Source organism: Meles meles, unplaced genomic scaffold, assembly GCF_922984935.1.
Source record: "Meles meles unplaced genomic scaffold, mMelMel3.1 paternal haplotype, whole genome shotgun sequence".
Lineage (NCBI taxonomy): Eukaryota > Metazoa > Chordata > Mammalia > Carnivora > Mustelidae > Meles > Meles meles.
Window position 1 is genome coordinate 68 of NW_025721234.1, and position 72,089 is coordinate 72,156.

Here is a 72,089-nt window from a genome sequence, read left to right on the forward strand (position 1 = left end):
GTAGTTCTAGCTAACAGTGATATATTGGTTTTTGATGTAATAGTTGCTTCACAAATATTAATTTATTTAACCTTTGCATGAAGGTTATAAGAATAAATACCATATTATTCTCATTTTACAGATATTGGGACTGCATCAGGGAGGTAAATGTACTGGTGAGATGTCTTGTATCTAGCATTTGGTAGACCTGGGGTTTGAATCCAGGCAGACTGGCTCCAGAATTCAAACTTTAAACCGCTTCACATTCTTTTTTTTTTTTTTTAAGTTGACAAAGTCTACAAACTGGACTGTCTGTTGTCTCAACACCTGTGCATTCCTTCCCCACTGATTGAAAGTACCACGTGCTTCATGGGGCATCTGGGGGGTCAGTTGGTTAAGCCTCAGGCTCTTGATTTCGGCTCAGGTCATGATCTTAAGGTTGTAAGACTGGGCTCCAGTGGGGCTGTGGGCCAGCATGGAGTCAACTTGAGGATTCTCTCTCTCCTCCTCCCTCTGCTCCTCTCTCCTCTCCCCTGTGCATGCTCGCAAGTGTGCTTTTTCTCTATAATGAGTAAATTAATTTAAAAAAAAAAGCACCACTGGTTTCAGATACAGAATTCCCTCCTACTCAGAGTGTTTTCTGGGCTCTTTTCTGTTCCACTGGAGTGTACTAGCCCCAAACTAACTGTTAACATTACTATACTTTAGTTCCTTTTAGAAGTAGAGTTCAAATAGAATGAAAATGGAAAGGAAACAGAACTACAGACTGATAATTGGATGGTATGTTGAATATCTAGACATGAAGAAAGGAGAGAAGGGCGTATGGTAAGTCAGAAGGGGCAAAAGGATGTTGGTAGAAAAGTCATATGTATCTTAAGGATAGGAATGAACAATTTTAGGAGTTCTGAAGAAAAGGTAAAATAGATACAGAAATTTCTAAATAACAAATTTAAATTTAAATTTAAAATTAGTTCAAGCATATATGTATCATGAAGCAAATTTAAAAAACCTTTCTTCTCTACCTTGTGGGATTTTTATAGTGAGCTAGAACAGAGTGTGAAAAAAAAAAAAAAGAGGTCTGGATACCAGGCAGAGATGAATCCTTGTGTTGGGATCCTCAAGTCATTTCTCTGGGTTGTTTTCCAGCATTAAATACTTTTCCTTCCATCGCTGCTACATTTCCTTTTCTTTTCTTTCTTTTTTTTTAAATATTTTATTTATTTGATAGATATCACAAGTAGGCAGAGAGGCAGGCAGAGAGAGAGGGAAGAAGCAGGCTCCCTGCTGAGCAGAGAGCCCAACGTGGGGCTCAATCCTAGGACCCTGAGATCATGACCTGAGCTGAAGGCAGAGGCTTTAACCTACTGAGCCACCCAGGCGCCCCAGCTACATTTCCTTTTCATGGGAACTGAATTCTCAAATAACGACTTAAACAGGAATAGTGTTCTGCACTTTAAATTTGGGAAATGACCAGTTTCCTGTGCCAGAGAAAAATTTGTGCTTGAGAATATAATCTATATAGTGTGCTTTGTACTTCCTGCTTAGCCTTTTCTTTCATTGTGCTATGTTTTTTAAGTTATCTGATATCACTGTGAATTCCTGAGCAGCACAATGTGAAGTATTATATTAGAACCACAATAGTCTCCTGGCATCTCTGACTAAATATTTGTGCAATATTAAAAATAAGTTAATTGAGCCGACATTTTATTGAGGAAACATTTTCACAAGTATGTTCGTATAAGCTTATGAATGGCCCTTGGAAATTCATTTTATCCCATATCGATCACCAACACCGGAAACATACTTTTATCTTATTAAATGGCACCCAAAATTCTGAGATATTGGAAATACCCTTTTTTGTTATTAATTCAGAATGTAATGAAAGGTTCATTATTTTCATCTGACTTTGAGCTCTTTTACAAATATTATGACTTGTAATACATAAAGGAATAGATTTTAATTTTTGTTCTATAATCTCGCCTAATGCACCACATTTGTTTAATGGTTCTCTTGGTGCTATAAAGAGTTGATAGCATTCAGAAGAGCTAAGGCAGCTCCAAGGATATTAGTCTTCTTTTCTGTACCTGACTTTTCTGTAGAACTTTTTTCAGATTGGCCTGTCATTTTACTTTATTTTAAACTATTAAATATTTTTTTAATAAAGTGACTTTTGGCAATAAATTTCTCTTGGCTTATATATTCCAAGTATCATTTGATTCATGATGATCTTGTGTTCCTTATATTGTTTTGGGTGATGTCTTTTTCCGGAATGGTCAGTGATACACCAAACTTCAGGAAAAAACCAACTAAATAAATAAGATTAAGAAGTGCCCAATGTTTATAGTCTGCTTTTTTGAAACCCCTCAGAGCTAATCCTCCTCAACACACCTATAAACACCTACCACACACCTATGCAGATACAGGATGTCTCATAGGCAGGGAATGCAGCCAAGGCTCTGAGCCTTGGTTTCCTCACACATTAAATTAGGTTAATAATAATAGTACTTTGGGATGTTTGGGTGGCTTAGTTGGCCGAGTCTCTTCAGTCATATTTTCTACACATTTCAGAAATTTAAAAACTAACAAATGCAAAGAAGGTAGAAAAAATTAATTCAAGACCAAACTGTAAGGTGTTTATAGAGACTGCAGCCCATCTATCATCCTTGAGAGGACTTAGAGCACAAAGTACTAAGAAAAGTTGAACAATGTATGTGGAGTAAGGCCACACTATGGCTTTGATTTCAGTGATGTGCTTCATGATCTTGGTATGGACAGAACTCACACAGGCTGATAAAGTAAAATGACAGGCCCATCTGAAAAAAAAATGTAAACTTTATGTTAGAATTAACATCTAATATAATTGTTAATGCTTTGGAAAAACAGACGTTAAGTCAATAGGCTCCAGTTTACTTCGTGCTTTTTCTTCAAGCTTTTTCTCTTCTCATTGGGGGAATTTTTCACTCTTAATACTTTAAGACCAAGTACCATTTTAAAACTTAGAACTCTAGGGCTCAGTCAGGGGACCATGCGACTTGATCTCAGGATGCTGAGTTCAAGCCCCATGTTGGGTGTAGTGATTACTAAAAATAAGCAAACTTTGAAAATAAAATCAAATAGAAGTGCGGAATTGTAAGGGCCTGGTTGGCCAGAGAGCGCCATTTCCTTGTGGGCTTGGGTTGACCCTGCCCCTCCCAGAGGAACTTGCTTGCAGGCCCCGGATATGGGGGCGGGCCAGGTTGGATGGAGACATCCAATCAGTGTGGTGCACATATATTTGCTGTGGTGAATTGGGATTCAATTGGCCACCCCTATTGCTGACCCAGGGTGACTGTGCAGTTTTCCTTGTGTGTTGCATTCTCATTGGCCACCTGTGTGTAGGCCGGGCTCAAGCACCTCTATAAAGGTTAGTCTGTGAGGCGGGGGAGTAGTAATAGTCTTTGGGGTAGTAGTGGTAGTGCGCTAGTCCTCGGGAGCATGGGGTCCTTGGGACCAGCATCATCGGGAGCATTGTAATCCTCAGGAGCGGAGCGTCATGAACCTCGCCTGGGAGAGGCCTCGCCGCCTCCTTTGCTGGGGAGAGGCCTAGCTGCCTCGCTTCCCCGCCTCCCTCGCTGCCTCGCCGCCTCACCGGGGAGCGGCCTGGCCTGGCCTAGCCTTGCCTCATAAGAGGAGCAGCCTGGCCTCGGCTCGCCTAGCCTTGCCAGGTAAGGGGAGCGGCCTGGCCTCACCTCGCCTTGCCTCGCCTGGTAAGGGGAGCGGTTGGGCCTCGCCTCGCCTCGCCGCCTCGCTGGGTAAGGGGAGAGGCCTGGCCTGGCCTCGCTTCACCTCGCCTGGTAATGGGAACCGCCTCGCCCTGTAAGGGGAACCTCCGGAGTCGGTGTCCTTGTTGTGGTCGCCTCTTTGTAAGTAGGGCCCCCACTGGTTGGTTTGATTTTCGATGCTTGGTGGAAGTAAAGCTTTGCTTGACTTTCACTTTGTGTTGGTTTTTGTCCTTTGATCCCGGACCCTAACAGAATGATTACTATTAAAGAAAGCTTTATAAAAGGTAACAGGGCCTTGACAAAACCTCAAGATTATGTGCTGAAAATTTAAAGGGCTACAGAGATTTCTAAGTCACAAAAATCAGTAAAATGAATTTTATATAAATTAGATGACAATATTAGTGTTGAGAATAAAAAATAATTGCCGTTCAGTTTTGGTCTGGGGCTAACAGGGAATAGTGATGACTGCAGTGGGTGAAGGGAACTAACTTGTGGTTGCTTTTGCTCCAGGCTATTGCTACCATTCAGGAATGTGGAACCTGGGTTGATTTTTTTTTTCCCTAGCATTTGAAGAGGGACTGTAATGATTGATTTTTATGTAAATGTTTTTATTTCCTTAAAGGGTAGCAGTTGAAACAATATTTTAACCAATTGTGTTACGTTCAAAATACCTCTACTGCTTTCTATCTCCGCTTTAGACTTAACTCACTGCCTTAAGTCAATGGAAGTTAAATATCCAAGAAAGATGGCTATTATTAATCTACTTTCATGGGCTGAGCGGTGAGGATGAGATGTAGGAATTGAAATCACAAAAACACACAAGAGAAAACCAAAAACTTAACAAAATAACAAAAATTGGCAAAAAACACACTTCAGAAAAGCTTGGTATGCTTTGAAATCACTTAATAAGTATTCTGATTCTTACTCTCCTTTCCATTTTATGCATCTCCGAGATTCCATTGATCATGGTTTTGGTTTTTCCTTCATCCTCTGTCCATTTTCACTAGTGGCTCTCTAACCACCTATTAACCATCCTTGAAATCTTGTGCCTTGTATGTGGTTAGATTACTGATTACATGCTGATCCTTCATGAATTCTTGCCCCTGAGAAGTCCTGAAGAGCACAATTCTGTCATGCTGCCTTTTAACACATTGAGGTCAAACAGAAGACACTAAATAATGTTTTAATTATCCTCAAATCCTGAAGAAATTTCAGCCAAGGAAGTTTAAAAAGTATCATTGTATGGTGAAAAATGATCTTCGTCTAGATGTTGGTGATGTTAATTTTGAAATAATAGTTGTTTTGAGAAAGAATAAAACATCTTTTCGTGGGAAATTGAGTACATATTGACAGGCTCTCAACAAATAGGACGTAATAAATCCTTTTGGTTCTGAATCATGAAAAAACACCAACATTCCAAGATTTTTTCCTCTGGATATTGTCTGGATATTGACATACTGTTTGGTATCCCTGTGATCTTTTTAGGCATCTATCTGAGTAACCCAGAGTGACATGTATTTTCCTTTAATGGTTTGTAGAGAGATAGATGCCCAAGAGAGAGAGAAGCAGACTCGCCGCTGAGCATTGAGCCCGATGCGGGACTCGATCCCAGGACCCTGAGATCATGACCTGAGCCGAAGGCAGCGGCTTAACCCACTGAGCCACCCAGGCGCCCCTTGTCCCCAAATTCTGAAGGATATATTCCCAGGGAGAAACTACTGTGAACCAGGGTTTCACCTTTTACAACTAAGCTATTATTCTCAGGAGTTACTGGGTTTTAAAATTCTGGTTTCCTATAAAAAATTTAGTTCTAATCAACACCTTGTTATTTTATTAACCTAATGTTGCCTTCACAATATCTTTTTTTTTGTTTTTTTTTTTCATGCAGGTATTCTTACACTGAATGAACCAGTGTGCTGCATCAAAAATTGATCAAAATGTAACAGAAGAAACAGTGAAGGTGAGAAGAGGCACAGTCTGCCCTCAACCCAAGCACACATTCCCTTTTAGTTAAAATTTCTTCTGTGGGATGTTACTCTAGGCTCTTGAGCTTCTCCTCAGTTCCACTATAAGTTCTGTGCCAGTCACTTGTGTGGACGACCCTGAGATAAAGGGAAAGAGGGTTTGGGAAAAGAAACAGAGTGATGAGGACGTAGAGGCGTAGAAGACATGGAACAATTTTTTGCTGAGGCCTTTGGGCAGTTGGAAAAGAGGAAGAAAAACAAACACATGACCAAGAACCTCAGTGTCTGTGAGCAGGGGGGAACAGAGCCCTAAGTGGGAGCATTGCCTGAGGTGGCTTAGGAAGCAAGATGTGGACAAATGTGACTTCAATCTTTGATCACCAAAGAGTAAATGATTTGGGTGGTTCCGTGGTGCAGAAAATGTCTGCATAATGTCTTCAACTCAGAAACACATGTATAAGCCTTTCCTTTTAGGCTGCAGGAAAGGAAAATAATGAAGAGTTTTGTAAAGGGGGAGGAGGTAAATGAAAATTAATTGCACTACTGTTATTATTCATTTAAGCTGCCTAAATTATTATTGATGTTTATTTTTGGTGCTGATTTGCTGTTTTATTTACAAAAAAAAAAAATTCCCAAGGATTTTTATAGGCTCTTCTATTTTTTTATAAATTAAAAATGAACTTTTAAATTCTCTTACCATGGGAGCATTTTAGTTTGTGTGCTTTTGGTCCCGAGCAATAGACACTTATTATTCAAACAAGTTGAAGACACATCAGCTCTCATTTGGGGACTCCAGACAGAAGAGAAGGTTCAGGACTTGTGACTCAGGGAGGTCGATAAGATTGCCAGGTTCTGTCTAGCTCTTCACTTTCATCCAGGTTATCTGCTTTGCCCCAGGGCTGGCTCTTCTCATCCCTGCAAAATGACCTTGTAGCTGTCCAAGCTATCACTTCCAGACACAGAACCTTTCCAGAGGGGAAGCTGTCCATTCCAGGATACTGTTCCAGAGACCAAAGAAGCCTTTGCCCCCAAAAGCCTGCCAGCAAATCTGCCTGCACTATGTTACCTGCTGCCCATTCTCACTAATGGGTTGGGGACTGTCACGCTTGGATTTAGTTATTCAGGCTTTTCCTGAGAGCCAGGAATGGGTTCCTGGTTCCCAGAGCTGTGTAGGAGTAGAAAGGATGTCCAGACAAAATTGGTCCTCTGCCCTCTGCGTGGGTAGAAAGGATAAGCATGCCCTGAAATTTTCAGCTTGCAAAGAGAATACTATCCTCTCATGGACTTTTTTTGTTGACCTGCTTCACTATTGCACTTATTATATTTATTTGTAGATGCTGTTCTCAAATATTGAAGGTATCCTTGCTGTACCTAAGGAATTTTTAAAAGGCGTGGAAGAATGCCTGCATCCAGAACCTAACACTCAACAAGAAGTGGGAACCCGCTTTCTTCACTTTGTAAGATCAATTTCTGTTTATTTTAGAAGCTCTGCCCCATCCCCCAGATTTTAAGGTTCAGCTTTTGGCACAGTAGCGTGTGAGAACTCAGTGTAGAAGTAAAATGTGACACCGAAAGTTTGGGGTCTTTTAAGGCCAATGAAATCTTCCACTGAGAGCCAGGAAAGGGGTGAGGTCCTCACATCATCCATTTTATTCAGTGAAGAACAAACAGCCTTTTCTTTTTTCCAGCAAGTTAGTTCTTGGCATCCTCTGTAGCTTTGAATCCTAATGAATATTCAGGCTGTTCATAATGAATGGATTTTTATGTTTCCCCCAAACATAGAGCATTTCCCTTTTGAGGCAGAAAATCCTTACTCTTACAATGGCTTGATGAGCCTTTTGTGAGTCAGAATGTTGCCTTGTTCATGGGCTGGTAACAAGCCTGCAGGTGAAGGAGCCCTGTCACTCTAGGTACACAGATGCAGGAGTCTCTTGTTTTTCAAGGGTAATTTCTCAGAAGGTCTTACTGAGTGGTGCAGAAGAATAACCAGTCAGTCCTCTGTTGCTTCAAATTACACATCATGCTCGTGTAATCATTTTCGTCTCTTTGGACAGGATAGTTGAAATTATTTGTGCAATTGATTTATAAAGAAGTCACCTATAAAATGAAAATTATTTTCAGAACTGAAGGGCATTCATAGCAAAAAAAAAAAAATAGTGCTGCTATTTATAGCATTCCACTGATGCTAATTTTCACCCACCTGAATTCCTCTCTGTACCAAAATGCCATAAAATTGATGTTTTATTTAAAAATGCAAAAGAGTATTTTGTCACAGAAGTCAATTTTTGTTTATGTTTATTTCTATTTAGCCTTTAGAAAGTTAACGGTATGTAATTTTTAGGTCTGTAATTCTGTCTGGAGTGGGCAAAGCTGCATATGTTCTTTTTATAATCAGGAAATATTTCATAAAGGTACTTAATATTAAATGGAGAGAGGCTCCTTGGCGCAGAAGATCAAGCCGTACTTTCCTTGGGTATGACTGGAAACCACGCATGTTTGTGTGCACTTACTGCAGACTGTTCCTCTTCATGAAGGAATTCACATCTTCAGCCAGCTGGAGCATCAGCTGCCTTAGTCCAGGGCCTCATAGGGGAATCTTGCACTCTGACATCCATTTCCTCAGTAACACACTATGAATCTGTCATCCATGTATTTAGCTAAACTATTTCTGAAGCGTATTTCCTTCTGGGTCATACCATCTCTTGAAATAAGTAACTCAATGTATTTTTTGCTGGCTATATAAAATAGCACTCAGTGTTGCTTTCCAAATGTATGTCATGGAAATTCCAGAGGGTGTACTTTGGTTCTAATATTTGATCAATACATTTTCTGTGTCTTCCTCTTATTGGAGTTGCTTTGGTAGATACTCATCCTAGCCGCTGAGAGAAAAATCTAATGACAGAAGGAAGCTTAGAGGTCATGATGGTGAAATTACTCCCTTTTTGAATGTACCCCTTCTGTGGCAAATACGAAGGTTATTTATCTTGTTCCTACTTGATCTCTTTTAATGAAAGCTATAAACACTAGAAGATCTTTATGTTAATCCTGAATCTGCCTACCACTGCCCATTATGGATTGCCCTTGCAATGTCCACCAAGTGGTCTTAGTTTTGTGTTTTGGAGCTACACAGTGTTGTAAGTCCCATTACACTATGACAGCTGTCTGAAAGTAGCTACCATTTCTTTACTTTATTATACTAACAAATGATTCTACTTGAAATGACCTCTCATACTTTGTCACAGAGAGTCTCATATTTGGAGACTCTAAGTCCATCATTATCTTAGTCACTTGTTGCTGACTATTCTCTTGTTTGTCCATGTCCCTCCTAAACACAGCTGTCCAGATTGGTGCATGTGAACTGCAGGGTATTAGGTCCCTCTATTCCTGCATGATCAGGCACATGCTTTTCCCTGTTCCTAAAATGCTTTCTTCCCTCACCCTGCCTGGGAATGATGCATTCATCTCTCTGAACCTTGCTCAGATACTACTTTTTTTTTTTAAAGCTGTATCTGAACCGTCTCAGGAAAGCTAAGTACTCTCTTCTCTGTAATTTGCTACCATTTGACTCATTTACTTAGTATTGCATACCTCATATTGGACTCTAGTTCATATAACCTTTTTTCCTAGATGATTCTTCTTGAATCAGAGAAAATTGGTAAATGAAGTGTGCTTAGATACATACACGGAGTAGAGCTCCCAAAATATAGTAAACGCTTTGGACACATAAAATATGTTCACAAACATCACACAGGTTGATCTTTCCAAATAGGTATTACCATGACTCTAACTTATCCTTATTCAAATTCACAGAAAGACAAGTTTGGTATCTATGATGAATATTGTAGTAACCATGAGAAGGCACAGAAATTGCTTCTCGAACTTAACAAAATAAGAACAATCCGCACATTTCTTTTGGTAAGTATATATATGAGTGTTACTATACGCTGTGATTTGTTGCTAGGCTCTCTAAGGAACCAAGAACTAGTGTCAATGTGGTGCAAAAATTACTCATGGGACAATGCTTTAAATGTGTCTGGGCTAGGAGACTAGAGTCCCAAAGGACTCTAATCGTAAGAAGGGAGAGTTGGCAGAAGCTCATGGATGGGAAATCACTGATAATGGCCTCTCCTGGCTGACTATGAATTGTTTGTGAGAACCTCAGATTCTTAGTGAGAGAAGATATTTATGCCAGAGTTCATCATTGCTTGTATATCCCTCAGCTCCCTAGGTTTCATTTGCTTTTGCTAAGAGAGCTGTAAGTGGGGCCATCACAGGAAGGAAGCGATTTGTGGGTATAGTAGAAAAGAAATTTAAAGATTGAACTTTCTCCTGCATAAGTTCCTTACTCACTTTCCACAGAAAGAATAAGAATATATGTTTTTTTTAAAGATTTTATTTATTTATTTGACAGACAGAGATCACAAGTAGGGAGAGAGGTAGGCAGAGAGAGAGGGAGAAGCAGGCTCCCTGCTAAGCAGAGAGCCGGATACGGGGCTTGATCCCAGAACCCTGGGATCATGACCTGAGCCGAAGGCAGAGGCTTTAACCCACTGAGCCACCCAGGTCCCAAGAATATATGTTTTATTTCTTTAGGATAGCACAGAGAAATGCATATTTTGGTAGTAATTTGGACAATTTAATTGCCCGTGAGGACCACATTGTAAGTGTACAATTCAATACTATTTAGCCAATTGTGGAGTGGAGGAACCATCCCCACTATCCAGTTATAGAGATTTCTAGCACCCTGAAAAGTCCCTCATGCCTGCTCATGGCCCATCTCTACAACCCCTGTAAACTCTAGGCTATCAATTGATTTACTTTCAATCTCTGTAGTTTGCCTTTTCTGGATAGTTCTTAAAAATGGAATGGTTCGGGGCACCTGGGTGGCTCAGTGGATTAAGCCACTGCCTTCAGCTCAGGTCATGATCTCAGGGTCCTGGGATCGAGCCCCGCATCAGGCTCTCCGCTCTGCAGGGAGCCTGCTTCCTCCTCTCTCTCTGCCTGCCTCTCTGCCTACTTGTGATCTCTTTCTCTGTCAAATAAATAAATAAAATCTTTAAAAAAAAAATGGAATGGTTCAATGTAATATTTTACACCTGGTTTCTTCTACTGAGTAAATGTTTTGAGGTTCATCTCCATTGTAACATGTATCCATATGCCATTCATTTTTATTGCCGGATAGTATTCGTTGTATGGCTATACCATATTTTATTTATCCATTTGCCGGTGTATGGACTTTGGGTCAGCAAGCAAGTATGATTAATGATGGGCCTTGAAGATCTTTTCAGAGAGAGGTATTAGTATAGAAAAAGTCAGGAAATGTCCAGTTTGAACTGTTTTATCAACGATGGTGAGATGAACATTCATGTACAAGTCTTTGGATATTTTCATTCTCTTGGATGGATGCTAAGAGTGGAATTGCTAGGTCATAGTAATTGTATATTTAAGAAACTGCCAAAATGACTGTGCCATATACACCAGCAATGTACGTTTGCAGTTTCTTTATATTTTTGCAAACACATGGTATTACCAGTTGCAATTGTAGCTGGGTTAGTGGATGTGTAGTTTATCTCAAGATGATATTTATTTGCATTTCTCTCATGACCACTGATACCAGGCATGCTTTCAATGTTCTTATTAGACATTCATATATCCTGTTGGTGAAATGCTTATTCAAATCTTTTGTTCCATTTTTAAATTGAGATGTTTATCTTATATTGAGCTATAAGTGTTCTTTATTTTGGAACACATCTTCTGTATCTGACATATAATTTGTGAATATTTCCACTCAGTGTGGTTTGTTTAAAAATGTTATCTTTTGGACATCAAAATTCTTACATTTTGTTGAAGTAGGATTTATTAAATTTTTTCCATATGAACATATTTTCATTTTATTTAAGAAGTCTGTATTCAGGTTTTATACTTACTTTGTTAATTTTTTTCCCAAGTATTTTGCTCTTTTTGATGCTGCTGTGATTGGAATGATTTTTTCTTTTCTTTTTTTAAATTTTTTATTTATTTCTTATTTTTTTTAATAAACATATAATGTATTTTTATCCCCAGGGGTACAGGTCTGTAAATCGCCAGGTTCATACACTTCACAGCACTCACCATAGCAGATACCCTCCCCAATGTCCCATAAGCCCACTCCCCCTCCCCCAAGCCCCCTCCCCCAGCAAACCTCAGGTTTTTTTTGTGAGATTAAGAGTCACTTATGGTTTGTCTCCCTCCCAATCCCATCTCATTTCATTTATTCTTCTCCTATCCCCTAACCCCCCATGTTGCATCTCCACGTCCTCATATCAGGGAGATCATATGATAGTTGTCTTTCTCTGATTGACTTATTTCACTAAGCGGAATGATCTTAATATCATTTTTTGGACTGTTCATTGCTACCATATAAGCATTTGACTTTTATTTATTTTTGTTTATTGTATATTCTTGTATCGTGTGCTTTAAATTCATGTATTAGTTCTAGTAGTTTTTTTGGTAGACTCTTTAGGACACTTTACATATAGAATGAAGTCATCTGAGAGTAAAGACAGTTATATTACTTCCTTTTCAATATAGATGTCTTTTTTCCCCCCTGGGTTTTGCGCTGGTTAAAACCAGTTTACTATTGAATAGAAGTGATAAGAACAGACATGCCTGCCTTGTTTCTGATCTTGGGGGAAATCAATCAGTTTTTCATCATGAAGTGTGAAGTTTACTGTTGTCACAGATGTCCTCTTCCAGTTGAAGAAGTTCCACTATATTCATAGTTTGTCAAGAGTTTTTATTGGGACCTTTTTGCTTTTTCCAACATAGGTGTTTAAAGCTATGATTTTGTCCTACACACTGCATTAGTTTTATTCATAAAATTTTACATGTGTTTTCAGTTTCATTCAGTTATTGAAAAGGTCTCGTTTCTTTTGTAATATCTGTCGTCTATTCTTTATTTAGAGTTTGTCTTGGAAGGCAGTTCTGCATGGGACTGTGTCCCTGCACATTTTCTGAGCGGAGGAACTGACTGCTTTTGTTCTGGCTGATCTTTAAAGGATGTTTATATCACGATATAAAGGATGTTTATATCAGAAGGTAGAGATATTCTTTTCCTCCTAAGTGGCGGGCAGTCACGCCTGCTGCCCTCATGAAAGATGCATGGTTCTTAGCTTCAGGTCTCCTTTCCTGGTATCCATGTGCATGGGCCACCTGGTCTTTCTTATGTTGCTATTTGGGAACTGAGCCTTGGCAAACTGGCCCCAAAATAATGATACTCTGGCTACTGCTATTGCTTTCAGGGAAAAAAAAAAGTCCTGTAGCTCTGGCCTAGGAGTTTCATGTGTTCTTCCAGCATCCAGAAATCTCTGGCCGGTTGACTTTTGAGCTTGTCAGTAGGGTAAAATCTTAGAATGATGAGTTTTAACATTCCGTTACTTTATTTCCCAAGGTTGGAATTTTCCAGATTTCTTCCTGTAGTTGACTTTTTAAATTTAATTCTATTTTGGTCAGAGAACATAATTAAATCATTTAAATCTTTTTAAATTCATTAAGACATTTTTATGGTTTAGCATAGGGTCTGTCCTGGAGTTTTTTGTTTTTTGTTTGTTTTTTTCCCCCTCTCTGTATGCTCCATGTGTGCTTAAAAACTATGCATATTCTGTAACTGTTGGGTGGAATGTTCTATAAATGTTAGGTCAGTTTTGTTCATAGTGTTGTTCTTCTCTTCTTTCTCTTTTCCTCTAGGTGTTCTGTCAGTTATTGAGGGTAGGATATTGAAATCTATAGGTATAATTGTTAAATTGTCTGTCTTGCCTTTCAATTATGTCAGTTTTGTTTTATATGTTTTGGGGCTCTGTTGTTAAATATATATTCATTGAAAGTGCTTGTATTTGTATTTCTATTGATCATAAAATGTTTTTCTTTGTCCCTAGGGATATTTCTTTTCTTAAAGTCTGTTTTGGCTGATATTATTATAGCCATGACACTTCTTGTACTGTTTGTGTATCTTTTTCCAGTATTTTCCTTACAAACTATTTAGGTCTTTGAATCTAAAACATGTCTCTAGGAGACAGTATATAGTTGGATCTTGCCTTTTTTTTAAAATTTTACTTTATTTAAATTCAATTAGCCAACTACAGTACATCATTATGGATCTTGATTTTTTTATCCAGCCTGATCATCTCTGACTTTTGATTGGAGTGTTCCATTCATTGATCTTTAACTGAATTATTGGTATTGTTGTATTGACAGGTACCATTTTATTGTTTTTTCTGTATGTGTTTTTGTTGTTGCCCCTCTGTTCCTCCTTTACCTTCCTTAGTGTACTGTTTTATTTCCTCTTTTGATTTTTTTGAACTATTTTTTGGGGGGGTGATTGCTCTAAGAACAATATTCATCTTAATTTATCAAGTCTTATTTCCTGAAGTTGGTTGTTGTTTTTTGTTTGTGTTGTTCTGTTTTGTCTTTTTGTAACTTTCCTGGACTTGATTTAAGAACCTTGACTCTTGTATGTACAACTGCTCTCTCTACTCAATTTTTTGTTCTTTAATTTAGCCTCTCTTTTTAGGGGTCACTCCAGTAACTGCTTAACTTAGTTCTGCCGGTGGTTTGTCAGAGGTGACCAAACATCGTTAATCATCTTGTCTATGGATCTATGTGTTACTTTAGGGGGGGTGGGGGAGACATTCAGAGAGTAGGCAGTTTTCAAGTCAGATCTAGGTTTTTCTTTCCATGGGGACACCGCTTCCCCCTTGGGTCTTTTCTACAGATGCACAGCCTGATATCTGCTCCAAAGAGGGCTATAATCTCAGGCCAACGGAATTGTAGGTATTCTCCATTTTTCTTATATAGTGTGCTAACTTTATTGACAACGCCCTCAGGAGTGAGATATTTACTTTCTGCAGCCCCACCTGAAAGCAGGTTTTCAGGGTCTATCACTATGTCAGGGCCCCTGTGATGCGGCCACTGCAGGAGAGCCACTGTGGAAGCACCATTTTGATAGGGCCACTGTGCAGGGCGAGCTGAGGAGGGCGGAAGCATGAGGAGGCAGGGGGAAGGTGGGAGAAGCTCTTGTGAGAATGCTATAGACTCCCACCTTTCTTACCAGAAATTTCCGCAGTTTTTCATGGAAAAAACACTTCTCTGTTTTTTTGTTTGACTTTAGTTGATTTCCAGAGCCCTGAAGTTGATATTTTCGACAATTTTGCTGAGGTTACAGTTGTTTTTTTAGGAAGAGGATTTACTGATCTCTTTTCTCTGCCACAGCCAGAAGAGGCTTCTATGCCACTAAAATTTTAGAGCTTTTTAGGAGGTGTTAAAGCTTCATTGTCTTAGTGAATCCAGTCTGTTCTCAGCACAGTTGACTCTTTGATCCCCTTGATCTAGTTTATTGACTGAATTGTGTCAAGCCATGCCAGTCAAGTCCGAAGAGTGTTGGTTTTTAGATGATCCTGCAGCATAGTCTGGTAGGAAACCTGGCTTTTATAATACCTGCTCTGGTACTAAGTGATCTCTAATTACCTGAATGACTTTAAGAAATTGATTTTATCGCTGGTGTCATTTTCCATCTCCATAAAATGGGGGATAATAACAGTCACCCTTGGGAAGACAGGTAAGAGTTTACAGATTTGGTGGTGGTATTATTTGGGTACTTGGGTATGCTGGCACAGTTTTCATCATCAGGGAGATCTGTGGGAGCTCATTTAGAAGATATTCTTTGTAGACGCATGGAGAGAGAGTTGGCTTTCATAAGCCAGTCTAAAGTGACAACCCACCTCTGCTATTATGAAGACAGTTCATGATCTGTACAGTCCTCTTAGACAAGGAAATAACAGTGTGTTAAGCAGTCATGAATTTCTTAGGGTACCTCAACACGGGGCTAGGGAAAGGGGTGGCTGTGTTTATAAGGGGCGCTAACATATGTAAGGATGCTGAAACATCACTGGAAATACAGTGAGATGTACATAGTTGTGTTTCATACGGTTCCTCTGGGGACAACACCATGTGGGGTTGGAAAAAAATATTTTGATAAACTGATTGCAATGGGGGGATGAAGCCCTCAAAGAGCATGCTTGAGTCAGAACACTTCTTTGCTCCCCTGTCTTCTAAAGTGTCTGGGTGAAGTTAAAGTCATGATGTTAGTTTTCCTGACTCAAATACACTTGGCTAAAGCCAAGTTGCTCACAACAGTCTTTTCTTTTTCATCCTTTCCTGCTCAGCTCTTGGTCTCTCTTCTCAATGAATGTAGGACAGTAGTCTCATCCCTTGTAAAATGCTGGTATAAAGGTTGCTAAATTATCAGTATGATATCTGAGGAGCCCTTTTCTCCGTTTATTACATATTTATCGACTACTTTCTTTTTGCCAGTCCCTCTGATAGGCATTGTAGGAAAAGGATTTGGCACAAGTTTCTAATCTTTTTCTTTTTTAAATTGATACTTAAATTATAAAATAAAGACCAGATGCTTCAGAGGATATAGGCTTTTTTTTTTAATCAGAGTTGATTTTCCTTCTATTTCATGATATTCTGATTGCTGCTTTTGAGATTTCTCCATTCATCTTGCCTCTCTGGTGATCATACCTGACCTCCTTCTCAGAGACTGACTGGCCATTGTCACTGGTGGGGTATTATAGCTAAAAGTGACTGAGTAATCACTTGGTTAAAACATGACAGTTTTACAGGCAGGAAAACTAGCATTCTGAAATCAACCCAAAGTTACATCACTAGTCAGTGGTGAGGATGTATAGAACCTGGTTGTCTTCAGGCCCTGCTCTTTACAACACAGCACAACACCACAATTCAGCTACAACACAACTCCTTTTATAAGCAGGATTGATCTGTGTATCTTTGTGTCTGTTATTTATTTATCCATCAGTCCATTCATCCACCCATCTGTCCATCCATCCATCCATCCACCTACCCATCATTTATTCCTCCATCTCTATCCTATTTCTTTTTCCTCAGACTTTAGAGGATAGTACATAAAAATTAATTTTAAAGGTATGTATTTAAAACTTATTTTGGTTTCTATAACTAACGTGATACGAAAATACTTCTCTTTGTCTTCTGTCAATGTTCTTTGTGATTTCACAGGCTCATCTCAGAGAAAGAAGGTATAAAGACAGGCTTTCAAAAGATTTTAGCAGAAAGTTTTATGATAGAAGAAAATTTCATGGCTCCAGCTTTAAAAAATTGCGATTAATTATTTTTATTTCCACTGCAGAACTGCATGCTACTTGGAGGACGGAAGAATACAGATGTTCCCCTGGAAGGATATTTAGTAACACCAATACAAAGAATTTGCAAATACCCTCTCCTTTTGAAGGTATTTTATGTGTTTATTTCACGGTAGTATTTTCTTGTATCTGCATATTTTGCTGCATATTTTGCTTTAAAATGTTTTTCTTTTAAATAATCTGATTTTCTAAAGAAATGGCAGATTATACTTACTAGGGAAAATAGCTATTTCATCACATATATATGGATTAGGAAACAAATCTTTTAGGAAAAGAGACTTTTTAGTGCTCTTTGTAGAAAACTTATCCGTTTGAGTTTCATTTAGAGTAAATGCATTAGTTTCAAGATAGATCCCATTAAATACCTTATGACAAGTTTATATTGCATATTGTCTACAGGGTTCGTTATCTTAAGTAAATCTACTATTGTTTATTTTTTGACTTCCCCTTACACTGGTCTCCTCTTGATGCTAATGAACTTAAAGTGAAAGTTACCTAATTTCACAGTTTGGTTTTTGAATCAGTATTACAGGGAATGTTGTGGGTCACATGGGACAATAAATGGTAGGATGTAGAACGACGGTGCTAAGCAAATACTGCCTGTGGACGCATTAATGGTCGTAGGCCATTGTCTCATTACAATGACTAAAAGTGTTACTGTGAAATACACATTTTAATGTGCTAATTATGCTTGTACTGTAAGAATATGTGAATAGATTAGAATAGCAATTCTGGAAATGGTGCTTCTTGGAACTAGAACAGCAGTTTGGGTTGGCGGTTGAGCACAGGAACTCTGAGTTCAGATCCTAAGTATTCTGCTTACTATGACTGAACACATAACCTAACTTCTTTTTTTTTTAAAGATTTTATTTTTATTTATTTGACAGACAGAGATCACAAGTAGGCAGAGAGGCTGGCAGAGAGAGAGAGAGAGGGAAGCAGGCTCCCCGCTGAGCAGAGAGCAGGATGTGGGGCTGGATCCCAGGCCTCTGGGATCATGATCCGAGCCAAAGGCAGAGGCTTTAACCCACTGAGCCACACAGGTGCCCCCACATAATCTAACTTCTTAAAGCCTTGGGTTTTTATTAATGAAGCAGAAAAAATGATGATGAAATTGTAGCGTATGTCTGCAAGGATGTGTATAATGGATGTGTATGTCTGTGTATGTGTGTATATACATATATACATACACACATATGGAAAATGTATTACATAAAAATAGTAATTCAACTTTTATGCAAATCATTTAGCACAGTATGTACTCCGTATATGTTAGTTATTATGTACTCCGTATATGTTAGCTGCTATTATTCATATATATTTGATTCTGATTTATCTTAATAGATGAACTACTGCTTGCTCTCTAAATTTTTAAAATATTTCAATATGTTTTGCACATATTAACTGGTGTTCTTATTGATTTACTTTTTGAGAAACAAATGTAAGGAATTTGAACTTAAAATACATTTTTTTAACTACAACTTCCATGAGTTGCATAATTGGGTTTTTGTGTAAAATTTCTTTGAAAACAATTTCTCCTTATTAAAAAAACAAGTCAAAATTGCTTGCTTAAGCCACAGAGGGAAGCTAACATGGGGATCTTCAGTTCTGCAGAACTTTAATATGGTCTTCAGTTCAGGAAGATTGGGGCAAACGTGACTCCTATCTTTCTTTTTTTTTTTTTTTAATTTATCAGAGAGAGAGCGAGAGTGAGCACAGGCAGACAGAGTGGCAGGCAGAGACAGAGAGAGAAGCAGGCTCCCTGCTAAGCATGGAGCCCAATGTGGGACTCGATCCCAGGACGCTGGGATCATGACCTGAGCGAAGGCAGCCGCTTAACCAACTGAGCCACACAGGCGTCCCGACTCCTATCTTTCTGAGAGTCCTTTCAGACTCTTGACTTGGTGACTCAGATCACGTCAGCTGTTCCTGGACCTGATTTTGGAATCCCAGGCATTTTTTTGTTGTAAGAGTCAGAAGGGATAGTGCTATTAAGAGAAGGATATCATGCTAAGTAATTGTTCTAAATCACTTCTGGATGGGGATGACCACCAGATAGGGTTGGCTGATCTGACCTCTACAAAGATAGAATAATGGACCCATCCTTGCTTAGGAAGAAAAAGATCAACTCAGAGCTCCTTCGAGAAGTGGAAAGATGACATCTTTCCCCTTCTTTGGATGATTATCTTCACAAAGAAACATGAAGAAACTATTTATTTGTGTAGTAGATATGTTGGTGTTGATAATTTTTTTGTTGTTGTACCATTGTGCCTATAGTCTCTTTGATTTTGGTTGGTTTTATTTATTCAGAGAAAAGCATTAGGAGTTAGGCTGTGTGTTATACAATCTATCAGTCATCGTTGTGGAACTTGAAATTATTGGCGTGGCCAACCAGTTAATGTTGATAGAAAGTAACTGACAAAATATTAGTACTACTCATTTTTCTTGCTGTTTCACATTGTCTACATTCATATCTCAACTTCACAGATATGCACTGGCACAATTCCATAGGACCTCAAATCACAGTCTGCAGACTGACTTGACCACTTCACATAATTTACAAATACTTCTGCACTTTAGAATTTTTAGAGAAGCCAGCATATCTCTTTTATGGATTTGTGATCCAACATAAGTTTTTAAATCTTGTCTTGGGAGTGATGTAATGTGCACTCTTCTGGTGCTAGCCCTGCAGAACGGAATGTGAACATACTGAATGCAGGGTCAAAGTTTATGGCAGAAGTTTCAACAGTAACAGACCTCAAGAGAGTATAACAACTGCATAGTTTCCCACTGGATGTTAAGAATGAAGAAACTTATTTTAAAGACTTGCCCCAGGATTTCTGTAATTGTGTTAGTTAATGTGATGATGGCAACTGTAGTAAAGAGAAAATGACTAATTAAAAAGCAATGTGGTCACAACTGTCTAGACAGTGGGTGAAGATGTTTATTTCGTGCTTCTAAACACCAAACAAAACCTTTTAATATATTTAAAAGATTAAAGATCACGCTTGCTCTGATATCCTGAATGGACAAAACCATAAAATGCCAAAAAAAAAAAAAAAACCCAAATCAAAACAACAACAAAAAAAGCTTTGGACGGGCCTATGGCAATTCATTCACTGTAGAAAGTGAAACCGAGTTATTGGTGTAAATAGCATAAATTGCTCCGTTATTGATGGAGTATCATGGAACTTGTAAGTTACTTATTTTGCTAGCGTATAAGACATCATTTAAAAATTTTGCTTTACTCATGGCATGTTTTTGTAGTTTCTCAAAAGTGTTTTAGGAAATAAGGCATTGAAATTATTTTTGAAATTATGGGACATATTTATTTAAAGACTTACTGTTCCGCTAAGACTCTAGGAAGACATACAGAGTTCTATTTCTGTTGGAGCAGAGGTCAATCTTATAAACAAATTACATGCTGGAGGTGAGATACTTGAGAATTCAAAAGGAGAAATCTAATTTAGTTTTTAAAACAAAATAATTTTAAGGCCAAAAAATTAAAGGAGCTGCAAAATGTGTGTCAGGGTAACGTACATTCATTGATCTGAATTTCAGTGGAGTTTGTGATGTCCCTTCTGAAGGTGGCTCTCACGATCTCTGCAGTTCTCATTTCCTGGTCATTCTGAACCTGCTATACCAGAAAGCTGATCAAAGGGCGATTTGTTTTTTTTTTTTTGTGTATAAACAGGAGTTGCTGAAGCGGACTCCAAGGAAACACAGTGTCTACGCAGCAGTAATGGAAGCCCTCCAAGCCATGAAAGCTGTCTACCCCAACATAAACGAGGCCAAGAGGCAGATGGAGAAGTTAGAAGTTTTAGAGGAATGGCAGTCTCACATTGAAGGCTGGGAGGTACATTTACTCTACTCAACAGTGGAGCTTAAAATAGTTGTGTTATGTCTTATGCTGCATGTAGAATTGTTGACATTGGATGGAGCCATAAATGGTCATTTTCCCAGATAATGGCAGAGGGCTATAACCATTTCTGCAAAGTGCTGTCATTATTATTTTTAAATCTCTTTAGAGTGGCAAGTTAATTGACTTAACGTCAACCTGAAAGCTTTGTCATAGAGCCTTCTAATGTTGTGTGGGTTATAAGCTTTGGTGTTTCAGTATTTGTGCATCTTGATTATCCTTTTCCCTGCCTTCCTTTGGTCAATAAGTACATAGCCTGAAACCTGGAGAGAGTAAGGAAGGGGAGTAACGCCCGGTATGTGTTCTATGATACTGTTATTTTCAGATTCTAAATTAGGTGTTTGATGATGAATTTCATGTTAAGGTCACTTAATCTCTTAAACTGCATTTCTTTGCAATTATTTCATCATTTCTAAATGAAGAAACTGTCTTATGATGTGATTTTCAAGGTCCATTCAAGATGAAAAGTCTTACGGATTTATGACTCATTAAAGAAAGATTTTTTTTAAATGATAAAAGAAGCAAACAAAAAGTGATATTCAGACTCTGTTATATGTTTTCATCCATGGTAACTTTGAATCCTTGTTATTTCATGGGGTTGGAGCCCTATGTTATTTTAGTGCTATATAAAGCATAAACTGAAATTTTGTCTTTAAATTGACTTAATTGAGATGAGATGAGCTTTCAGCTGGTATCATTTAGTTTTATAAAGTAAAGCAATTAAGACATTTTTTAAAGGGATAGAGAAGATTTAAAATGTTTCCAACCAAATAATGTTTTCACACAAATTCGAGTGAATTGCTTTGTATCTTTAGGACCTTATAATTGATTTGTTTCATATCTTCAATATGTTGGTTTCCATTTAGATCTAAAATTAAATCCATTCAAAAATTATATCCATTCAGATTTGCAAAGAAACCTCAAACGTTGACCTCCGGGAATTCCCCAGTTTATCCACCCTTCACCATGAAATTTTCAAATCCAGCTGGGATGGAAGTTTTCTCTTCATCTATATTCTTTCATTTCAAGTGTCCAGGGGGACCTCCCATTTCAGCATGAATGCTAATTATTTCAGTCAGTTAAAATGGTTGTGTGTTTTGCAGTTGATTCATGATGATAATTCCTTTCTTGGGGAGCGCTTGTCCTGCTGGGTTGAGGAAAATGGACTGAAGTTTGCTTTTGTCGTTCTGTTGTCACGCGAGCATTGGAAGAAAAACTGAACATGCTTTAAACTGCAGGGTTTCTCATTGATATTTGCCAGGCCTTTTCCCAAAACAAAACCTCACAGGTTCTTCTCGGTACTCTAGGGGAATGGAATCTGTCATAATTTTGTTCCTCCTCATGTATATTCCAAAAAAAAAATTGTATCTACTGCAGAATTAAGAGATTCTTTAAAAAGTTGATATTTCTTGCTCTGGGCATGGCAGTTACTCAGAGGAAGAATGTGTGTGGATCATGTTCCGTTACTTACAGCCCCTAACAGGGGGTGCCTCAATCTCACCAGCGCTCTCTGTTTACAACAAACAGTTGAAGTGCAAGAGAAAAATGCAGCATCGGGACAGAGGAAACTGGCTGCAGGAAATCAGATTTAACTACAGTCCCAGCAGGCACAGAGGAGATCATATGAGTTCAGGTCCCCAAAAAGGGCAGTGACGCAGATTCTATTGGAGTAGGATTTGAATATAATTGCGTAAGACACAGCCAGGCTACTTTGGGGGGTTTTGGGACATTGAGGGAACGGAGCTTGGAGGAAGGCCCAGCTAACTGGTTGGCAACTTTTGATAAGAACATGATTCCTCATCTCAGTCCACCAGCTTGGAGAGAGGGGGAAAGCTCTTATAATACTCACACCTGGTCTGTTCCTGGAAGCTTTGGAGAAATTGCTGATAGGACTCCCGATTTGTCCAGGAGAGAGGGGTAGTCTTACAGGATGAATGCAGGCCCTGGGAGGGAAGGAGGATAGTTACAGAGCTTTCTCTGAATTGCAAACAAAGATTACTGCTCAGCTTGCAGAGAGCTTTGTGTATGTTTAGAGTTAGCTCTAGTGGGGTTAGGACACGACCAAGGGCAGATGTCAGGTGGCATGCTGGCCAAGAACGGAGAGTTCCTTAAAAAGCCTTTGAGGTGAGAAGTCTTGAGCTAAGAAGGCTGCAAAACAACTCCCTGTCTAGTTCCTTCCCCAAGCTCCTGCAGACCCTTGAGGACCACCTGAGGGATGACACCCTCGCTCCAGTAACTATAAAATTTCTTGAATGGTATCTGAATCTGATACAGCATGAATCAGCATTGTTTTCACCTTAGGTGGATTATTTATTTCATGTAAGTCAATTATCCAGTCTTATTTTCTCATTAATCAAAAGAAGGCTTTTTATAGTAAAAACTGTCTGGTATCTTGCCTGTCTAATATTTTGTGCTATAAATTATCGTTACATTCCTTTATGTTGAATTTAGGTAAACAAGTGATTGAAATCTATGGTCCCAAATTAGATAACACAGAGTTGAAACATGATTTTCTCTAGTCCGGACTCTAACCCTTACTTTGGGGATGATGCATCAGACCTCTCCCACATAGTATGTGGATTATTACAGGAGTCAAATGAAATAAGTGGAAGTGCTTTGAATACTATAAAATCCTACGCAAATGGGAAGTATTTTAAAGCTCGGGTTCAATGGTAGGATTTTTACCGTTGAGAAATTCCTATTTGTCTAATACAAGCTCCTGACTACTGAAGGTATTATATCACTTCACTTAAGGTTAGATAGCTCCAAGTCACAGAAACTAAAAGAAAAATTAATTTAAAAAGATACGGAGTAGCTCACAGAATCAGTAGAAAAGCTATACTCTCAAGGGTGTCTAGGCAGCCAAAACTGGTAGGTAGGTTCATCAGTGCCCTGAGTAAAATGGATAGACTCTAATAATGTTTTCTACCGTTCTATTACATCACTCAAGATTCAAGATCAAAATCTAAGATTCCTGTAGTCTTGCCTAGGGGAGGACAGAGGTCCTTGTTGGCCAGTCAGCCACTTTCCTTTTGAGGAAAGGCTAATCTTCCATTGTATGCAATCTTGGTGAGCCCTTAACAGTTCGCTGAGGTTTTATAATCCCCATTACACAGATTTAAAAAGTGAGGGCCCATATGATTTACCCCAAGTGCTTATAGCTAATGGATGGCAGAGTTTAAACCTATATTCCTTGTCACCGTGTAATATTGTATCTACTCAGAAAAAAATTAAGCTAATTCTTTAGATTACGTTGATTGCTTGCCATTTAGAAGTAAATTGACTATAGAAATTAGGTGTTTGTCATCATTTACATAGTGACTGTCATTACAGAAGATCTGTAGTTTAATTGCTCAGATTTGAAGTTCTGCCTTTTATTAGTATAATTTATGATATCTCAGTTTTATGTCTTCTCCAACATTCAGAGCATTGCACAGGATATTCTGCCAAAGGTAATTGTAGGGCAGTGATCAGTGTGCTTGGAAAGGAAGTTCATTAGTTGTTTAATCAGAGTCACTGATTCATTTCATAGAGCAGGACCAGTCGCCGTCTTGGTCTGCTTTTTGGCTGATTGATAGTATTGTAATGGTAACTCTAATCTTTGGAGTCCTAATGAACTCTGTCAACAAGGGAGTATCAAAAAGCATTATATCACTTGGTAATTCAGCTTTATATCCGTGATAGCCTTGTTTGGAATAGATCTCTCAAATCTGAAAACAATCATATTAAAAGATAAGAGGGAGAATTATTAAAATATGAAGGTGCTGGAAAAAATAAGATCAAAATAGTTACTGCATTTTATGAAATAGAAACAGAATAGAAATTTGACACCTCTTGGCTTTCTGCGTGGAGAAATATAATGGCACAAACCTGTTTTAACATCCATTTCCTGCTTTTTATATATGATTGTGTCTGACAGTATATTGACTTCAAGTCATGTTCTCTTACTTTATGAGTATGAGTCTAACAGAGGTTGTGATGAGAATTTTTTTTTCTTTTCTACAAGGTGATTTGGTAGATACAAATTTGTCTACTGCCTTGAGACAGAATTGATTTATAGATGGCCCTTGTTACTTAAGGATAGTTGGTTTGGGAAGAAGGCCATTGAAAGTCAATCTATGTAGAAAGGGAGCAGAATTTCCTAAGTGGGAGGGGGGAAGCTTGATTGGGACTTCATTTCGATAAAACGAACATTTATGTTATTAGTTTTATCTAATAGATGACAGAATCTAGGTTAAAACATCATTTAATAAATTGAATCTCAAAAAGAGTGAACCAAATGCTAAATCTTGCTGTGGGACATACATTTTATGACATTCTATGATAAAATGATGTGATATTCTTCATTTCATGTTTAACTTTTCTAGTAGATTTAAAAGGTTTTTTGAAAGAATATTCAAATGCTTCATTCATTTTCTTGAGACACTCCTTTGATACTGAAATCATTCTCTTATGAGACGCCCACCTAGTTGTCATTCTTGTCAATTTTCTTTTCTTCCACCGTGAGTGGGTCTAGCTCTTGTTAGATCTTCATCTGTCAGTGCTTTGTATATGATTGGGGGAAGTTTCAGGGCCTCCTGTCATCCTCCTCCTTTGCCAAGATTATGCCTTCTCTCTGCAGTCTGCGTTTTTCCAGTATTGACATTCAACATTGAGTTGACAAGATGAATGGGGTAGACTCTGGTGTTAAGCAGGGAGCGCTGACAGTGGGGTCAGATAATTAGTGACTAGTTTCCTATTATAGTGATTTTTTGCCTCCTCATAGCTGCAAAGAATCAGTAATGAACCCTTCCATAACATATTAAGAGAACTTAACATAAAAAGATTTACCTTTCAAATAATCCAGATGTGGTTTAGCAATAGTATTTTCATTGGGTCTTTTTCAGAGGTGGGGCTTTGTTCTATTGTTGCAGTGCTTCATAAATCATTTTAATGTTTGAAGACACACTGGAAATTAGAAAAGGGGCCATAAAATAAATCCACACGCTCCTGACTGTCTTTTCTGGGTGTTGTCATTTTCTGAAAGCATACTTTGTCACCTAACTTGTGTCCACCTATGGAAATTCATCATATTCCACATTAAATTAAATTACATTAAATTCTGTAATGGCACTTTGAATTTACTAGTCTTTCATGTATACTGACTATATAATTCACACCTGATTATACCTCCAATTCATAGAATCAAAATTATTCAGCTTCTTAACAAATTAGATTCTGAATTATCACCATTTTCTGGCTGGATCTTGACCATGAGACACCCACAGTGGGAAGAGGAGCCATTGGTGAGGAGGGTTGCCAACATGGACTGCCGCTGGGTCCTGGCTTTAGTGACTGAAGTCATGGTTTGCTCCATCCATTTCAGACTGATCTTTTCACCCTATCAGAAGGTGATACTGAAATGGTGTACTTTGTAAGTCTGACAAAGAAAACCCCTAAAGAGTGATTGAAACCTGAAACCACGACATGGAATGAACTATATAGTTAATGATAAACAAATAATCATACACACACAGCTATCTCTAAGAGTGTTAATTCAGGCCAGCTCTCATTTTGTTGCTACTCTGTTACTGCAGTGATCACACTGCATTTAATTCTATGCTTTCATATCTGTTTCTTCCACTAGAATCTGGAACAGGGGTCATGTCCCAAGCCTTTGCACCTTCTGGGACCAAGGAGGAGGGATGAGATAGGTTTCCACAGACTGGATTAGAAAGAGAAGCTTTTGGAAGGAGAGGCACTGGATGAGTAGATTGCCACCCATAGTGCAGTTATTAATGGGTGGTTACTTCTCCCCTTGAACGGCCACTCAGCCTCCCTTTCCTGATTTAATAAAAGTGGTCAGGATTAAAACCATCCATGGAACGTCCTTGCTGGGGCTTTGCTGTATTTAGTTCTATATATATATATAATTCATCACAGGTGTGATTTTACATGATAAATGTTGCTTCTTAAAGGGAAATGCATGTTAAAAAGGATAAATCATCTAGATGAAAAAAGTACATTATTTTGGTTATTTTTTAAGGGATTGCTGAGACAGCAAAAGTCTGAATCATATGGGCAAACACATTATTTAAAAATATCTGTACTGGGGCGCATAGGTGGCTCAGTGGGTTAAAGCCTCTGCCATCGGCTCAGGTCATGGTCTCAGGGTTGTGGGATCGAGCCCCACACCGGGCTCTGCTCAGCAGGGAGCCTGCTTGCCCCCTCTCTCTCTGCTTGCCTCTCTGCCAGCTTGTGATCTCTCTCTGTCTATGTCAAATAAATAAGTAAAATCTTTAAAAAAATTCTGTATTGAATATGTACATATACATATTACATTATGGGCAATAGCTTTCAGATAGTCCAAAATTAATGATTTATACAAGCCCTCTTACTTTTTTTTTTTAATATTTTATTTATTTGACAGAGAGAAATCACAACTAGGCAGGCAGAGAGAGAGGAGGAAGCAGGCTCCCTGCTGAGCAAAGAGCCTGATGCGGCGCTGGATCCCAGGACCCTGGGATCATGACCTGAGCCGAAGGCAGAGGCTTTAACCCACTGAGCCACCCAGGCGCCCCCTCTTACTTTTTAAAATAATTCTTTATACCTTGCCTTCAAATGTTCGTTTATGACTCTATGATATATCACTGTACTGTTAAAATAGCTTATTTTAATGGGGAATATTTTTTTCACAGACACATGAAGTTCCATCTTTGTAAAAGTATTTCTATAGGGTATTTTTTTTTCCCATAGTGAAATAATCTGCCGCCTTCAATATCTACTTGGTGACCCATGAAAGACTGTACAAAACTGATCTAACCAAACATCTTTCCCTTTCTTTTATTTTCCTTCCTCCTGTCCTCCCACCATATTTCTTTCCTCCTTCCTTCCTTCCTTCCTCCCTTCCTCCTTTTCTTCCTCCCTCCCGTCTCCCTCTCTCCCTCTTGCTTCCTAAAACTTTACAGAGAAGCCAACTTGCTAGAGATTTATACAAGGAAAAAATGTTTAACACATTGTTTGGCATGTTATAGAAATGTTAAAACCCTGACTTTAGTATTCATCTAGAGAAAAGTGTTTATCATACATGATTGTTCAATGACTAAATATGGAATTGCCAAAGAAAAGATTTCTAGATTTAAAAATTAGCATCAATTTTCAAAATGAAGATAAAACACTACCTAGGTTATGTAACATTATTTAGGTATAAGTGAATATTCACCAGTGATGAAATATACCAGAGATGACCATGTGGTATATTTGCGACCATGGTAACACGATCAATGCCTATCTGCCCTGGGACTAGGAAGCAGTCAGGACTACCTCAGGCAGAGACCTGTGCTCACCTCTATCTCCCTGTCAGCAGGGTTGCCATAGGATGCACTTGAGCACCTGGAATCAGGTACTCAAAGCCTCCAAGGCAATTTTACTTAGAGTGTTCCACATGCATCAGCATTTACTGGAATGACGTGGGACCTACCCCAGCTTTACTCAGTTTCAATCTCCGAAGGCAGGACCAGGGAACCTGGGAATTTCAAGAAGCATATCAGGTGTGTCTCCCAAACTCTAAACTTTGAGACCCATTGCCCTAGAGGCTTTGCTGTCTTCTGATGATCTGCCTGGCTTGTTTTACTGCTTCGACATTTTTTATATTCTAGTTCACTTGCCTGACGTTGTCATTTTGATAGACTTTAGTGCTCCTGACTCTTACCTAGTAATCTGATGTTCATCGCCATACTATATTTCAATTCCTTCCGTGAATTTTGTAGCTTGACTTCTTTATTTCTAACCCCAGAAGCTCTCCTGGGATTTCTAGGTAAATGAAAAAAAAATTGCATGTAATTTCGAAATATCATACATTTCATTTACTTTAAAGATAAAGTCGTGAGGGTTTTGTTTTCTTTTGTTTTAGCTACAGAGAAAGGTAGATTTATCATGTAAGCAAGGGGAAAATAACACAACATTATTTAAAAAGAGACGCTTATTAAGTGTCTACTTGTACATGGGATGGATTTGAAGTGAGAGGCATATCATGACTATACAGAAGACGGTATATACACTTGGTCAAATTTTTGATATTTCTAACATTGTATGTCTCTGTAGTTAAGAGATTCTTACTGATTTCTAGTTGCCATTGTCCTAGTAATAATGCACAGATTCAATCATGGTAAATCAAGGGCACAATGGTTCTTCTTGACCATTTACAGCTTATACACATGGTATAAAGAGAAATGCTATAGGCCATTCATTTAGAAGGAGATTTTTTAGACAAATGTGTATGTTCAACACAGATTCCTTCTAAGTGCGTAAGCAATCCTCCTGGATTTATTTAATGGACATTTCATGTGATAGTAGTAGTTCACTATTATCTAATACTATTACTATTCTACTCTGGTAGAAGATAGTAAAGGTACCTAATGTACTGATTCTTAAAGCTTGCTGTTAAATATTAAAGACATATCATTACAGGGATAGAAACGTCTTGGTAGGATTTAGTAAAATATAATAGGAGTGATGTTATGTTTATATTGTGAGATATACTTTAAAAGATAACAAGATTGTTGGGCTCTATGTCATTACCCCACAAAGTTTCATTAATAGATTATTAAACAGATGCTTTGGGCTGTTTTTGAAAAGAAGTGTTTTACCTCACAGAGGTCAATTAATATTATTCTGGTTTTTGATCAGGAGCTAGGAGCTAATGGGAACTTATGGTAATGACTTAAACATAATGTAGTTTTTAAAGATTTTTTAAAAATTGTATTTATTTGAAAGAGAAAGAGAGCACAAGTGGAGGGACAGGGACAGGGAGAGGCAGGCTGAGCCTGACCCAGGGCTCCATTCCAGGACCTTGGGATCATGTCCTGAGCTGAAAAGAGACAGTTAACCAACTGAGCCATTCAGGTGCCCCCAACCATAATGTATTTGTAATATTAGTAAGGGGTTTTATAGTTTGCTATGCTACCAATCTAGATTAAATCAAAAGTCAAACTAAGCATACAATAGAGGAAAATGATCCAGAGGCGTTGTTGACTAATGGAGCACTTGGAATTACCTGTAAGATGGAATTGCCATAAATGTGTTAATCCAATCTTATAGAATCAAGATATATATTGTAGGGGTCTGGAGAAATACTGATATCACTATATGATTTATTTGCCAGCTTGCATCTGGGTGGTCGTGTTCACTTCTGAAGATGTTCCGTATTGAGGGAGACCCTCACAAACTGGAGAAGGTTCAGAAGAGATCTTCAGGGATCTTGCAGATCTTTCCATAGTTTGGCTATTGTGGACATTACTGCTGTAGACATTTGGGTGCATGTACCCCTTCAGATTACTACATTTGTATCGTTAGGGTAAATAGCCAGGAGTGAGAGTGCTAAGTCATAGGGTAGCTCTATTTTAAACCTTTTGAGGAACCTCTATACTGTTTTCCAGAGTGGCTGCACCAACTTGCATTCCCACCAACAGTGTAGGAGGGTTCCCCTTTCTCCCCATCCTCTTCAACATCTATTGTTTCCTGACTTGTTAATTTTAGCCATTCTCATTGGTATGGTATGGTATCTTACTGTGGTTTTGATTTGTATGTCCCTGATGCCGAGCGATGTTGAGTTCTTTTTCATGTGTCTGATGGCCATCTGGATGTCTTCTTTGCAGAAATGTCTGTTCATGTCTTCTGCCCATTTCTTGATTGGATTATTTGTTCTTTGGGTGTTGAGTTGGGTAAGTTCTTTATAGATTTTAGGTACTAGTCCTTTATCAGATATGTCATTTTCAGATATCTTCTCCCATTCTGTCAGTTGTCTTCTGGTTTTGTTGACTGTTTCCTTTGCTGTGCAAAAGCTTTTGATCTTGATGGAATCCCAATAGTTCATTTTTGCCCTCAATTGCCTTGCCTTTGCTGATGTTTCTAGGAAGAAGTTGCTGCAGCTGAGGTTGAAGAGGTTTTGCTACCTGTGTTCTTCTCAAAGATTTTGATGGATTTCTGTCTCACAATGAGGTATTCCATCCATTTTGAGTCTATTTTTATGTGTGGTGTAAGTAAATGGTCCAGCTTCATCCCTCTGCATGTGGCAGTCCAATTTCCCCAACACCATTTGTTGAAGAGACTGTCTTTTTTCCTTTAGACGTTGTTTCCTGCCTTGTCAAAGATTAGTTGACCATAGAGTTGAGGATCCATTTCTGGGCTCTCTATTTTGTTCCATTGACCTATGTGTCTGTTTTTCTGCCAGTCCCATACTGTCTTGATGATTATAGGTTTGTAATAGAGCTTGAAGTCCAGAATTGTGATTCTGCCAACTTTAGTTTTCTTTTCAACATTCCTCTAGCTATTTGGGGTCTTTTCTGGTTCCATATAAATCTTAAGATTATTTATTCCATTTCTTTGAAAAAAAATTGATGGTATTTTGATAGAAATTGCATTAAATGTGTAGATTGCTATAGGTAGGTAGCATAGACATATTCACAATATTTGTTTTTCCAACCCATGAGCATGGAACACTTTTCCATTTCTTTTTGTCTTCCTCAATTTCTTTCATGAATACATTATAGTTTTCTGAGCACAGATTCCTTGCCTCTTTGGTTAGGTTTATTCCTAGGTGTCTTATGATTTTCGGTGCAATTGTAAATGGGATTGACTCTTTAATTTCTCTTTCTTCTGTCTTGTTGTTGGTGTATAGAAATGCAACTGATTTCTGTGCACTGATTTTTTTTTTAAATATTATTTATTTATTTGACAGAGAGAGATCACAAGTAGGCAGAGAGGCAGGCAGAGAGAGAGGAGGAAGCGGGCTCCCTGCGGAGCAGAGAGCCCGATGTGGGGCTCGATCCCAGGACCCTGGGATCATGACCTGAGCCGAAGGCAGAGGCTTTAACCCACTGAGCCACCCAGGCGCCCCCTGTGCACTGATTTTATATCCTGACACTTTACTGAATTCCTGTGTGAGTTCTAGCAGTTTTGGAGTGGAGTCTTTTGGGTTTTCCACATAAAGTATCCTATCTGCAAAGACTCAAGAGTTTCACTTCTTCTTTACCTATTAGGATGCCTTTAATTTCTTTTTCCTGTCTGATTATTGAGGTTAGTACTTCTGGTATTATGTTTAATAGCAGTGGTGATAGTGGACATCCCTTCTGTGTTCTTGACCTTAGAGAAAAAGTTCTGTTTTTCTCTGAGAACGGATATTGAGAATGGATATTTGCTGTGAGTTTTTCATAGATGGCTTTGATGATATTGAGGTATGTACCCTCTATCCCTACACTGTGGAGAGTTATGATCAAGAAAGGATGCTGTACTTTGTCAGACGCTTTTTCAGCATCTATTAAAAGTATCATATGGTTCATGTTCTTTCTTTTATTAATGTATCACATTGATTGATTTGCAGATGTTGAACCAACCTTGCAGCCGAAGAATAAATCCCACGTGGTTGTGGTGAATAATCCTTTTAATGTACTGTTGGATCCTATTGGCTAGTATTTTGGTGAGATATTTTGCATCCATGTTCATCAAGGATATTGGTCTATAATTCTTTTTGATGGGGTCTCTGTCTGGTTTTGGGATCAAGGTAATGCTGGTTTCATAAAATGAGTTTGGAAGTTTTCCTTCCATTTCTGTTTTTTGGAATAGTTTCAGGAAATGAAATTCTTCTTTAAATGCTTGGTAGACATCCTTAGAAGCCATCTGGCCCTGGGCTCTTGTTAGCTGGGAGATTTTTTTTTTTTAAATGACTGCTTCAGTCTCCTTACTGATTATGGGTATGTTCAGGTTTTCTGTTTCTTCCTGGTTTAGTTGTGGTAGTTTATATGTCTCTAGAAATTCATCCATTTCTTCCAAATTGTCAAATTTGCTGGTGAATAGTTGCTCATAATATGTTCTTATAATTGTTTGTATTTCTTTGGTGTTGGTTGTGATCTCTCCTCTTTCATTCGTGTTTTTATTTATTTGGGTCCTTTCTCTTTTCTTTTTAATAAGTCTGGCCAGGAGTTTATCAATCTTACTAGTTCTTTTAAAGAACCAGCTCCTAGTTTCATTGACTTGTTCTACTGGTTTTTTTTTTTTTTTTTTTTTTTAGTTTCCATTTCATTGATTTCTGCTCAGATCTTTATGATTTCTCTTCTCCTGCTGGGTTTAGGCTTTCTTTACTGTTCTTTCTCTAGCTTCTTTAGGTGTAGGGTTAGGTTGTGTCCTTGAGACCTTTCTTTTTTCTTGAGAAGGGTTGTATTGCTATATACTTTCCTATCAGGACTCCCTTTGTTGTTTCCCAAGGATTTAGAACAGTTGTGTTTTCATTTTCATTTGTTTCCATGATTTTTTTTATTTCTTTAATTTCCTGGTTGACCCATTCATTCTTTAGCATTATTCTCTTTAGCCTCTATGTATTTGAGTTTTTTTTCCAACTTTCCTCTTGTAGTTGAGTTCTAGTTTCAAAGAATTGTGGCCTGAAAATATGTGGGGAATGATCCCAATCTTTTGATGCCAGTTGAGACCTGATTTGTGGCCCAGGATGTGATCTATTCTGTAGAATGTTCCATGTGCACTAGAGAAGTATGTGTAATCTGTTATTCTGGGATGCAATGTTCTAAATATAACTGTGATTTCCATATGGTCCAGTGTGTCATTTAAAGGCTTCATTTCCTTGTTGATCTTTTCCTTAGATGATCTGTCTATTTCAGTGAGGGGTTGTTAAAGTTGCCTACTATTATTGTATTATTATCGATATGTTTCTTTGATTTTGTTATTAATTGGTGTATATAATTGGCTGCTCCCATGTTAGGGGCATAGATAATTAAAATTGTTAGATCTTTTTGGACAGACCTTGTAAGTATGATATAGTGTCCTTCCTCATCTCTTACTATAGTCTTTGGCTTAAAATCTAATTTATCTGATGTAGGGATTGCTATGCCAGCTTTCTTTTGATGTCCATTAGCATGGTAACTTGTTTTACACCCCCTGACTTTAAATCTGGAGGTGTCTTTAGGTCTCAAATGAGTTTCTTGCAGACAGCATATCGATGGGTCTTTTCATTCTTGTTCTTTTCTTTTTTTTTAAATCCATTCTGATACCCTGTGTCTTTTTACTGGGGCATTTAGCCTACTTACATTCAGAGTAACTATTGAAAGCTATACATTTAGTGCCCTACTATTGCCTGTAAGGTTACGGTTACTGTATGTTGTCTTTGTTCCTTTCTGGTCTGTTACTTTTAGGCTCTGTCTTTGATTAGAGGACCCCTTTCAATATTTCCTGTAGGGCTGGTTTGGTGATTGCAAATTCTTTTAGTCTTTGTCCTGGAAGCTTTTTATCTCTCCTTCTATTTTCAGTGACAGCCTAACTGGATATAGTATTCTTGATTGCATATTTTCCTCATTATATTGCTCTGATTATATCATGCCAGTCCTTTTGGCATGATCTCTGTAGCTTGGTCTGCTTCCAATCTAATATTTTTACTGTTGGAGTTTACCGACCTCTTGTCCTGGGCTGCTTTCAGGATTTTCTCTTTGTCACTGGGAATTGTAAGTTTTACTATTAGATGATAGGGTGTGGGCCTATTTTTATTGATTTTTTAATTTTTTTTTATTTTTTTATAAACATATATTTTTATCCCCAGGGGTACGGGTCTGTGAATCACCAGGTTTACACACTTCACAGCACTCACCATAGCACATACCCTCCCCAATGTCCATAACCCCACCCCCCTCTCCCGACTCCCTTCCCCCCTATTTTTATTGATTTTGAGGGAGCTTCTCTGTGCCTCCTGGATTTTGGTGCTTCTTCCCTTTGCCCAATTAGGGAAATTAATTCTCTGCTATAATTTGTTCCAAAATATCTTCTGCCTCTCTCTTTCTTTCTTCTTCTGGGATCTCAATTATCCCAATATTATTTTGTCTTACGGTATCATTTATCTCTCAAATTCTGCCCTTGTGGTTCAGTAGTTGTTTGTCTTTTTCTCAGCTTCTTTATTCTCCATCATTTGGTCTTCTAAATCACTTAATTCTCTCTTCTGCCTCATTTATCCTAGAAGTAAGAGCCTCCAATTTTTTATTACACCTCATTAAAATCTTTTTCGATTTCAACTTAGTTAGATTTTCATTCTTGTATTCCTCCAGAAAGGGATTTTTTTCTCCAGAAAGGGATTATCTAGGGTCTTCCATGCTTTTTTCAAGCCAAGCTAGCACCTTGATAATCATCATTCTGAACTGTAGTTCTGAGATATTATTAATGTTTGTATCGATTAGATCCCTAGGCACCGGTACTGCCTCTTGTTCTCTCTCTCTCTCTCTCTCTCTCTCTCTCTTTTTGTGGTGAGTTTTTCCACCTTGTCATTTTTTTCCAGATAAAAAAGATGTTCTCTCGAACAAAGGGTGGCAGTGATCCCAGAAAATTATATACTAACCAAGTCAGAAGAGACCCAAAACTGGGAGGAAAACAAAGGAGGAAAAAAGGAAAATAGAAAAAAATTATATATATTAGACTGGTGAATAGAACAGACAAAATAACGGTAAACATGATGAAGGGATGGAATATGACTGTAAAGCTGAAAATTTAAAATGATTCTAAAACAGGAAATGATAAATTCTTTGAAAAAGGAGGAAAAAAAAGAGGAAAGAATGTGATCAGGCTGGAGACTAGAACAAAGACATGTACTAGATTTAGGGTATATTTTGATCTATTAGAAGAATCTGTGTTCCAAAATTTTAAAGAAAAAAAACCTGTATATATCCAAAAAATAAAGTTAAATACAATGAAGGGATAGAATATGAGTACAACAATGAAAATTTAAAAAGATTTTTAAAAAGGTATTGATAAGATAAAATAGTTAAAAAACGTTAAAATAAGATGGAGGAAATTTTTACAAATAGAATAAGGAAAAAACAAAATTTAAAAAGTTAACTTTCAAAGACTAAAGAATCATGGTAAAAAAGTCATGAATTCTATGTGTTGCTTTCCCCTAGTTCTGGAGTTCTGCAGTTCTTATTGAGTAGGGGACTTGTTCTTGGTTAGATGTTCTTGCTTATCTACTGGGGGAGGGGCCTGTTGCCGTGATTCTCAGATGTCCTTGCCTGAGGTGGAACTGCACCAACCTTGCCAGGGGCCAGGTTAAGTAATCTGCTCATAACATTGTATAGGTCCTTGTGCAAGAATCAATGTGATGTTTCCTTATTTCCATTTTTAATAGTATTCTATTGTAATTTTTTTCTGAGGTAGGGATAGTACTTAAGTAAGAAATCATTGCCACTGAAATTGGGATTTATATTCGAATTTGATGACAGTTTTTACTTAATTATCACATGAGGAAGGATATGAAATTGTATAAATTTTTGATAGATCTCTAGTTATATGTCCACCTTTATGATGAAAGACGAGAAAAAGGGAAATGTCTTAAATCTAAAATATTTTGTAATGGGTGGTCACCAGAGGGGAGGTGAGTCCGGGGGAAGCGTGAAAGAGATGAGGGGGATTAAGAATACATTTATCGTGATGGGCACTGAATAAGGTATGGACTTGCTGAGTCACTATATTATACACCTGAAACTACTATAACACTGTTTGGTAACTCTCCTGGAATTAAAATTAATTAAAAAAAAAAATTAAGTTAAATACAAAAACAAAAAATAAAATATGTGTGTAGGGATGCCTGGGTGTCTCACTCATTTGAGCACCTGCCTTCAGCTCAGGTCATGATCCCAGGGTCCTGGGATTGAGCCTCCTTCTCCCTCTGCCTGTTGCTCCCCCTGTTTGTGCTCTCTCTGTCTCTCTCTCTCTCTCTGACAAATAAATAAGATCTTTAATAGAATAAAGTTAGTAAAAAATAAAAAATAAATAAAATGTGTTTGTAATGCAGATACTCAGCACAATCACATTCTCTTAACTTCCCATTTGGGAAATTTCTTACTGACATGTATGAGTTATCACTGTAATTTAAATTTTTATAATCAGATAAACCATATCAATGATTACTGTGGAAATATGAAATTTACAATTCGTGGTCTGATTTTTAAATATCAAAAACAAAAATAAAAGCATTGAGTTGAAAAAGAATCAGAAATTTATCCCTAGATTTAAGGACCAGACATATTGAAAACAGAGCATGCTTACCAGCTATCTACTGAAAACTTTTTTGTTTTTTTTTGTTTGTTTGTTTTTTGTTTTGTCTAACTCAGTGCATTAGTTGTGATAGTTTAGGATGTAGAAACAAATACACTTCCACTTTTATAATGGCTCAAAGGACAGACTTTTAATCAGCTCACACAACAGTCCAATGCTTGTACTCTGCTTCATTGGGCAGCTTTCCTCTGTTCATGATTCAGGTTCTTTCCATCTGTGTCTCCTCTCAGTGGTTAGTTCTTGTGTGTAGACTTAGTTTTGTCACTAGTCATCTGAGCTTAGCATGCACTCAGTGAAGGCTTATTTAAGGAACAAGTGTGCCTATGCTAAATTTTACCTTGGGTTGAAGCTGTATGGAAGGTTGCTCTCTTTAAATAGTTTTTTTTTTTTCTTTAATTTCTTCTTTTTTCTTCTCCCCATCCAAGGAGTGGATAAATAAGTTGAGACCCGTTAAAAATTTAGAGAATTTAATGTACTTTGTGATATATCCGTGGAGCTCTTTTCCCATACCAGGGGAAGAGAGGAGGGGGAGAGAAGTGTTAGAGACATGAATTTTATGCATCAGTTTGAAATCATCTCCTTATAAAAGAGCATCGGTAACATGTATCATCCATGCTTATATATGCCTACATGTGTAAGAAAGCTAAAAGAAGACCCAGAGTCTCCTAACCACAGTTGTATCTGCTGAGACTGATGAGGAGGAGTCTGGGAGGAAAAGAGACCTCCATCCAGTGTATAAATATTTATGGTGTTTCAACTTTTATTCTGTCCATATATTGTATCTTGAAATAAAAACAGACTTTTAATGAGAAAAAGAATTACACACAAAAGTTTCTGTTAAGTAATCAGACATTATCTCTCTCTCTCTCTCTTTTTCTTTTTTTTAACCTAGGGATCCAAGATCACCGACACCTGCACTGAGATGCTAATGTGTGGCATCTTGCTGAAAATTTCTTCTGGAAATATTCAAGAACGGGTGTTTTTTCTTTTTGATAATCTTCTGGTATATTGCAAAAGGAAACACAGGTAAGGTGATAAACAGGTACTACTTCAGAAATAACTTATTAACCTTGGAAAATATTTTTTAAGAAAAAAGAAATTATCAATCTCACAGTTTCAACCTTTTCCTCTGTGCTCCCGGGAACTCAGGATCTCCTCAGTAAAATTCACATACTCTTAGCCTGTTTTCTGATTCTTCTCGTTACCTTCTTGTAAAACCTGACTGAAATGTGATGGTCGTTCAATAACACTACCTTCCCAGGAAGCTTTTGGAGGAAAAAAATTTTTTCTGTTGCTACCCAACATGCCTCAGGCTCTGTAGGAAAGGTGAATATGTCTTCCGTGTTTCCCAGTGCTGTTTCCCAGTCATTTCCTCCCCTTCCTTGGAAATATTTTCCTTGATTGCCCCATCTAGTATAGCCTCCCGGCAATTTTATATCGATACCTAGAAAATTCTTGCTAATAGTTTCTTCATTATTTATTTATTTGTTGCCACCTTTGCTGGATTAGATGGTAAAGTCAATGAGAATACTGGTCTTGCTACTTATTCTGTGCTATTTCCCTAGAGACTGGACCTGCCATGTACCCTGTAATAGACACTCAAGAGGTATTTGTTGAATAAGTGAATAAATGAATGAATAAGTGAATGAATGAAACCCATGCAAGTTCCTGGTATAGCTTAGTTATCATTAGTTTAAGTAATTTAATGTAGCAGTGTTACTGATGTATGTTATTTTTTTTAAAGTAGAGATATAATTTTTTCTTCAGGAGGTACTTAATATATAGGATGTTTCCTTGAACTCCTGGTGAAACGTTTTACAGATTATTTAAGCAAAATAATAAAGCTGAACTTAATTGGGAAATTTCCTGAGCCTTTCTTTACTTCTTCCTAACCATATCTAGGATACTTTATTTTCAGTTGAAAGGTACTAAAAGGCTTCCTGAAATTTAAAGGTGAAACAGATGGGTTGAGGATGCTGGGTTTGCATGAGTGTTTATTCTAGGTTCAGAAATGAGGACAGTGTAACCAAAGATTTTTGGTAACATGAAAATGAGAAACTCAAAAACTGACTGATTTCTGAGGCAAGATTAAGGGAACGTCATTCTTCATCTTTTGAAATGGGATTTCCTAAGTCAATGAACAAGATGTCAAGAGCAAGTTCTCTGAGCTGGCAGCTGTATTGATGACATGGGAGTTCTGCCTCTTGGATTATAGTATCAGAATGCCCTAGCAGGAGACATGAGTGCAAAAATACAGTGATACTGAGAAAGCATAGAACTACCCATGTGTCTTGCTGAAAGGGAACAGGTTAGGGTTAAAGTCAAAAGACAGTTATGGGGTGCCTGGGTGGTGCAGTTGGTTAAGTGTCTAACTCCTGGTTTCGACTCCGGTTATGATCTCAGGTTTGTGAGATTGAGCCCCATATCAGGCTCTGCATCAAATTGGTGTCAGCTTGAGTTTCTCTCTCTCTCACTCTGCCCTTTCCCAATCTTACACATGCTCTCTCTCTTTAAAATAAATAAAGGAGTAATGAATCTTTCAAAAAAAGATAGTTGTTGTTAATCCCTGCCTTAATGAGCTTTTTTTTTTTTTAAAGATGCTTTTTACCACATATGAAAATGAATTGACTATTTTTTTTACTATGCTCTTCTAAATTCTTTGTATTTTGCAGCAAGATTGGGACTCATAGAAATACGTTTCAGGAAGATGTAGAAAAGGCTGTTAATTTTAGTTGTATATAACTCATTAAGATATTATAACGTGCTTCAAGTTGTTTAGGTACAATTGTTTTTATCCAGCTTTATGGAGGACTAGTTGACAAGTAACATTGTAATATATTTTAATTGTACTACATGATGATTTGATATACATCATGAAAGGATTTTACCTATGAAGTCAATTAAGACATCCATCTAGGTGCAGTTATTAAAGGCATCCATTTGAGAATGAGTTTTTTTTTATTACAATTGATCTCATACATGCCTGCTTTCAAGTGCAAAGCTTTTGCAAGATTAGCCATGTACAGTGATGATATCATTTATGGTCTTATGACTTTCCTTTTTAAATTGGTAAACAACAGAAAAGATTTTGTAAAATTAAAATCCTGAAGGTTTTTTTTTTTTTTTTTTTTTTTGAGAGAGAGAGAGATAGTGAGCAGCAGGAGGGGCAAAGGGAGAGGGAGAGAAGCAGACTCTCCCCGTTGAAGTGCAGAGCCTGACATGGGGCTTAGTCCCAGGACCCTGAGATCATGACCTGAGCCAACATCAAGAGTTGGACGCTTAACTGACTGAACCATCCAGGTGCCCCTAAAATCCTAGTTTTTGAGCAAATATCCTTAATGGGTATATAATATGGACAAAATGCATAGTGACTAGAAATGGAAATACTGCATAAAAATGATTGTCTATTCACTTCCCGAATTGAAGTAGTAAGAAGATACCATCTAGTCCCTTCATTTTAGGATACTTCATCCCCTTAACCAAGTACTATTGAAGCTCTAAAGATTATTTAGTGAGTATGAGTAAACTGAACCTTTTCCACATTTCCACAATATTTTAACTGCAAAACCTGGGGACTTGATGAATTGAATTCTAGATTTACATTCACAAAAGACAAGAGTGCTGATTCGTAATCTCAGCTCTGGAATTTACTAATGCTATTAATCTCAGGAGAAACTAGTATTAAAAAAAAATAATGTATAATAGTTAATACATAAAGCATGATATGGCTTAGTTTGGCTTGTTAATGAGCTCTATAAGTATGATAATGTATTTTGCTTTCTGCAATTTATATTTTGTATACAATATAGTTTGTAAATTATTTATCCATATGTATAGGAATAGTTTATTCATTTAACTGTTGCATAATACTCCATTGGTTGAATATTATCACAATTATATTGATAACAACTTAATTACTCACTCTCCCATCAGTGGACTTTAGGTTTTTATTTGTTTTAGTTTTTCGGCCATTATGAATGTTCCTGCAGTGTGTATCTGATGACCACTAAAACAATTAATTAGAAGGGAAATCAGAAAATTGGGATATCAAATATTCTCCATTAAAACATAGAGCAAAATTATTTTCAAAGCAGAAGCTTTTCAGTTGATACACTTTAATAGAACCACCTTCTTTTTTTTTTTTTTTTTTAATATTTTTTTTAAAGTTTTTTTTTTTTTTTTTTATTTACTTATTTGACAGAGAGAGATCACAAGTAGGCAGAGAGGCAGGCAGAGAGAGAGGGAAGCAGGCTTGCTGCTGAGCAGAGAGCCCGATGCGGGACTCGATCCCAGGACCCTGAGATCATGACCTGAGCCGAAGGCAGCGGCTTTAACCACTGAGCCACCCAGGCGCCCCAAATAGAACCACCTTCTGAAGGGAACGAAGATCTCTCTTTTTAAGCCAAGTGTTAACAATATTGATCAGACACTTAGTGGAATTTCATACTGAGTGTTACTATCTATGGGTCAAGAGAAATTTAAAAGCCTATACAGAACTCACAAGATCACAAAGCAAATTAATGCTTTGGAAAATAGGACCCAGTGTTAGATTCCACACCATGATTCTTTGCCTGTGAATAAAACTTTTTTAAAAATGATTGAAGTATGATGTATCAACTTACAAGAAACTCTCTTTTGCAAGAGACCACAATAATATGTCCTACCTGGGAGAATAAGCAATTATCTACATACTAAACTTCTCGGCATTCTTCTCTATCCTGGCTTTCTATGATGCCAACTTGCATACTATATGGACTGAATCCCTAATTGGTAGCATTTATTTAGGGTTATTAGCAAAGGACATTTAGAGGTGACTTTCATAATGAACATAGGAGTGCAAGATGGTGAAGGCCTGGGCCGACAAACCCTAATCAGGTTAACTAATCTATTTAATTAGTTTCTTTTAGTAGGGATGAAGGACTAAGTTCTGATGAGGCTTTAGACAGATGACCTAGGAACATAGATTCTCTTTCAAGGAAGGAACTCAGACTGGGACAGCACCTTGTGACCCCTCCTTGCACCTACTCCTCCTGCTTCAGGGCTGATATCTAACTGCAAGGGTGGGGAGGAGAGGGACACTGAAGTTGGTGAATATTTATGCCTTCACTTTTGTCAGATGTGTCTGTACAACAAATGGAACAAATGAGTAATTATTTCAGTATATTAAATTATTAGGCAGACTTTTGTCAATGAGTCAAATGGAATAGTTCAAGTTAATTGAAATCTTTTGAGTGACTAGGTATTCTGAAATCCTGAATCATTTCTTAGAATCTTTCCTCTTTAATGAAAAATCCTGTTGTTAAAATAATCTTTCCTGAATGTTCAGTGATTCAACTACAAACACATTTAGCCACATAATTCATTATTATAAATGTTCCTCTATAAACCTGGATATTTTAACTTCGTGTTACATTTAAAGATTAAAGACCAGTCTTAGACACACTATACCAAAGTTCTGGAATGTTTGAGAGAGGAGGAAGCAGGCTCCCTGCCGAGCAGAGAGCCTAACACGGGGCTCCATCGCAGGACCCTGGGATCATGACCTGAGCTGAAGGCAGAGGCTTTAACCCACTGAACCCCCAGGCGCCCCCATGCTTAAAACTTTTGATGACAAGTTTAAATGTTCCCCCGCCTATTTGAATATATTATAAAAATACTAGGTATTTTTGCATACTCTAGGTATAAGTAAAATACTTTTCTAAGTAAAGGACTCCATCAGACACTGATCACAATGATTTAGCTCAAAACTTGCAGAAGAAATAATTGCGTTTGGAATGAGACTAAGCTTTTAGCTAGTGTGTAACTATTTAAATCTTTTGAAAAATAAACTTGATTACACTCTTACTTATAATGTTTTATAAATTGAATTATATCAGTTATACCTTAGAATACAAAAAAATAATGCAATAATGATATGACATGTAGAAATGTGAAAATTTGTTTGTTTTAATATATCCATGTTATCCATTACTGCTTATGTTGAAGGAAGATGGTAGCCATTGAGTTTGTCTCCAAATTTCTATTCCTCCATTGTCTAGACCCAACTCTCATTTTGGTTAATTCTAATTTAATTATTCTTTGAAGATTCTTTCTGAGATATTAGTTTGAACATGATGCATAAAAAGTATCCAACTTAAGACCTACCTAGGAAAGCTGTTGTACTTTCTGCAGTTAACTTCCTTGGTAATTTTCATAGTATACGCTTAGACATTCATTCGTAAAGTAACAACAGTTCATTTATATTCTTTCTTAAGAACTAATTTATTTGTGTAGTTGGAGAGAGGGCAAAATGGTAACCTTTAGAAAATGTGATCTGTAGTGGTGTTAGGCAAACCACAAATTTCAATACAATGGTCAAATTTGAATTGAATAAGATGGAAATTTTTTATTTTTAAGGTGTTCTTTTTTTAAATTAATTTATTTATTTTTATTTTCTTATTTACAGCATAACAGTGTTCATTGTTTTGGCATCACACCCAGTGCTCCATGCAGTACGTGCCCTCCCCACTACCCACAACCTGGTTCCTCAACCTCCCACCCCACGCCCACCCCCCACCCGCCCCCCCCCCGCCGCCCCTTCATAACCCTCTGGTTGTTTTTCAGAGTCCATAGTCTCTCATGGTTCATCTCCCCTTCCAGTTTCCCTCAACTCCCTCTCCTCTCCATCTCCCCATGTCCTCCATGTTATTTGTTATGCTCCACAAATAAGTGAGACCATATGATACTTGACTCTCTCTGCTTGACTTATTTCGCTCAGCATAATTTCTTCCAGTCCCGTCCATGTTGCTACAAAAGTTGGGTATTCGTCCTTTCTGATGGAGGCATAATACTCCATTGTGTATATGGACCACATCTTCCTTATCCATTCATCCATTGAAGGGCATCTTGGTTCTTTCCACAGTTTGGCGACCGTAGCCATTGCTGCAATAAACATTGGGGTACAGATGGCCCTTCTTTTCACTACATCTGTATCTTTGGGGTAAATACCCAGCAGTGCAATTGCAGGGTCATAGGGAAGCTCTATTTTTAATTTCTTCAGGAATCTCCACACTGTTCTCCAAAGTGGCTGCACTAACTTGCATTCCCACCAACAGTGTAAGAGGGTTCCCCTTTCTCCACATCCTCTCCAGCACACGTTGTTTCCTGTCTTGCTAATTTTGGCCATTCTTACTGGTGTTAGGTGGTATCTCAATGTTGTTTTGATTTGAATCTCCCTGATGGCTAGTGATGATGAACATTTTTTCATGTGTCTGATAGCCATTTGTATGTCTTCATTGGAGAAGTGTCTGTTCATATCTTCTGCCCATTTTTTGATATGATTATCTGTTTTTTGTGTGTTGAGTTTGAGAAGTTCTTTGTAGATCCTGGATATCAACCTTTTGTCTGTACTGTCATTTGCAAATATCTTCTCCCATTCCGTGGGTTGCCTCTTTGTTTTGTTGACTGTTTCCTTTGCTGTGCAGAAGCTTTTGATCTGGATGAAGTCCCAAAAGTTCATTTTTGCTTTTGTTTCCTTGGCCTTTGGAGACATATCTTGAAAGAAGTTGCTGTGGCTGATATCGAAGAAGTTACTGCCTATGTTCTCCTCTAGGATTCTGATAGATTCCTGTCTCACGTTGAGGTCTTTTATCCATTTCAAGTTTATCTTTGTGAACGGTGTAAGAGAATGGTCGAGTTTCATTCTTCTACATATCGCTGTCCAGTTTTCCCAGCACCATTTATTGAAGAGACTGTCTTTTTTCCATTGAATATTTTTTCCTGTTTTGTCGAAGATTATTTGACCATAGAGTTGAGGGTCCATATCTGGGCTCTCCACTCTGTTCCACTGGTCTATGTGTCTGTTTTTATGCGAGTACCATGCTGTCTTGGTGATCACAGCTTTGTAGTAAAGCTTGAAATCGGGTAACGTGTTGCCGCCAGTTTTGTTTTTGTTTTTCAACATTTCCTTAGCAATTTGGGGTCTCTTCTAACTCCATACAAATTTTAGCATTATTTGCTCCAGCTCTTTGAAAAATATCGGTGGAATTTCGATCGGAATGGCATTAAAAGTATAGAATGCTCTAGGCAGTATAGACATTTTAACAATGTTTTTTCTTCCAATCCAAGAGCATTTAACGGTCTTCCATCTTTTTGTGTCTTCTTCAATTTCTTTCATGAGTGTTCTGTAGTTCCTCAAGTACAGGTCCTTTACTTCTTTGGTTCGGTTTATGCCCAGGTATCTTATGGTTCTTGGTGCTATAGTAATGGAATCGATTCTCTAATTTCCCTTTCTGTATTTTCATTGTTAGTGTATAAGAAAGCCACTGATTTCTGTACATTGACTTTGTATCCTGCCATGTTACTGAATTGCTGTATGAGTTCTAGTAGTTTGGGGGTGGAGTCTTTGGGGTTTTCCATATAAAGAATCATGTCATCTGCGAAGAGAGGGAGTTTGACTTCTTCCTTGCCAATTTGGATACCTTTTATTTCTCTTTGTTGTCTGATTGCCGTTGCTAGAACTTCTAATACTATGTTGAACAAGAGTGGTGAGAGTGGGCATCCTTGTCGTGTTCCTGATCTCAACGGGAAGGCTGCGAGCTTTTTCCCATTGAGGATGATATTTGCTGTGGGTCTTTCATAGATAGATTTTATGAAGTTCAGGAATGTTCCCTCTATCCCTATACTTTGAAGCGTTTTCATCAGGAATGGATGCTGGATTTTGTCAAATGCTTTTTCTGCATCAATTGAGAGGACCATGTGGTTCTTCTCTCTTCTCTTATTGATGTGTTCTATCACACTGATTGATTTGCGAATGTTGAACCAACCTTGCAACCCAGGGATGAATCCCACCTGGTCATGGTGGATAATCTTTTGAATGTGCTGCTGGATCCTGTTTGCTAGGATCTTGTTGAGAATCTTTGCATCCATATTCATCAGTGACATTGGTCTGAAATTCTCCTTTTTGGTAGGGTCTTTGCCTGGTTTGGGGATCAGGGTAATGCTGGCTTCATAAAAAGAGTCTGGAAGTTTTCCTTCTGCTTCAATTTTTTGGAACAGCTTCAGGAGAATTGGTGTTATTTCTTCTTTGAAAGTTTGGTAGAATTCCCTAGGGAATCCGTCAGGTCCTGGGCTCTTGTTTTTTGGGAGGTTTTTGATCACTGCTTCAATCTCATTACTAGATATCGGTCTATTCAGGTTGTCAATTTCTTCCTGGTTCAGTTTTGGGAGTTTGTAGCTTTCCAGGAATGCATCCATTTCATCTAGGTTGCTTAGCTTATTGGCATATACCTGTTGGTAATAATTTCTGATGATTGTTTCTATTTCCTTGGTGTTAGTTGTGATCTCTCCTTTTTCATTCATAATTTTATTAATTTGGGCTTTCTCTCTTTTCTTTTGGATTAGTGTGGCCATTGGTTTATCGATCTTATTGATTCTTTCAAAAAACCAGCTTCTATTTTCATTGATATGTTCTACTGTATCTCTCGTTTCTACCTCATTGATCTCTGCTCTAATCTTGATTATTTCCCTTCTTGCATGTGGAGTTGGTTTGATTTGTTGTTGGTTCTCCAGTTCTTTAAGGTATAGAGACAGCTGGTGTATTCTGGATTTTTCAATGTTTTTGAGGGAGGCTTGGATGGCTATGTATTTCCCCCTTAGAACCGCCTTTGCTGTATCCCATAGGTTTTGGACCGAGGTGTCTTCATTCTCATTGGTTTCCATGAATTGTTTAAGTTCATCTTTGATCTGTAACATACAATGGTAAAAATATTAGATTGGCAGCCGACTTATCCCCAGAGACCTGGCAGGCCAGAAAGAGCTGGCGTGATATATTCAGAACAGTAAACGAGAAAAACATGCAGCCAAGAATACTCTATCCAGCTAAGCTATCATTGAAAATAGAAGGAGAGATAAAAAGCTTCCAGGAGGGACAGGGTCAAGATGGCCGGGAAGTAGGAGGAGGTGCCATTTCAACCTGTACCCTAAAGTGAGCTGATTACCTACCAAAGAACTCCGACCACCCATGAAATCAGCCTGAGATCAGAATTATACACGTCTGGATCTCTACTGGAGCAGAAGACGCCAGTGGCAGGTAAAGCAGACTGGGAGCATCGGACTGATATCGGAAGATAAACAAAAGGGGGAGGGAGCCACCAGAGGTGACCCATTGGAAAGTAACACCCCAACACGAGAGTGCTCTGCGTCTGGGGACCAGCATTAACTTGGAGTCTGGTTGAAAGCACTCAAAAAACAAACAGCAAAGGATCGCGGTGGGGGGGGTAATAGTGGGAACCTGGGCGGTTAGGGTCAGGGACCTAAGTCCCCGGACCCAGGACAGCCTCCCCTGGCGCGGAGCCAGGGAGAGCGCGGCGGAGAAATCAGGTCTCCGTCCCTGAGCCGCCAGTGCGCCTGAATGCCAGCGCGCCTGAGAAGGAGTGGGGTCTGGCTCCCGTGAGGGGCTGGGAGCCTGGCCAGACGGCAATCCTGAAACGCTCGAGTCCCACACCCTCCCTTGGGATAGGTGCTCATAGGCGCTAGCCTGGAGCTCTGGCATCCGGAAAAACCAGACATTCCCAGCCCGGGACAGCGGGAAAATCTCAGTGCACGATCTCTGCTCGGAACCTCTCTGGCGGTCTGGAGCTGCCTAGACAGCCACTGCTGCCCTGGGTTTGGGCACAAGGAGGAGCTCTTTAAGGTGTTCTTTAGTGTGAATTGATTTTCTTAAGGAAATATTTCAGCTGTCATTTTCAATATAAATATTTTAGACCATTTAAAGGTATTAAACTCGTTGTTTTTTAAATTAAATTTTGCTTATACTTTCAATGCCATTCCAATCAAAATTCCACCGATATTTTTCAAAGAGCTAGAGCAAATAATGCTAAAATTTGTATGGAGTCAGAAGAGACCCCGAATTGCTAAGGAAATGTTGAAAAACAAAAACAAACTGGCGGCATCACGTTACCCGATTTCAAGCTTTACTACAAAGCTGTGATCACCAAGACAGCGTGGTACTGGCATAAAAACAGACACATAGACCAGTGGAACAGAGTGGAGAGCCCAGATATGGACCCTCAACTCTATGGTCAAATAATCTTCGACAAAACAGGAAAAAATATTCAATGGAAAAAAGACAGTCTCTTCAATAAATGGTGCTGGGAAAACTGGACAGCAATATGTAGAAGAATGAAACTCGACCATTCTCTTACACCGTACACAAAGATAAACTCGAAATGGATAAAAGACCTCAACGTGAGACAGGAATCTATCAGAATTCTTTAAGTTTTGTTGAATTTAGCAGTCAATTCAGATAGCTTAGCAAATCATTTCAAAGGTAAAATAAATGTTTCATCAAGTTGAACCTTTATTTTTTCAGAATAGCTATGCGTATAGATAAATCTGAAGTGAAAAAGGAAGGAGGGAAAGAAGGAAGGAAAAAACGAAGAAAGCAAAGCAAGCAGACAAGCATGTTCTGTTAATTTGTTTATGTTAACAGGCTCTATTCTTAATAAAAATTATTCTGTTACTGACAAATGGTAATTCCTCCTCCATTGTAAAAAATAAAAATTCTAGTAAAAAATTTTGTAGTTAGAAGACTGAAAATAAAAATCACACAAATCTTGTGATTTATGTAGGTCCCATGATAAAGCCACCCATTAACTTCCTTTTGACCCCTTCTCTTTCTTTCCCCTATGCTCCAAATTCAGGGTTTTTTTATGGTTTTATTTATTTATGTGTGTGTGAGAGAGAGAGAGAGAACTAATGCACATGGGGAGGGGCAGAGGGAGAGAGAGAAGCAGACTCCCTGCTAAGCAGGGAGCTCGATTCAGGACTCCATCCCAGGACACTGAGACCATGACCTGAGCCGAAGGCAGGCACTTAACTGACTGAGCTACCCAGGTGCCCTGTGGTAGAGAGCTCTGTATCTGCAACCCCCTGCCCATGCTTGATGTGCAATAAATTTTGGTCTCATGCAGGCAAGAGTGAGTGAGGAGACTTTTTCAGTTACCTGTCCTTGGTTTCCTTCTCGATAGGTTTAAAATTAGGAATGGAGCAAGACACCCGGGTAATGATCTCGGAACAGGGCGAGAAACTCTACAAGATGATGTGCAAACAAGGAAATCTGACCAAAGACAGAAAAAGAAAACTGACCACATTCCTTAAATGCTTCCTTGAAAGGTAAGGTCTATAGTCTGGGTACATGGATTTCTTTCATATTTTCACTATGTCATGTATCAACTACCCTTCCTTCAATGATTTGCTTTTCTTCTATAAAAAAAATATTCCGGGGCATCTGGGTGGCTCAGTGGGTTAAAGCCTCTGCCTTCAGCTCAGGTCATGATCTCAGGGTCCTGGGATCGAGCCCCGCATCGGGCTCTCTGCTCGGCGGGGAGCCTGCTTCCGTCTCTCTCTCTGCGTACTTATCATCTCTGTCTGTCAAATGGATAAATAAATCTTAAAAAAAAAAACATTCCTCTGGGCATTTTTTAATATCTTTTTACTGTCAACATTTCCTGGATGATAGTGAGGTGAAGGAATGGACCTAGTGCCTGCAATCATGGAAGATTTTAGACATCTATCCATCCATCCCTGACGTCAACCATTTCAGATGTATGGTGTTCTGAGGGGGAAGCAGACACTGGGGTCAGGCAGGGCTGGCAGGAAGCAGGTTCACTGAAGGGGGAGGAAGTCTAGCAAGGATGTGAGTACAGGGCCTACAAGTCAGAGAACCAAAGAATGTAAGACACAGAGTCCAAACCCGAGATTCATCAGCACTTTGACAACTGGGCTCATGTTGAAGGACCATCGATGAGGAATCTGAAAAAGAGGGTCCTGCAAGGGGCCTGGCACAGAGCAACAGGCAGAGAGGTTGCCTGGGTATTGAGCATAGACCCACTGTCAGTCCTCTGGGGTCTGCGGCAGCAGCACGTGGGAGTCCCTGCCCGGTGAAGGGTGCAGAACCAAAGGGAAGGGCGGCTGCCTTAAGCCATGCCCCGTGTTGGCTGTTTCCATATATTTCTAATCCTCAGATGCATACTCTGCATTTATAATCTTTATATTTTTTAAAGATTCAGAAACCAGCTCTCAGGGAGTTTACCAGGCCCGCCTTCATACAACCAGTGAATGCCAATGTCAACTCTGTAGAAGCAGACTGGAGTGGTAGTTCAAAGCCCACACTTCGCAGTCAGACTGTCTCCATGCAAATCTGGTCCTACCTCTGGCTAGTTGAGCGATGTGGGAAGTTTAAATGTCTTTTTCCTCTCTAAACTTGAAGATGATCATAGTGCTTACCTGTAATGCCTACCAGAATGTCTTCTCGATAAGTTATGCAGATACCATAAAATAACCATAGGCCACACCGGCTGCCAACCCAGGTAGAAGAATATAAGCCAGGAAACCCTGGCCTGCAGGGCAGCATGGGGCCCCTCCTTCAGGGGCTGGGGTCCTCACAACAGAGCACTCAGCTGCCAGCAAGCTGCTGTTGCTGTCCTTGGTAGGCCCCCAGCCGACAGCTCTTGTGGGAGAGAAACCCACCTCTGGGGCATAACTTCCGGGGTTGTCAGAGGAACATGCCTGTTTATAGGAGTCACTTCAAGCTATAGCTTCTCACCAAGAATGTATTCATATTCCGTATAGCCATCAGGAGTCATTTTGGCCATGATCAATGCTGCCTGGTAACCCAGCAGATGCCCTGCCTCCATCAGGTTCCAGGGAAACAGAGCTCCAAGGCTGACCCAGGGTCAAGTTTTCCTAATTAAAGGAGCTGGAGTCTTGTTAACTAAAGAGTTAACACGTGGGTGGAGTGTGGAGAGGGTGGCTGGGTGATGGACATTGGGGAGGGTTTGTGCTCTAATGAGCGCTGTGAAATGTGTAAGCCTGATGATTCACAGACCTGTACCCCTGGGGCAAATGATACATTATATGGTAATAAAAATAATAATAATACTTAAAAAAAAAAAAGAGTTAACATGATCTTACACGGCCAAAGTGCTAGTTAGTTACAATGATATGTGAGCGTTCTCCACAGTGCCTGATACACAGGAGAGACTTGGTAAATTTTAGTTTGTTCATTGTGGCTTTTTCCATAACAGCACACTAGCTTAGTTACTAGTTACTAATTATAGACCAAGTTTGAGATTGTTTTTGACTGGATCAGGATCCTTTCGCAGATTGTTGATGGGATCTTGTGATTTCTGTAGGTCCCATGATAAAGCCAGCCAGTAACTTCCTTTCTTACCCCTTCTCTTTCCTTCCCCTATGCTCTTAATTAATAGAAGTTCTTACAGTGTGTTCTTTTCCTCATTTTAATTTGGCATATTCAGGAATCTGCTGACATCAGAACAGAGAATGATGCTTTCGCTACATACCAACCAGCTCAACCCATTTGTCAACCACTGACGTTTCATAAGTGCTCAAAATGTGCCATACACTGTGCTGAGCTCCTGACATACATCAGCTCATTTAATCCTGTGACGGCACTGTGGAGTTGATACGCTTTTTTTTCCCCAAGATTTTACTTAATTATTTGCGAGGTGGGGGGAGCAGAGGGAAAGGGACAAGCAGACTCCATGCTGAGTGCAGAGCCCGATTTTGGTGCTTGATACCAGGACCCTGAGATCATGACCTGAGCCAAAGGGAGATGCTTAACTGACAGAGCTACCCAGACATCCCTGGAATTGGTATTATTATTTTTGTGCTATTGAAGAAAAAACTGAAGTTTTACTTCTTTTAAAAATTTTCTTTCTTTTGGATGGCTTTAACAACTTCTTCTGCCTTAAAATGTACTTTTTAGACTAGATATCCATTTTTAGAATTCCATGCCCCTCGGTTATTTGACTTTAGCCATAGGTGTTGCCTTTGGTTTTGAAGTAAATGGAAAAGTAATTTCCTGACACCTTGTATAGCTTGGCTTCTCTGACCTCTGTGCAAAGTTGAAACCATTCTAAAATGTATCCATTACTTTATGTAAAATTCAAATGTTATATTTTTATAACATGAGCACAATAAAATATTTTATTATAAAATGTTTCTCTATTTAGTGTTCTTTTACTGATACCACATGGCCCAAAAAACAGTACCAAGCTGGTGCTTTCCTGTGTTATAAAATATCATCCTACTTATCTGTGATGTAGGGCTCCACCCCACACGCCAAAATGGTAAAAGATGTGGTTTGTTCATCCTCCCTGGCCTTTCACAGCCACAGCAGATGGATGTGGTAGACAGTTCTGATGGGTGGTTTTGTGCTGGAATATTCCTTTTTTTAAGATTTTATTTATTTATTTGAGAGAGAGGGAGAATCAGAGAGAGAGAGCACAACAGGCGGGAGGGTCAAAGGGAGAAACAGATGTCTCAGTGAGCAGGGAACCCAATGTGGGGCTCGATTCCCAGACTCCAGGAACATGACCTGAGCCAAAGGCAGATGCTTAAGCGACTAGGCCACCCAGGTCCCTCCACCCCCACCCCCCAGATGACATTTAAATTCAAGAATGAATTTATTAAAAACCGTATTTATTAAAAAAAAACAAAAAACGTATTTATTTATTTGTTTATGTATTTTTAAAGGTTTTATTTATTATCTGAGAGGAGAGAGAGAGCACAAGCATCGGAGGGGCAGAGGGAGTGGGAGCAACAGACTCCCTGCTGAGCAGAGAGCAGGAGGTGTGACTGATCCCAGGACCCCGAGATCATGACCTGAGCCAAAACAACCAACTGAGCTACCCATGTGCCCCACTAAATAACTTCAAAATTTGAAAACAGTATAGTAAAACTATTGGTGTGTACTAATTTTATATTGCTGCAGAATAAATAAATAACAACACACCTAGTGCCTTGAAACAACACCTATTCATTAGCTCATAATTCTTTTTTTTTTCCATTTTATTTATTTTTTCAGTGTAACAGTATTCATTGTTTTTGCACAACACCCAGTGCTCCATGCAAAACGTGCCCTCCCCATTACCCACCACCTGTTCCCCCAACCTCCCACCCCTGACCCTTCAAAACCCTCAGGTTGTTTTTCAGAGTCCATAGTCTCTTATGGTTCGCCTCCCCTTCCAAAAAATTTTTTTTTAATAAACATATAATGTATTTTTATCCCCAGGGGTACAGGTCTGTGAATCGCCAGGTTTACACACTTCACAGCACTCACAATAGCACATACCCTCCCCAGTGTCCATAGCCCCCTCCCCCTCTCCCAATCCCACCTCCCCCCAGCAACCCCCAGTTTGTTTTGTAAGATTAAGAGTCATTTATGGTTTGTCTCCCGTATAGCTCATAATTCTATATGTCAGAAAGAAGTTGAGGGGTAGCAATGCTGGGCTGTCTGCTTAGGGTCTCACAAGGTCGAAATCAAGGTCAACATCGAGTGCTGAACTGCGGCTGGGCCTTATCTTAAGGGTCTGAAGAAAAATTCACTTGCAAGCACATTCAGGTTGTTGACAGAATTCAGTCCCCCGTGATTGTAAGAATAAGCCCTACTTCTGTGCTGGCTGTTGGCCAGGACCACTCTCAGAAGCTGCCTGTGTTCCTTGGTACATGGCCCCTCTATCTTCTAAGGCAGCAGTGAGCAGTGGCTCACTGAATCTTTCTTGTGCTTTTAATTTGTCTCTTACTCTTGTGCCACCAGCCTGAGAAAACTCTCTGCTTCAAAGTGCTCAACTGACTGGGTCAAGCTCACTTGAATAATTTACATCTTTTGAGGTCAACTGACTTGGAATTTTAGTTTCCTATACAAAATTCATCCATACCACTACCCAGATTAAGATTTGGTTACAAAACCAAGGGATGGGATTCTTGATAGTGGGGTAAGAGAACACGTTTAGAATTCCTTCTACCATATGGGGTGTGTAGTTTTTTGGGGTTTGCCTTCTTAGAGTTCAAACACACTGGTTTTCTGTGCCTAGAAAGCCATATTCCAGTCTATCTCTTATATTCAGTCATTATTATTCTGTTTATTTTGTCTGTTTGCTATCTTTAGGATCTTGTTGTATTCTCTTTACAGTTAAAACTACTCTAAGGGCGCCTGGGTGGCTCAGTGGGTTAAGCCGCTGCCTTCAGCTCAGGTCATGATCCTGGGATCGAGTCCCACATCGGGCTCTCTGCTCAGCAGAGAGACTGCTTCCCTTCCTCTCTCTCTGCCTGCCTCTCTTGTGATTTCTCTCTGTCAAAGAAATAAATAAAATCTTTAAAAAAAAACTACTCTAAAAATATCCCTTTGTGTTTATTAGAGGTCTCAGTAAGTTGAATAGGTGTTATATAATAGGGTTTAGGTAAGCATGAATGAATGGACATGAGTTTTCTAGGATAGAGTAAAATTTAAATAATTTGGGGCTTTGCATATGTGAAAAAATGTAAGCTTAAATGCACTGCAAATATTTCTTTATATCTGAGGCTCCTTCCAATGCTGCTTGATGAAAGCATGGTAGAAATAGACTTCTTGGGGAGGAAGGTGTGGGAAAACTCTTTAACTATTTCACTGGATTTCTATTGCAGTGAATTTGTGTCATGGCTCTTGGAAATTGGAGAGATTCACAGGCCTGAGGAAGATGTACACTTTGGACAAGCATTATTAGAAAATGGAATCACCCACCATGGTAATTATTTTGTTAATTACTAAGTTATTCTCTTTGGTCACCAGTTGGAAGCATCTTGATTCTGTTAATCAATCTGGCTTATAGTAAATGTCTACATTATAGGATGCTTATGTATTTTTAACATTTCAAGTACCTAATATATATAGAACTGCAGTTCTGGGAATTTTGTGGAGTATGGGTTTATGGTGATATATTTGCTAATTTTAATGTGAATGGCTACGAACAGGCAAAAATTAGAAATACGGGTAAGTATTTACCTGGGATAGTGGAGGAAGACATGGCAAGTTCTTTTTAATTTTTTTTATAGATTTTATTTATTTATTTGATAGACAGAGATCACAAGTAGACAGAGAGGCAGGCAAAGAGAGAGAGAGGGAAGCAGTCTCCCTGCTGAGCAGGGAGCCCGATGTGGGACTCGATCCCAGGACCCTGAGATCATGACCTGAGCCGAAGGCAGCGGCTTAACCCACTGAGCCACCCAGGTGCCCCGTGGCAAGTTCTAATTGGAGTATTTGGGGCTGCATTATGAGGGAAAGGGCCTCATGTAAGGCATTGTAGAATGAGTAGAACTCTGACAGGGCAGAAGGGAAGAAAACTGAAAACTGTTGGATGTGGGAGATGAGGAGTGAAGAACAAGATCAGGTTACTGTGAGATTTCTGTCTGGTTGACAGGGATGATTATTCAGGAGAAGGAGCAGGGTGGGAGAAGATAAAGGGTTTTTGTCAGGATCGTTATAAGACATCCACAGGGGAACACCCAGCAAGAGGTTGAAAATATATGTGTAAAGCTCAGTGTATACAATCGTGGGAATCATTTCAAGAGAGCACCAGTTTCCTGAGAAGATCAGTAACAAAGAAGAATGCAGTGATAATGGGACTGAGAAGTAAAGCTTGAAGAATTTCTAATGCAAAATGTGGGAGAGGAGAAAGAGGGAATTATGAATAAACATAGGTATTTGACTAAGCTACTTCAATGTTCTTTTTTTTTTTTTTTCCCAGTTAGAGTGGGATGAAACTGAACTAGATTCTCCCAGGTTTTCCTCACCATTCTGGGTGCCCTGTGAATTCTTCCACCAAAATAGATCACTAATCAGACCACTTTTGTCACTTCCAAGATCCCCACCTTCTTCCCAGTTACAACTTCTCCTTCCTTGCTCCTGCTTTTGTCCACCATCCCTATGACACAGCCTCCAGGAAACAGCTGGAGACCTTTTAAAACAAATGTAAGTGCAAAGAATTCTCCTGCTTATAATCATCTACTGGCATCCCATTACACTCAAAGAAAAGTCTGGAACCTCTTCCTTACTATGGTCCAGATCTCTTACCATGGCCCATAAGGCCCCACATAATAGGGCCCCTGACTTCCTCTGTGAGTTGGCAAATAATGTTGTACCCAGCTCATTACACTGTGGCCCCTATGGTTTTCTGTCTCTTCCTTAAACACTCTGGGATGACTCTGCATTTAGGATCTTTGCTCTTGCAATTCTCATTCAACTATGATTTATTAATTCCTAGTATATACCAGGGAGTTTTCTAGGTGCTGGAGGGACAGCAGTGAATGAGATGACAAGAGTCGCAGTATTCATGACTTATGTCTTCAGTGACACTCTTTGAGAATCTTATCCTATTACCATAAACTGTGTTTTTAATTTTTGAAATTATCTTCATGAACTTATCACTCTCTAAATTATCATGCTATTTTATTTGTTTATTTATTATTTCTCTCTTTACTTCCCATATTGATTCTGGCCCCCCATCAAAATAGAAGTACTATAGGAACAGGATACCTGGAGTGCCCATCACATGTAGGTGCTTGATAAATATTTGCTCAGTGAATGAATAAAGGAGTAATTATATTGTTAGTAAATAGATGATAATAGTGATAAATTGTAGGTGATTTTGTTCTTGATTCTTTAGCACTGTGAAAACACACCACATATCTTCTAGTGTGCTAAAACACATCATCCAAAAATTATAAGTAAAAATGAAAAGATGTTGAGTTAGAGGACTTTCCTCTTGGATGCTTCTCTTTCCTTTCTTCTAACCCCAAGCCCAAATGTATATGTGAGTCAAGAAGGGAATATGTTGTGTTTTGTCCTGCAGTCTACTGAAGCTCAAGTAGGTGGACTGTCGAGAGGTTTTGCATACAATCATAGACCTTCAGAAATCTGGTGATTCCTTTCTCATTTAGGCTACATACTTCCAGGAACTATGTCTTCCCAGTGAGCAAAGAAGGGAAAATCTATGTATGAACTATTTGTTTATTCCTTTCCTTACTGACTCTTTCCTTCATTCTGTGTGTAAGATATTATGCTACCTAGCATAAAATTATCATGTTATGGCCTTTATTTCTTATGGCCTAATAGTTTTTTGGTTTTTTTTTAAAGATTTTATTTATTTATTTGACAGAGATCACAAGTAGCGAGAGAAGCAGGCAGAGAGAGAGAGAGAGGAGGAAGCAGGCTCCCCGCCAAGCAGAGAGCCCGATGCGGGGCTCGATCCCAGGACCCTGGGATCATGACCTGAGTGAAAGGCAGAGGCTTTAACCCACTGAGCCACCCAGGTGCCCCATGGCCTAATAGTTTTAACTATCTTTTTACCTTATTCATCAAGCAATCCAGGTGTTGACATATTTCCTTTCAGAAAGGTAGAAATCCACCAGGATGGAATAATTAACTTTTTGCTGAGAACACTGAGAAGGAAAACTGTATTGGTTAGCAATAGATGCTCTAACAAATTTAAACCTCAGTACAGTCCCATTCTAGAAGGTACATTTTCTCTCAGTATTTCTTTGGTGTTAGTTGTGATCTCTCCTCTTTCATTCATGATTTTATTGATTTGGGTCCTTTCTCTTTTCTTTTTGATGAGTCTGGCCAGGGGTTTATCAATCCTATTGATTCTTTCAAAGAACCAGCTCCTAGTTTCATTGATTTTTTCTATTGTTTTTTTTGGTTTCTATTTCATTGATTTCTGCTCTGATCTTTATGATTTCTCTTCTCCTGCTGGGTTTAGGGTTTCTTTCTTGTTCTTTCTCCAGCTCCTTTACGCGTAGGGTTAGGTTGTGTACTTGAGACCTTTCTTGTTTCTTGAGAAAGGCTTGTACCGCTATATATTTTCCTCTCAGACTGCCTTTGCTGTGTCCCACAGATTTTGAACTGTTGTGTTTTCATTATCATTTGTTTCCATGAATTTTTTCAATTCTTCTTTAATTTCCTGGTTAACCCATTCATTCTTTAGAAGGATGCTGTTTAGTCTCCATGTATTTGGGTTCTTTCCAGCTTTCGTCTTGTGATTGAGTTCTAGCTTCAGAGCATTGTGGTCTGAAAATATGCAGGGAATAATCCTAATCTTTTGATACCGGTTGAGACCTGATTTGTGACCCAGGATGTGATCTATTCTGGAGAAGGTTCCATGTGCACTAGAGAAGAATGTGTATTCTGTTGCTTTGGGATGAAATGTTCTGAATATATCTGTGATGTCCATCTGGTCCAGTGTGTCATTTAAGGCCTTTATTTCCTTGTTGATCTTTTGCTTGGATGATCTGTCCATTTCAGTGAGGGGAGTGTTCAAGTCCCCTACTATTATTGTATTATTATTGATGTGTTTCTTTGATTTTGTTATTAATTGGTTGATATAGTTGGCTGCTCCCACGTTAGGGGCATAGATATTTAAAATTGTTAGATCTTCTTGTTGGACAGACCCTTTGAGTAGGATATAGTGTCCTTCCTCATCTCTTATTATAGTCTTTGGCTTAAAATCTAATTGATCTGATATAAGGATTGCCACCCCAGCTTTCTTCTGATGCCCATTAGCATGGTAAATTGTTTTCCACCCCCTCACTTTAAATCTGGAGGTGTCTTCGCGTCTAAAATGAGTTTCTTGTAGGCAACATACTGATGGGTTTTGTTTTTTTATCCATTCTGATACCCTGTGTCTTTTGATTGGGGCATTTAGCCCATTAACATTCAGGGTAACTATTGAGAGATATGAATTTAGTGCCATTAGTAGCCTGTAAGGTGACTGTTACTGTATATTGTCTCTGTACCTTTCTGATCTACTACTTTTAGGCTCTCTCTTTGCTTAGAGGACCCCTTTCAATATTTCCTGGAGAGCTGGTTTGGTGTTTGCAAATTCTTTCAGTTTTAGTTTGTCCTGGAAGCTTTTGATCTCTCCTTCTATTTTCAATGATAGCCTAGCTGGATAGAGTATTCTTGGCTGCATGTTTTTCTCGTTGAGTGCTCTGAATATATCATGCCAGCTCTTTCTGGCCTGCCAGGTCTCTGTGGATAAGTCTGCCGCCAATCTAATATTTTTACCATTGTATGTTACTGATTTCTTTTCTCGGGCTGCTTTCAGGATTTTCTCTTTGTCACTAAGACTTGTAAATTTTACTATTAGGTGATGGGGTGTGGACCTATTCTTGTTGACTTTGAGGGGGGTTCTCTGCATCTCCTGGATTTTAATGCTTGTTCCCTTTGCCATATTAGGGAAATTCTCTCCAATGATTCTCTCCAATAGACCCTCTGCTCCCCTCTCTGTTTCTTCTTCTTCTGGAATCCCAATTATTCTAATGTTGTTTCGTCTTATGGTGTCACTTATCTCTCGAATTCTCCCCTCATGGTCCAGTAGCTGTTTGTCCCTCTTTTGCTCGGCTTCCTTATTCTCTGTCATTTGGTCTTCTATATCACTAATTCTTTCTTCTGCCTCATTGATCCTAGCAGTGAGAGCCTCCATTTTTGATTGCACCTCATTAATAGCTTTTTTGATTTCAACTTGGTTAGACTTTAGTTCTTTAATTTCTCCAGAAAGGGCTTTAATATCTCCAGAGAGGGTTTCTCTAATATCTTCCATGCCTTTTTCGAGCCCGGCTAGAATGTTCAGAATCGTCATTCTGAACTCTTGATCTGACATAGTTCTCTCAGGTAAAACCAGTCACTGGTGGAGGATGTTGGAGGCACCAGGGTTTTTTGTCCTGGAAGACAGGCTCACTTTCCTTCAGTGCAGGGCTCTTAACAGTCATTTTGAAGGAGTGTTGGAGTTTTTGGATTGTTTGTTTTAAATGGGCCTGTACACTCCATGTTTTCCCTTACATTGGTGTGCATGTCCTTAGATGCAAGTCAGTTCCATGACCACTCCTTATTGCAAGAGAAAATTAGAAAAGTAGTGTAGGTTCATGCCCAAGGGAAATAAAAGCTAAACCAATTTGGTAAACAGCGATCCAATGCCTGCCACTGAAGTATAGCTCTCTGGTCAGTATATAATCTAGGGAATTATATTAAAGCCAGAGTAATTATTATACAAACGTGATGATGTTTTATACTGATATCAGCATATAATAGTCATAAAAATGACTTGTCACTCCACCATTGAACTGCTTTTATCTTTGTCAAATCCCCATTGGACAAATTGGTGTCAGTCTATTTCTGGGTCCTTGATTCTGTTTTACTTAACTATCTTTATTCTGTTCCATTTGTCTATCCCTTCACCAACACCACACACTTTTGATTAATCTAGCTATAGATCTTGAAATTGGGTAGAAGGAATCTTTTAGTTTCCTTCTTCAGTTTTATTTCTCTTCTTTTTCTAGGTTCTGAAGCAGAGAGCTTATTGTTTTGAGACGCCTTTTGTTTTTAGACAGGGAGAGACTGAGAAAGAGAGAGAGAAAGGGAAGGGGTACAGAGAGAGAGAGAGAGATTATTATGCAACCTCCATGCCCAGCACCAGCACAATGCAGGTTCATTCACACAACCCCGAGTTTGATCATGACCCGAGACAAAATCAAGAGTTGGACTAACTGACTGAGCCTCCCAGATGCTCCTCCTCCTTTCTAACATATGCATTGAGTGCTCTACATTGTGCTATCCTATGATTTAGCTGTGTCCCACAAATTTTCATATGTTGTATGTCCATTTTCCTTCACTTCAGTGCATTGAGATTCTATCTTTGATCTTTGATCATCTAGAATGTTACTTTCTCAGTGTTCGGATATTTGTTATATTTCTCATTTGGATACCTAGTTGGCTTTTTTCTTTAAAAAAATTTTTTTTAATATTTTATTTACTTGACAGAGAGAAATCACAACCAGGCAGAGAGGCAGGCAGAGAGAGAGAGGAGGAAGCAGGCTCCCCGCTAAGCAGAGAGCCTGATGCGGGGCTGGATCCCAGAACCCTGGGATCATGACCTGAGCTGAAGGCAGAGGCTTTAACACACTGAGCCACACAGGCACCCGCCTAGTTTCCTTTTTAAACAGAAACTGAGTGGAAGTGTTGGGTCACTATACTGTGCACCCAAAATGCATATTATACTGCTTGTACACTGGAATTTAAATCCAGGCCTTGAAAAAGAAAAGGAACTGTGAACTGTTTTCAAGAGTGAGCTCTATCATCTTCCATTCCCAACAGCGATTCAGGAGCGATCCAGTCATTCCACATGCTGCCTTGCATGGGGTAGTGGGGTCTCTCTCTCCCTCTCAGATGCATTTGTTTTGCATCATGGTGATAGGTGTGCAGTGAGAGCTCATTGGAGTTTACATTTGAATTGCCCCAATCGCAACTTTTTATGTGATTTCCATCTGTATACTCTTTGGTCAAGTGTTTCGGTCTTTTGCACAATTTTTTTTTTTTTTTTTCCGATTGGATGGCTTGCTTATTTGGGGGTCAACATTTGAGATTCTCTACTTCAGACAGGAGTCCTTTATCAGGTATGTGGTTTGCACCAATTTTCTCCCAGTTTGTAGCTTCCCTTTTAAAGTCTTCTTCACAAGGTGTTTCACACAGGACAGACTTCCAATTCTGATTGTCGGATCATATATAATGAATCAACTTTTCCTGTATGGCAAATGATTTGATGTCCAGTCGGAGGATTCTTTCCCTAGCTGTCCATTCTGGAAATTGTTTCCCTATAGGATTTATCATTTTACATGTAAGGCGGTGATAAATTTTGAATTAATTAAAAAAAATTTTTTTTTCTTTTTGAGAGAGTGAGCATGACATGAGCGGGGCTTGGGTGGAAGGAGAAGGGAAAAGAGCATCCTAAGCAGACTCCCCAGTGAGCTTGGAGCCTGATTTTGTCCCGGGACCCTGAGAGCATGACAAGAGCCGAAATCAAGAGCTGGCTGCCTCAGCAGCTGAGTCACCCAAGTGCCCCGACTTAAGTTTTGTACAGAGAATGAGACTTCGATTGTGGTCCTCGTCCTCTTCGTACTCAACTTCTACCTCCTCCTTCTCTCTGCCCCTCCCTCTTCTTCTTCTCCTTCTTCTTCTTTGCCTCTGGAAGTCCATTTGCTCTAGCACCATTTATTCAAAACGCTGTCACTCCTCCACTGAACTGCTTTTCCCCTTTGTCCCTTTCAACCATTGACATGTTGGTTGTCGGTCTCTTTCTGGGTTTGATCCTGTTGCACTTATCTATCTTTATACTGTTCCATTTGTCTATCCCTTCACCAACACCACACACTTATGATTACTGTAGCTGTATGTTTTGAAATTGGGTAGAAGGATTCCTTTGGTTATCTTCCTTAGTTTTATTTTATCCTCTATTTATAGGCTCTCAAGCAGAGAGCTTATTGTTTTGAGACAGGGAGAGACTGAGAAAGAGAGAGAGAGAGAGAGAGTGACAGGGAAGGGGTCCAGAGAAAGAGAGAGGGATTATTAAGCAGCCTCCATGCCCAGCACCAGCACAATGCAGGTTCAGTCCCACAACCTCGAGTTTGATCATGACCCGAGTCAAAAATAAGAGATGGACTAACTGACTGAGCCTCCCAGATGCTCCTCCTCCTTTCTAACATATGCATCGAGTGCTCTACATGGTGCTGTCCATTGATTTAGCTGTGTCCCACACATTTTCATATGTTGTATGTTCATTTTCCTTCACTTCAATGCATTGAGATTTGATCTTTGATGTTTGATCATCTAGAATGTTACTTTCTCAGTGTTTGGATATTTGTTATCTTTCTCCTTTGGATACCTAGTTTGCTTTCTAAATTTTTTTTAATGTTTAAATTGTACTTCTGAGAAATTGATTGATAGGGTTGTATTTGTTTCAGGTGTACAATATAGCGATTCCTTTCCCCTACCCCAATGGCTGTCAGCTGCTGTTGTAAGCATTGATGTGCGTTGGAGACTCAGGTGCACCTCCCCCACCCCTCCTAACTTCAGCTCCTGTTGCCAGGCACTGGTTTGCGTTGGAGACGGAACCCTCGTAGAGGTTCCAAGCACTTCCTAGTGGCCCAGAAGACACTGGTGATCGGAGACCAAGCCACAAGCTCTTTGGAGCCAGCTGGTGGCCATCCAAATGCCTCCCCACACAGTTCTGGAGCCGCTGTGGGCTGTCCTGGAGCAGCTGTGGGCTGCTGGGTTGGTGATATCCGAACGTTGGCCACATGTGCCACGAGTCTCTGGGTTTTGCTGGGAGATCCTGGTGTGCACTGCAGTGGTGGTGTTCCTGGGAAAGAGTGCATTCAGCTTCCGAAGAAGAAAGGGGCAGTGTGCCCAGAATGAGGAAGTCACTGGAAAAGGCATGGAGAAGACCGAACCGGACGCACAAGCCCGTGGAGCTGTCGCATCATCCGAGCCGAAGGCCAGTCCTCTCCCGTTCCAGCTTCTTGCTCTGGCTGCCCTGAATCAAGATGCCGGGTATTGGTCAGTGGGAAACACCACACAACTGCTGAAGGGAGTTCGGGAAAGGCTGTTGAAGAGCCCTCACCAGCTGCCTCATGAAAATCCCATCTGTGGAGCAGCCCAGGAAGATGGAGAAGCGCTGGTGAGGAAAACACCAGAAGGCTTCAAGGACAGCCTTGATCTGCAGGCAAGTGCAGACCCGCTGGTTCAGGAGATTGGCAGCTGTGGACAGAGAGTGCAGGACGAGGCAGGGCAGGCAGGCAGGCCAGACCTTCCTGAAGGAGGAGTGTGGCAGAAGGCCAGCGGTGAGGGCCAGAACCAACAGCACACCCTCAGCCAGATCCTCCTGAATGGGATGCGTGTGCTTCAGCCATACCCATGGCTCCTTTGACTTGAGATCCACCCCATTCTTTAGCCTGATGCTCCATTTTCCCTGTAGCCGTATGAGTGTGAGAGAATATTTTTCAGTGTTAAGCATAACTCAAATAAAAATAAAAATATCCAATTGCTGAGACTACTGCTACTGAGAATGTATTTTATTAAGGGATTCTATGCCAAGCAAGGGACGGTTTGAAGTGTCTTTTCTCGATCACTTAATCGTCCCAATAATCCAGTGTGTCATGTCTGACTGACGTTCAGACAGGGGAAACAACTTGCCCCAAGATCACACAGCTAGTGAATTTCAGAGCTCCCGTTCCAAACCAGGGTTGTCTAATGATCACCTGCTGTGCCAATAACTTCTACTACTATGCCTACTACATTTCTTCTTCTTTTTCTTCTTTAGAGAGACAGAAAGGGAGAAGGCACACGCACACACACAACACACACACACACACACACACACACACACACACACACACACACAGGCAGGTGGGGGAGGGGCAGAGAGAGAGATTCCTAGACAGGCTTCAGACTCACGTGCTGAAATGGACGCTGGACTGGATTTTCAAGATCACGTGATCAGCCCTGAACCGAAATCAGGAGCCAGACACTGAACTGACAGGCACCCTTGTGCAAGGAACTTCTAGGTAAGCTGCTGAAGGATCCCAGAAGGGCTTGGTTAAATGTTCTCCTAATTCACATCCTAGTAAGGATGCAAATATTATAGTGGTGGCTAGCTGAAGTCAAGTCCCACCAAAGTAGGGAGGGCAGCCTTAAAGGGTCTCCAATGATTCGCATCTTGGATGCACATCATTTTGTGTTCCATACTCTACCTCTTGATTAGAGTGAGGAACTAGTGACTCACTTCTAAAGGACTGAATATAGCCAAAGTGATAGGATGTCACTTCGGAGTTTAGTTTACAAAGAGACTGATCTCCTCTTGGGCTTGCCCGCCCTTCCTCCATCCCTCATCTTTTCCCAGGGAAGCCGGCTGCTCATTGTCTGCTCTATCATGGAGAGGCCCATGGGGCAAGTAATGAAGATTTGTTGCATCGAGCTATGGAGGACCTCTGGCTGCTCACATCCCCCTGAGTGACCTCAAAAGCAGATTTCCCCCCAAGAAGCCTGGAGATGACTTAGGATCCAGATGTCATCTTGACTGCACCCTTGTGAGAGATCCTGAGGCACAGGGACCTGACTAGTTGCACTTGGATGGCTGGCCCACAGAAACCATATGAGGTTATCAATATTGTTTTAGGCCCTTTGTTTTGCGGAAAACATTCAAGAAAGACAGGAGTGTGAATTCAAATGTTTGGCTTCTGACCCACGCCCCCTCTCCTGGGCTTGAAATTCCAGGGAAATCAAGAGATGGTAGAAAGTACTGAGAGATGAGAGTAAACAATGGAAGAAAGAGGACCTCTATACTGTTTGCAATGTATCTCTCTGAGAGGACGTCCCCTCAATTGATCCTCCCGTGTCGATAGGTGGCAAATGCAGGAGGATACAACTGGCAGGGTGGTCCATGTCCGCTGAGAGCACTTGACCCAGCCCCGCAGAGCCTCCTAGAAGGCAGAGAAAGTGCCCAGAAGTTCCCTGGGGCCCCTAGAGAAGGCACAGATATTAGATGAGTTGAAAGCCTGGGACCTGGTCATTGTACTTCTGGGCTAGAGGGGAGTTGGCCTGTGGAAGGGCCACTGCCCGCAACCGCTGTTGGACCAGACCCCTCCTGTCTGCTGCGGGACACTGGGGGTGAATAAGAGAATGAATTCGTGGAGAAGAGATGGTGTTCTAATGCTTGGCAGGTTTCAACTTCTTGAAATCATTGACATTCCTTTTCTCCTTGTCCCCAGGACCACTATGAATGGGAAGGGGCCTTCAAAGAAGCAAGATGAGAACATCTCTTACAAGGCTGTCCAGTGTCAATATCCAACCACTGCAGTCACTTCTACCCCCTTGGCAGCCCCACTGCTTCCATCAGGACACAGATCCGTTCCTGTACAGGTTTTTGAGCAAACGAAAGGTTTTTTTTGTTTGTTTGTTTGTTTACAGCATAACAGTGTTCATTGTTTTGGCATCACACCCAGTGCTCCATGCAGTATGTGCCCTCCCTATTACCCACCACCTGGCTCCTCAACCTCCCACCCCCCCCGCCCCTTCAAAACCCTCTGGTTGTTTTTCAGAGTCCATAGTCTCTCATGGTTCATCTCCCCTTCCAGTTTCCCTCAACTCCCTCTCCTCTCCATCTCCCCATGTCCTCCGTGTTCTTTGTTATGCTCCACAAATAAGTGAGACCATATGATACTTGACTCTCTCTGCTTGACTTATTTCGCTCAGCATAATCTCTTCCAGTCCCGTCCATGTTGCTACAAATTTGGGTATTCGTCCTTTCTGATGGAGGCATAATTCTCCATTGTGTATATGGACCACATCTTCCTTATCCATTCATCTATTGAAAGGCATCTTGGTTCTTTCCACAGTTTGGCGACCGTAGCCATTGCTGCAATAAACACTGGGGTACAGATGGTCCTTCTTTTCACTACATCTGTATCTTTGTGGTAAATACCCAGCAGTGCAATTGCAGGTCATAGGGAAGCTCTATTCTTAATTTCTTCAGGAATCTCCACACTGTTCTCCAAAGTGGCTGCACTAACTTGCATTCCCACCAACAGTGTAAGAGGGTTCCCCTTTCTCCACATCCTCTCCAACACACGTTGTTTCCTGACTTGCTAATTTTGGCCATTCTAACTGGTGTCAGGTGGTATCTCAATGTGGTTTTAATTTGAATCTCCCTGATGGCTAGTGATGATGAACATTTTTTCATGTGTCTGATAGCCATTTGTATGTCTTCGTTGGAGAAGTGTCTGTTCATATCTTCTGCCCATTTTTTGATATGATTATCTGTTTTGTGTGTGTTGAGTTTGAGGAGTTCTTTATAGACCCTGGATATCAACCTTTTGTCTGTAGTGTCATTTGTAAATATCTTCTCCCATTCCGTGGGTTGCCTTTTTGTTTTGTTGACTGTTTCCTTTTCTGTGCAGAAGCTTTTGATCTGGATGAAGTCCCAAAAGTTCATTTTTGCTTTTGTTTCCTTGGCCTTTGGAGACATATCTTGAAAGAAGTTCCTGTGGCTGATGTCGAAGAGGTTACTGCCTATGTTCTCCTCTAGGATTCTGATAGATTGCTGTCTCACGTTGAGGTCTTTTATCCATTTCCAGTTGATCTTTCTGTATGGTTTAAGAGAATGGTCGAGTGTCATTCTTCTACATATCGCTGTCCAGTTTTCCCAGCACCATTTATTGAAAAGACTGTCTTTTTTCCATTGAATATTTTTTCCTGTTTTGTCGAAGATTATTTGACCATAGAGTTGAGGGTCCATATCTGGGCTCTCCACTCTGTTCCACTGGTCTATGTGTCTGTTTTTATGCCAGTACCACACTGTCTTGGTGATCACAGCTTTGTAGTAAAGCTTGAAATCGGGTAATGTGATGCCACCAGTTTTGTTTTTGTTTTTCAACATTTCCTTAGCAATTCGGGGTCTCTTCTGACTCCATACAAATTTTAGGATTATTTGCTCCAGCTCTTTGAAAAATATTGGTGGAATTTTGATCGGAATGGCATTAAAAGTATAGATTGCTCTAGGCAGTATAGACATTTTAACAATGTTTATTCTTCCAATCCAAGAGCATGGAGCAGTCTTCCATCTTTTGGTGTCTTCTTCAATTTCTTTCATGAGTGTTCTGTAGTTCCTCGAGTACAGGTCCTTTACCTCTTTGGTTAGATTTATTCCCAGGTATCTTATGTTTCTTGGTGCTATAGTAAATGGAATCGATTCTCTAATTTCCCTTTCTGTATTTTCATTGTTAGTGTATAAGAAAGCCACTGATTTCTGTACATTGACTTTGTATCCTGCCATGTTACTGAATTGCTGTATGAGTTCTAATAGTTTGGGGGTGGAGTCTTTGGGGTTTTCCATATAAAGAATCATGTCATCTGCGAAGAGAGAGAGTTTGACTTCTTCCTTGCCAATTTGGATACCTTTGATTTCTCTTTGTTGTCTGATTGCCATTGCTAGAACTTCTAATACTATGTTGAACAAGAGTGGTGAGAGTGGGCATCCTTGTCGTGTTCCTGATCTCAACGGGAAGACTGCAAGCTTTTTCCCATTCAGGATGATATTTACTGTGGGTCTTTCATAGATAGATTTTATGAAGTTCAGTATATCCCTATACTTTGAAGCGTTTTCATCAGGAACGGATGCTGGATTTTGTCAAATGCTATTTCTGCATCAATTGAGAAGACCATGTGGTTCTTCTCTCTTCTCTTATTGATTTGTTCTATCACATTGATTGATTTGCGAATGTTGAACCATCCTTGCAACCCAGGGATGAATCCCACCTGGTCATGGTGGATAATCTTTTGAATGTGCTGCTGGATCCTGTTTGCTAGGATCTTGTTGAGAATCTTTGCATCCATATTCATCAGTGATATTGGTCTGAAATTCTCCTTTTTGGTAGGGTCTTTGCGTGGTTTGGGGATCAGGGTAATGCTGGCTTCATAAAAAGAGTCTGGAAGTTGTCCTTCTGCTTCAATTTTTTGGAACAGCTTCAGGAGAATTGGTGTTATTTCTTCTTTGAGAGTTTGGTAGAATTCCCCAGGGAATCCGTCAGGTCCTGGGCTCTTGTTTTTGGGGAGGTTTTTGATCACTGCTTCAATCTCGTTACTAGATATCGGTCTATTCAGGTTGTCAATTTCTTCCTGGTTCAATTTTGGGAGTTTGTAGCTTTCCAGGAATGCATCCATTTCATCTAGGTTGCTTAGCTTATTGGCATATACCTGTTGGTAATAATTTCTGATGATTGTTTCTATTTCCTTGGTGTTCGTTGTGATCTCTCCCTTTTCAGTCATAATTTTATTAATGTGGGCTTTCTCTCTTTTCTTTTGGATTAGTGTGGCCAATGGTTTATCGATCTTATTGATTCTTTCAAAAAACCAGCTTCTAGTTTCTTTGATACATTCTACTGTATCTCTCGTTTCTACCTCATTGATCTCTGCTCTAATCTTGATTATTTCCCTTTTTGCATGTTGAGTTGGTTGGATTTGTTGTTGATTCTCCAGTTCTTTAAGGTATAGAGACAGCTGGTGTATTCTGGATTTTTCAGTGTTTTGGAGGGAGGCTTGGATGGCTATGTATTTCCCCCTTAGAACCACCTTTGCTGTATCCCATAGGTTTTGGACCGAAGTGTCTTCATTCTCATTGGTTTCCATGAATTGTTTAAGTTCATCTTTGATCTCCTGTTTTATCCAAGCATTCTTAAGCAAGGTGGTCTTTAGCTTCCAGGTGTTTGAGTTCTGATAGCTGTTAGATCTTTTAATTTACAAAGTTGATTATACTTGTTTACTAGCTTTTATAAGAGGATTTTAATGATGTACATAGCATAGTAAAATTTTATTTGTGATAATAACTTATTAATTTCTAACCTCTTAAAAAATCATGTTCGATTTTACTTTTGTCATCTGGAGACCCATATTTCTAAGTAAGAATTTTTGTGCCATTAATAATAATCCATCACTGAAATAAAACAGAATTATATATGATGAATTACAATGTAGAAGTAATAATAAATATCTTGAAATTATATTCTTTGTTTTATTTTTTAAAAGGCTTTTCTTGCTTTATCTACCAGCTATCCGGGGAATATCAAACATTTAATTGTTTCTATATTGAGTTGAGAGTATTTACACTTAAACAGTTGTGATGTCATTGTTTTTGTGTCTTTATCACTATCTGGATTTTTTGTAGGGTGGGTCTGCTTGATTTTATATCCCTGGCATTAATCAGTTTGCATATAAATTGAGTCAGCTTTGATTTTAATATTGCTTTCTTATGAAATATTAATGTTTTTATTAAATCTTTACTACTGCCAGGTACATTGAATGTTATGGAGAGATTGTAAAATGAAAATTGGAATTAGTCTAATGCCTTGTCTTGAAGTACATGATGAATTAGAGTGGTTTTCCTCTGAAGCTGGGATGATGTTACCATGGTGAGAGCTTCTGTTGCCATGACATTTGCTTGCATATTTTGATAGGTCTTCATTTGAAGAAGGGCTCTGTTTCCTGGCAGACTGGAAAAGTGTCATTCTATCTTTTCCCCAAATGTGTTATTTTTTACTGAAAAATATAATAATTTCCAAAGAATTGTAATAGTGAAGTGCCAAGAAAGAAAATATACCTTATTTTAAATTTTTTCCCTTGTTCAACTTTTGGAACATAGCAACATAGTCTTAGCTTGCTTTGTATGAGAAGGAAGAACATCATTTTTCTAGTTTTCTTAATAAATAGAATACTGTATTTCCATTGGATTGTGTTGACAAAATAAGCAGCTAAAGATGAATTATTTGTAATCAGTCTCAGTTGGATATAGATATATAATGTTATTGTACAACCAAAGACATGGCTAATGATGATATATTGGTAGCAGAGCAAGGGGAAATAAATATAAATAAGGATTTCACAAAAAATGAATGAATCAGTGAATTCCAGTAGGATAAATATATAAAGTGTAAAATCAGTTTTCATATAAATGATAAATATTAAACACAATGAATTAAGGATAGTTCTTTCTTACTCATAACGTAGGTTTAGTGTTGAAACATTAATGGTAATTTTTTTTAAAAAAATGTATTTGACAGTGGTATGTTTTTAATTTTTAATTGCTCTCCCATATCATCTCTTCCTCAGTTACTGACTATTGCTAGTTTTTAACTTTTTGTGTTTCTTTATGCATTTATAAACAATTACAAATATGTTAATACATTCTTATTCCCACCCTACTTTTCAAGAAAGGCAGCATATTATTTTGTGCTTTGCTTTTAAGAATTTGTCCATCCATGTTTTTAAATGTGTATTTTGTTAGTGCTTTAATTTTAGCATATGGGGACATGTTGGGATCAGCACAAAGATAGGGGTTATTTTAGACATCTCCCATCCTTTATGCTTGAGGCAATTCAGAGTTTTAGAAGAAAATATTTAAAAGTACACATTCTGTCAATTAAGAATGAAAAAAATTGATTTTCATTTTGTTGTTGAAGTTCAGTGATGACTTCAGTGGCTTTTTCTACTGGTAGACCAATTTGTTTTGTAAAAGGTATAAATTGAAATGTTCTGTAATGAGTACATATTTATACAAGCTATTTTTTTTTCTGCTTCAAATTGTTTTCTTCTTTCCTCTATTACTCCCATTCATCCTTCGAATGTGAAATTAGGTGTTGCTTGGGGAAGCCAGGTCTGGCTAGGTGAGTGTGACTCTGCCCTGCTACCACAGTACTCTTGTTGGCTCCAAATCATTTAACACCATATTGTGATTTTTAGTTATTTTAAGAATTCATTTTTCCCTAACTAGACTATAAATACCATGAAAGCAGAGACCATATTTGTCTCATTCACAGTGATATTTTTAGTCCCTATAACGTAGTAGGTTCTCAGAGGATGACTATTAGGTGCTGTGTTTTGTATGTATACATTCTGAATGTCTCAGTTCCTGAGATTCACTGGACTTTCTCTTATTTCTGTTTATATTCATTCTTCTTCCCTAGAACTCTCTGTTTAAATTTTACTTCCTTTGAGAAGGTTCTCTTGATCTGTTTGATTATATGCTGTATTCTATATTACATACCATCATAGTTCTGAACTGCACATTTGGTATAGTTCATAATCTATTGTAATTGCTTATTTGTCTGAAATCCTCCCATTACCTTCATCTCTCTGGCCTCTAGTGTAGAGGTTGACACAGACCTACTAGTTGATCGGTAGATATTTGTTGGAGAAAAAAGGAATGAATGCATACTCTAGACAGTGGTTCTCAACTGGGGCCATTTTATTTGCCAGATGACATTCGACAATGTCTGGAGACATTTTTGATTATCACAGATGAGAGGGGGTGAATCAATGTTGGTGCTGGTGTCAGTGAGCACTGGCCAGGGATGCTGCTAAATCTTCTACTATGCACAGGACAGACCTCCCCTGGCCCCATTCCATGCTGTGCCCCAAGCAAACACTTATCTGGACTACAGATGAAGATTTGGAAGTAGGTTTTTTTAAAAAATATTTTATTTATTTGACAGAGAGAAATCACAACTAGGCAGAGAGGCAGGCAGAGAGAGAGAAGGAAGCAGGCTCCTTGTGGAGCAGAGAGCCCCATGTGGGGCTCGATCCCAGGATCCTGGGATCATGACCTGAGCTGAAGGCAGAGGCTTTAACCCACTGAGCCACCCAGGCGCCCCTGGAAGTAGTTTTTAGCTTAGGTGTATTTGGAGCTCTAGAGGAGTGGGTCATAATGCAGTGAGTAACAGTGAGAAAAGGCAGAGAATAGATACTTGAAGAATGTATATTCAAAATTGATTCCAATGTTGAAATTTACCCCAAGTGACACAATTTTTTAAATCTCTGATAAATATTTAATGTTAATGTTTCTCTGATGGTTTTTAGTGAAGCAGAATAAGCCTGTATAGTATTATATATTGACTTTTTTGCACATTCCCTGTCTGCCATGCCCTGTTGTGTGATACTTGTATGTGTTTTCTTTCTGTTCCTTGCTTTCTGTCATTC

General features: G+C 39.1%; 1 protein-coding gene across 1 annotated transcript; it reads left to right on the plus strand.

Moving 5' to 3' along the window:
* The first annotated feature begins 9,569 nt into the window (after positions 1–9,569).
* Positions 9,570–35,793, plus strand: LOC123936217 (phosphatidylinositol 3,4,5-trisphosphate-dependent Rac exchanger 2 protein-like). The gene is made up of 5 exons (XM_045996889.1): positions 9,570–9,619; positions 16,908–17,009; positions 20,615–20,776; positions 30,732–30,737; positions 35,764–35,793. The coding sequence occupies exons 2-5, from the start codon at positions 16,914–16,916 to the stop codon at positions 35,791–35,793; spliced, it is 294 nt and encodes a 97-aa protein (XP_045852845.1). The 5' UTR covers positions 9,570–9,619; positions 16,908–16,913.
* The last annotated feature ends 36,296 nt before the right edge of the window (positions 35,794–72,089 follow it).

Excerpts from the sequence above, each read along its gene's own strand:
- LOC123936217 (XM_045996889.1), top strand. The coding sequence starts at position 16,914 with ATGCTACTTGGAGGACGGAAGAATACAGATGTTCCCCTGGAAGGATAT. Across the intron at positions 17,010-20,614 it reads AATACCCTCTCCTTTTGAAG|GAGTTGCTGAAGCGGACTCC; the intron begins GTATTTTATGTG and ends GTGTATAAACAG.